The sequence below is a fragment of the Cucurbita pepo genome, chromosome LG05 (assembly GCF_002806865.2).
Source record: "Cucurbita pepo subsp. pepo cultivar mu-cu-16 chromosome LG05, ASM280686v2, whole genome shotgun sequence".
NCBI classification, from domain to species: Eukaryota; Viridiplantae; Streptophyta; class Magnoliopsida; order Cucurbitales; family Cucurbitaceae; genus Cucurbita; species Cucurbita pepo.
In genome coordinates, this window is record NC_036642.1 from 5,416,806 (window position 1) to 5,488,894 (window position 72,089).

The following is a 72,089-nucleotide window of genomic DNA, read 5'->3' on the forward strand; positions in this document are numbered from 1 at the left end:
GTGATTACACAACTATCACAAACTTGTTTGATCCTTTCAACATGCGGAATTCCTTTCACCATCAGTTTCGTAGACAGGTTTCTTAAAGCCTCAAAATTCAAATGCCCATATCTAGCATGCCACAACCAAGAATCTTCAGACAACTTACCAAGTAGACATGTTGGTTTCGTTGTTTTTAGGCTAATTGTATATAGCCTATTTCTTGACCGCTTCACTTTTGCGAAGAACTCCTTTGCTATTGTGAAAATGACAAGTAAACCATGTTCGATCTCAACTTAATAGGTTCATCCAATTGTCCTAAACTTATAATGTTACTTTTAAGTTTATGAATGAAATATACATCGGAAAGGATACAGTGATCTCCATTTTCACATTGCAGCATCACATCTCCACGTTCTTTTATCTCTATAAGTGATCCATCTCCGAACTTCACCGTGCCAGTCACTGACTCGTTCACTTCCGAGAATCAACTTCGACAACTAGTAATGTGATTGCTGGCTCCCGTACCTAGGAACCAAGTGTTGTTTTTCTTCTCAATTTCTACCGGGACAACCTTCTCTTCATAAAGAGCCATCTCCGTCAACTCTGGTGAACCGNATAAGTAAGACTGGCTCATCCTCATCACCTTGCATCTCAGTCAAGTGCGCCTGATCCTCCCTTTTCTTCGATCTACTGTGGGATGCATAATGGCCAATCTTTTGACAATTATAACATTTCACCTTCCGACATTCTGAGGCATAGTGGCCTAGGCCTTGACAATTGTAGCATTNCGATCTACAATGGGATTCATAATGGCCAATCTTTTGACAATTATAACACTTCACCTTCAAACACTCTAAGGCATAGTGGCCTAGGCCTTGACAATTGTAGCATTTTACCTTTCTCTTGTCACCCTTCTTCTCTTGATGTAACGAGTCGTTTCCACATCCATGACCTCTCCCTCTCCAGCGACCACTGTGACCTCACGCTCGGCTATGGCCTCCATTGTCGCTACGTTTTTTCTCGAACGTTGAACTTTCACCTTTGCCTTTCGATTCTTTTGCTTTCCATTCTCCTTGAGTCAATAAGACATGCTCAGCATTCTCTTTGTTGCCACTGATCCGTTCCTTGTATGCTTTAAGACAGTCGATGACTTCCTCAATGGTCATCACCTTTAAATTGGCAAATTGCTCTATTGCCGATGCGATATGAAGAAACTTAGAAGGTACTGAGAGGAGAAATTTTTTCACCAAGTATGCCTCTTCAAACTTGTCTCCAAAAGTACGTATTTTATTAACAACTCCTGTCAACCTTGCTGCATAATCATCAATAGTCTCGGACTCCTTCATATTCATAATTTTGAACTCATTCTTCAGAGTTTGGATCTTTGCCTCCTTTACACGTTCAGCACCGTCATGAATAGTTTTTAACGTCTGCCATGCTTCTTTTGATGTCTCTTTCTCTGCTAACAAAAACAACATCTCCTCAGGGATTGCTTGATAGATAGCTACTAAGGCCATTTGATCCTTCCTTTCATCAAGACTATCCAGAGACTCAGTTGATTCGATTGCGTCCCACACCCCTTGAGCACGCAAATAGACCTTCATCTTCATAGCCCATGCTGAGTAGTTGGTTCTCGATAACGTCGGGTATTGGAGTGATACCAGACCTTCCTTTGTTGCAGACTTCGATGACTCTCCTCTCTCTCTAGTGTTATTATTTCTCGGCATGATCTTTGGCATGTAACCACGCTCTGATACCAAATGACAGAAACACGCATACAAGAAAGTGATTTTTGCACAATAACGTTATTCTCTAAGAGAGACAATACTTAGAAAATAAACAAAACCAACTTACTTATTTTATTCAACTTGTTACACAGTACATATATAGACAGAAATAAAAACTAACTTCTTACAATCTTAGCCACACATTAATAACTGCTAATAACTTCCCTTGATCTTAGCCACAAATACTAAAACTGACATAATTTAAAATACATACAGCAAATACAAATGAATTACGGTTAATACAAGATTAAATAAACTAACAACCTAAACCTTTCAGCTCCTCCCTCACAGGTACGACAGTGACTTGAAAGGAAAAGACGGCTACTAAGGTACCTAGGGTTAAATATGGGGACTCAAGGAATTAATACGCCCTTGCTAGCAAGGCATGCCTCACCGAAAATCCCGCGATTTTTGGCGAGATTTAAGGCGTTTTTTTTTTTTTTTGCCTTTTTGAAACCCTTATCGTTACACATAAGACCGCATTCCACTGGCTTTTCTATCTCTTCCACTCTCTTCTGAAGAGCGGATAAGTACTTTAACGCCCCAACACGGGGATATCCAACAGTCCTATCTAACTGTGTTTCTGTTCCTACTGTTTCGCACTCGACTTTTGAATTAGCTCGAAGTTTTGCTTGGAAGGCACATAATGCTGCCTTCTATGGGCACTCATATACTTGGTGAGCCCCCTTACATATGAAGCAAGACGGTGGTCGTGGCTTTGACTCTAACTAATCTGTTTGTATGGTCTCCGCCAAGGAGCCCTACCTCTCTGTTGGGAGGATTCGTATTCCTCTTCCTCATCTTCGGAGCTATCACTATCCCCACCTCTAGGGGAGTTTGGTCGATAATTCTCATTTTCACCACTTGTGGATGCTCGATTCTGCCCCATCTCTGAGGTTTCATCGCTATCAAGATCAAACAATCGTTCGAAACAGCATAGGCTGTGGAAAGGGATTGAACGCTTTGTTCGTAGAGTTTGGTTTTCACCCACGGCTTCAACCCCATAATAAAATTGAAGATCTTGTCTGTCTCGGACATATCACGAATATCTTACATAAGCCCAAAAAACTGCCTAACATAGTCTCGGATACTGCCCGTATGCCTCAACTCTCTTAGTTTTCTCCTGGCTATCATCTCGACATTTCCTGGGAGAAACTGAGAGCGGAGTTCTTGTTTCAAGTTATCCCAAGTGTCCACAGTACATCGACCATCTTGAATGTCCATGTACTTGGACCTCTACCATAACTTTGCGTCATCGGCTAGGTGCATTGTCGCCAACGTTACCTTCACTTCCTCTTCCACGGTATTTGTGGCTCGGAAGTATTGTTCAAGGTCGAAGATAAAGTTCTCTAGAGCCTTGGCATCTCGAACCCCACAGAAAGGTTTGGGCTATGGAACCTTTATATTGTTAAATCATGCTACACCCCCAGTTGGGGTTTGGTCCCCCACCGCTCTCATAGTGAGGTTTAGCTTGGTGTCTAGATCTGCCACTTCGGCCCTAACCATTCTAAGAGATTCTCTAAAGTCTTTGGACAAGTCAGAGACCATTTGGACGATTGCCAGTTGAGCATTGTCTAAGCCCTCGACGCGTTCCTCCATTCGAGTAGTAGAGCCCATCGAACACTCCATCGTTCAAAGATACTAGCTCTTGTGGCCTTGTCTCCTAGGGCCTCGACCCTAGTCATTAATTCAAGGATATGCATTGTTTCAAGGTGGCGTGCCATCTCGTTGAACCTGTCGGCTTTAGCAGACATCTCATTCATGCGAGATTCTGGAAGCCCCATTCCATCGAGAATTTCACTCATGCAGAGTAACTGTTCTTCGATTTTAGCTAATCGATCAGCCTAGGACTTGTCAAGTTGTTTCTTGGTGGGCATGTCTGCGTAATACTTTTCAAGGAGCCGAACTTGGCTCTAATACCACTTGCCATAATCGCACTTTGATGGTAGCGGACTTGCGATTGTGCGGCACTCACTTCCCAGCAACAAGTGAGTTAAGCCTATTCGTTCTTGCGTCGCCTACGACCAAGCGACGTATGCTCGAGCCTCTGGCCCCGGTTCAAGAAGAAAGTTTTAGAAAAAAAGGGATGAGAGATTTCGAAAAAGAATTTTGAAAATAAGATTTGAGAAATTGGAAAAAGTGTTATATGGGAATGTAAGCAAAAAGGGAACAACAACGGCTTATTACATATAACTATCGAGTAGGAAGAAGTTAACAACTAGTCATACCCCCCTATAGTACATTTTGGGCATTTTAGCCCTTGCAGGTGTAGACATGATTTTGGTGAACGGTCATACACCCTCATGTTGACCCAATATGGAATAGTAAAGACCTATCTAGGATGAAAGCATGTAAAAGGGGTTTGGAACGGGCATACAACCATGGACAACATGTCCTAGACAAGCAAGACTGAGATATCTGTCATGCGGACATTGACAACACGGCTTGGACATGTATGACCATGACACTCAGCTACTACCTCGGCATCGAAGTGCAACAGAGTACTGCCAGCATCACCATCTATCAAGGTGCGTACGCGAAGAAGCTATTGAACATAGCTCGGCTATCGAACAGTAGTCCTATGAGGACGCTAATGGAGGCTCGGCTCCAGCTAAGGAAGGCCGGCATTACGACGGTAGTTGACACCACCAATTACCACATCATTGTCAGGAGTCTATGTTATCTGGTAAACACACGCTCTAACCTCGCTTATTCCATTGGATACGTGAGTAGGTTTATGGAAGCACCTAGGGAGGAGCATCTCATGGCTGTCAAGCGTATCCTGCGCTATGTGGCCGGAACCAGAGGCTAGGGTGTGAGATATTGTGTAGGGAGAGGAAATGAGAAGCTTGAGATGGTCGGCTATAATGATAATGACATGGCTAGTGACGTTGATGATCGTAAGAGCACCAGCGGGATGATTTACTTCCTCTCAGGCGGCGCGATCTGTTGGCAATTAACTAAACAAAAGGTAGTTGCTCTGTCCTCTTGCAAAGCAGAGTACATCTCCGCTTCGACGACGACCACATAGGAGGTCTGGCTTGCGCAGCTGATGGAAGAACTCATCGGAAGAGAAGGCGATCCACCAATGCTATACGTGGACAACAAAGCTACGTTCTCCCTGATCAAAAATCCAGTTTTACACGACCGGAGCAAGCACATAGAAATAAGATTCCACTACATCCGAGAATGTGCAGATCAGGGGCTCATCAAGATTGACTTCATCCGAATAGAGGAACAACTTTGAGACATCTTCACCAAATCTCTGGCGCGGGTGAAATTTGAAGAACTTTGCTTGAAGATCGGAGTTCAAATAATAACGTAGATATACCACAGGGCTTTAGGAGGAGATTGTTAGATAAATCCCTATTTTTAGGCTAAAAGTCATCCCTACTTTTTAGTTAAAGCCATACAATTAATGTTAGTGGAACGACTTGAGTGGAATGGCTTTAATGGAGTTGCCACTCCTTTTCATTTTTAGCATATAATTGTTATTTAAATATGTCAATTGAATGAGAAACAAATCATCGGGTCTTCAGCAGAATCTGAAATACGTCTGTTTCTCTCTTGTGTTTTTCCTATTTTTTTTTTTCTTCTTCCAACAATCGGCTGTTTTTCCTTCGACAATTTTCTCATGGCAAATTGCTCAGTCATCAGGGCCCAGCGTTCTTACTGGCACACCACCTCGTGTCTACCCCCTTCGGGGAACAACCTCCTCGCTGGCACATTGTCTGGTGTCTGGCTCTGATACCATTTGTAACGGTCCAGGCCCACTGTTAGCAAATATTGTTCTTTACGGGCTTTCCCTTTCGGACTTCCCCTCAAGGCTTTGGAACATGTCTGCTAGGGAAAGGTTTTCACACCTTTATAAAAGGTGTTTCGTTCTCCTTCCCAACCAATGTGAGATTCTCACATTAGTGCTCCTTGAAATTAGATTGACCTTGAGGAGCTTGTCCTGAGTGTCCTAGAAATGTGAGTTTGAGAATTAAGTTGCCTAGCACCCAAGATAATTTTAAAAAACTTACAAGGTCGTTACAAGTGCAAAAGGTATCACTATAGTCTAACTGCATTTTATTTCCTCACGTACCTTAGTTGCAATATTTGGTGACGTATGTCAGACCTAGTAGTGCCCCTGCCAAGCTGTAGGCATCCAGGAACTTGTACCGTCAAGTGTGACAAAGGTCAAATGGTATGGCGTGTTATGACTACTCGAGGAGTAACTATTATGTGTAAAAACATGTCAAGAGCCTAAGCTGTGATTCTCATAAACCCGTCTTAAGAGGAGACGAGGGAGTACATAAATAGTTTAGCTCATGTTGCGCATCATTATCGTGTGGAAATGAGTCTGGAGCTAAGGCCCTAATTTCATAAACTTGTCATGAGAGGAGACTGAGAGATAATGTAGGTAGTTTAGCTCGGGAGGAGAGCTACTATTGTATGTGGAGATGGTTAGGAGCTCCCTTAATGGAGTTGTTGCACACTAAACCTGCTCTGAGAGAGGGCGAGGAACCACACAAGTAGGCTAGTAACTAGCTAGCACATTCGGTCACTCTCCTAGAATTTGATTCTATAGTGCTTCACGTGGAAAAGTTGCTTGTTAACCTTACTCAACGACACTTAGAGAAATGATAATGTCCTATGATGACGAGCTTGCACCACAACCTAGGGTATCGAACATACACAGTCAAGGCAAACCAATCTTACTAAGTCTAAGAACATAATATCTTGTTGACCCTAGAGATACTTGGATCCTGTTCGGATCGCACAACAACACACACTCGATCTAGATGAACACAAAGGATAGGATAGAGAAAATTCAAGGAGAAATATTGGCTAAAGATTTTATTATTGTTGACTTCAGGTATGTACAACAACAGAGAATACAGAGAATGAAGAAAGTTACTTTTCAAAGCTCTACCGGACGGGATATATATATAGTTCAGTTTACTATATATAGCTTTACCAGATTTAACCATCTACTATATATAGCTATTTACTATATATAGTTTTACCAGATTTAACCATCTACTATATATAGTTATTTACTATATATAGCTTTACCAGATATAGCTTTACCAGATATAGCTTTACCGGATATAACCGTTGACCAAGCTATAAATAACAGCAGGTTCCATAACCTAACAATTCTCCCACTCGGAGACTGATCTAGTCAACCAAGANTCCCAACCAATGTGAGATTCTCACATTAGTGCTCCTTGAAATTAGATTGACCTTGAGGAGCTTGTCCTGAGTGTCCTAGAAATGTGAGTTTGAGAATTAAGTTGCCTAGCACCCAAGATAATTTTAAAAAACTTACAAGGTCGTTACAAGTGCAAAAGGTATCACTATAGTCTAACTGCATTTTATTTCCTCACGTACCTTAGTTGCAATATTTGGTGACGTATGTCAGACCTAGTAGTGCCCCTGCCAAGCTGTAGGCATCCAGGAACTTGTACCGTCAAGTGTGACAAAGGTCAAATGGTATGGCGTGTTATGACTACTCGAGGAGTAACTATTATGTGTAAAAACATGTCAAGAGCCTAAGCTGTGATTCTCATAAACCCGTCTTAAGAGGAGACGAGGGAGTACATAAATAGTTTAGCTCATGTTGCGCATCATTATCGTGTGGAAATGAGTCTGGAGCTAAGGCCCTAATTTCATAAACTTGTCATGAGAGGAGACTGAGAGATAATGTAGGTAGTTTAGCTCGGGAGGAGAGCTACTATTGTATGTGGAGATGGTTAGGAGCTCCCTTAATGGAGTTGTTGCACACTAAACCTGCTCTGAGAGAGGGCGAGGAACCACACAAGTAGGCTAGTAACTAGCTAGCACATTCGGTCACTCTCCTAGAATTTGATTCTATAGTGCTTCACGTGGAAAAGTTGCTTGTTAACCTTACTCAACGACACTTAGAGAAATGATAATGTCCTATGATGACGAGCTTGCACCACAACCTAGGGTATCGAACATACACAGTCAAGGCAAACCAATCTTACTAAGTCTAAGAACATAATATCTTGTTGACCCTAGAGATACTTGGATCCTGTTCGGATCGCACAACAACACACACTCGATCTAGATGAACACAAAGGATAGGATAGAGAAAATTCAAGGAGAAATATTGGCTAAAGATTTTATTATTGTTGACTTCAGGTATGTACAACAACAGAGAATACAGAGAATGAAGAAAGTTACTTTTCAAAGCTCTACCGGACGGGATATATATATAGTTCAGTTTACTATATATAGCTTTACCAGATTTAACCATCTACTATATATAGCTATTTACTATATATAGTTTTACCAGATTTAACCATCTACTATATATAGTTATTTACTATATATAGCTTTACCAGATATAGCTTTACCAGATATAGCTTTACCGGATATAACCGTTGACCAAGCTATAAATAACAGCAGGTTCCATAACCTAACAATTCTCCCACTCGGAGACTGATCTAGTCAACCAAGAATTTCATTCTCAAACGACCATGAGCATCTTCATGGCACCATATCAATTGAGGCTTTGCACAACCTCAATATTTCAACATCAACACATTTTGTCAACATGTTTGCTGGATTCTTTGCACCTCTATCTTCTCCAAACACATCACCATCTTTCACTAACCTGCAAGTGAAATAGTATCGTCTTCTGTGTTTTCTCTTTAAATGATAAACTGGGTTCCTTCGCCAACTGTATGACACTATGACNTAGAGAAAATTCAAGGAGAAATATTGGCTAAAGATTTTATTATTGTTGACTTCAGGTATGTACAACAACAGAGAATACAGAGAATGAAGAAAGTTACTTTTCAAAGCTCTACCGGACGGGATATATATATAGTTCAGTTTACTATATATAGCTTTACCAGATTTAACCATCTACTATATATAGCTATTTACTATATATAGTTTTACCAGATTTAACCATCTACTATATATAGTTATTTACTATATATAGCTTTACCAGATATAGCTTTACCAGATATAGCTTTACCGGATATAACCGTTGACCAAGCTATAAATAACAGCAGGTTCCATAACCTAACAATTCTCCCACTCGGAGACTGATCTAGTCAACCAAGAATTTCATTCTCAAACGACCATGAGCATCTTCATGGCACCATATCAATTGAGGCTTTGCACAACCTCAATATTTCAACATCAACACATTTTGTCAACATGTTTGCTGGATTCTTTGCACCTCTATCTTCTCCAAACACATCACCATCTTTCACTAACCTGCAAGTGAAATAGTATCGTCTTCTGTGTTTTCTCTTTAAATGATAAACTGGGTTCCTTCGCCAACTGTATGACACTATGACTATCTCTATAAAGAATATCTTCGTGCTACTTCTTGCCCATTCTTCCAGATAGTCAGTCATCCATATCGTCTTCTTTCTAGCTTCAGCTATTGCCACGTACTCAGCCTCAGTACAACGCATTTTTGAAGCCTAGACGTCCCATCATCCATGGCTTTCTCCTACTTGGTTATATCCACCAATTGTAGGGCCTCATCAAAGGGCTCTAGTTCCCTTTCATCAGCAACAAATAGTGTAATGAAGGTACATACATATCTGGTACTCTGATAGTACAGGATGATCTTCTCAACACCGATTCAGGTGTCACTTGCTTTACTGCTGGTTCCTCTACAACAACCTTAGGAGTTTGTTGAGTATCTGCTACAGAATCACTAGGTGATTTTCTCCGCAACTCAACCTCAACTCTCACTTGCTTTGTTGTCTTAGAACCTTGCTCCACATTTGGTTCCTCAGCAATAGTCTTAGGAGTTTCTTGAGTATCTGCTACAAGATCACTAGGTGAGTTTCCCTACAACTCAAGCTTAACTCTCATTGCTTCGTGGTCTTGGAACCTTGCTCCACGTCTGGTTCCTCAGCAGTAGTCTCAGGAGTTTCATGAGTATCTGCTACAACATCACTAAGTGAGTTTTCCTGCAACTCAAGCTCAACTCCCACTTGCTTTGTCGAACCTTGCTCCACATATGGTTCCATTTCCAACCGCACTTTCTTCAATTCTCTGGCGGTCCTTGTGAAGCTAACTCGTTTCTACTTGCTCATAACATAGTTCTCACAACGACACACATCAACAAATTTCAGACCTTCTAAAACTCCTTTCACAGCCAGCCTCTTCATTTCTTCTGCGCTCATATGTTCAAGTCTATTGTGCCGTAGACTTGAATTTGAAGCACTCTCAGCAACAGCAGCTATGTTCATACACCCTGTAGTGGTGTATAAGGTTCCGGATTTTGAGCCACGTGCTACCACCGTAGCACCCTTCATAATCTTCCACGAACTCTTCCCTAACTTTGTTGCATAACATGTGCTGTCCAACTGACCAATAGAGATCAGGTTCTTTTTAAGACAAGGAATATATTTGACATCCTTTAATGTCCACTGATTTCCTGCCGGAGTTTTTATGCAGACATCTCCTTTTTCTTTAATCTCCAAATCTTTGTTGTCGACAAGATACACCTTCTCAAAATTTCCAGACTTGAAATTCCGGAAAACTCTTTATTTGGAGACGAATGAAAAGATGCACCTGAATCCAAAATCCAGGATTCAATTGAATTGTCCACGCTGAGGACTAGAGCATCCCCAATGTCTTCTGCTGAATTTATAGAATCATCATATCTCTAGATTTGTGATTCTGCTTTCTCTTTGGTCTTGCAACCTGTTCGAAAGTGACATTTTTCTCCACAATTCCAACACGTTACGTTTGGTCTATTTTGAGATTTTTCTCAGTTCTTTGATTTTGATCGCCCTTTGTTTGGGCCCTTCGGTTTACTTCTTCCCGTTTGTCAAGACTGAGAGCACTACCAGATGAATTTTCAATTTCTCGTTTGCGAGTACTTTCGCTGAGAACTACATCTCGAATTTCATCAAACCTCAGTTTATCAGATCCTCGGGAACTGCTGATTGCGGCAACAACAATATCCCACGACTTGGGTAAAGATGACATCAAAATCAATGCTTTAATTTCATCTTCGAAATTAATTTCCACCGAACTCAGTTGACTTACGATCATATTGAATTCATTTATATGATCCACAACAGATTCACCTTAAAAAATCTGTAGATTGAACAATCTCCGCATCAAATATACCTTGTTCATAGCCGACGGTTTTTCGTACATATTCGACACCGCCTTCATCAGATCTGACGTTGTCTTCTCCTTGATGATGTTAAACGGCACGTTTTTGGATAGCGTCAACCGGATCATCCCTAAGGCTTTTCGATCCTTGAGCTTCCACTGTTCCGTAGTCATGGTATCCGGCTTCACCCCCAACAGAGGTTCGTGAAGATCTTTCTGGTACAGATAATCTTCAATATGCATCTTCCAGAAACTGAAATCGGATCCATCGAACTTCTCAATTCCAATCTTTGAACTTTCCATCTTCACAGATCGTGGTGAATTTCTCCTAGCTTTGATACCAGCTGTTAGGATCGCACAATAACGCACACACTCGATCTAGATGAACACAAAGGATATGATAGAGAAAATTCAAGGAAGAATATTGGCTAAAGATTTTATTATTGATGATTTCAGGTATGTACAACAACAGAGAATACAGAGAATGAAGAAAGNTCACCTTAAAAAATCTGTAGATTGAACAATCTCCGCATCAAATATACCTTGTTCATAGCCGACGGTTTTTCGTACATATTCGACACCGCCTTCATCAGATCTGACGTTGTCTTCTCCTTGATGATGTTAAACGGCACGTTTTTGGATAGCGTCAACCGGATCATCCCTAAGGCTTTTCGATCCTTGAGCTTCCACTGTTCCGTAGTCATGGTATCCGGCTTCACCCCCAACAGAGGTTCGTGAAGATCTTTCTGGTACAGATAATCTTCAATATGCATCTTCCAGAAACTGAAATCGGATCCATCGAACTTCTCAATTCCAATCTTTGAACTTTCCATCTTCACAGATCGTGGTGAATTTCTCCTAGCTTTGATACCAGCTGTTAGGATCGCACAATAACGCACACACTCGATCTAGATGAACACAAAGGATATGATAGAGAAAATTCAAGGAAGAATATTGGCTAAAGATTTTATTATTGATGATTTCAGGTATGTACAACAACAGAGAATACAGAGAATGAAGAAAGTTACTTTTCAAAGCTCTACCGGACGGGATATATATATAGTTCAGTTTACTATATATAGCTTTACGAGATTTAACCATCTACTATATATAGCTATTTACTATATATAGTTTTACCAGATTTAACCATCTACTATATATAGCTATTTACCATATATAGCTTTACCAGATATAACAGTTGACCAAACTATAAATAAGTAGCAGGCTCCATAACCTAACAGATCCGCTAGAATTTGTGAACTTCCTGACTCTGATTAGGTTTGTGATAAGACTGAGAATTGCTCAGAGCTTCGAAATCTCTCCAAAAGCTCAGATAGATGTAGAGTTAGATCCAAACTTCCTAGAGCTTAGAGAAAATCTCGTGGTAACCTACTAGGATTGGATGCAATGAGAGGCCACAAATAGGCTACTTACGGAATATTATTATACTCATCTCATTCTACACTTCTTTTTTAGGTGTTCGATCTTTTGTGTTAATTAAATTTGGTATCTTGAACCACTTTGAACCACTTTGAACCACATTGACTTGAAATTGAATTTTGATAATATTTGTTTATTATTTTATTTTCTTTCGTGTTTGTCTTTTTTCATCACGGTTTGAGATTCGAAGTCTTGAAAATCGTCTTGTGACAAATCAAATTTTAACAACGAAAGACAAATATTATCTTTAAAAAAAAAACCCATTTATCGTATGTTCGATTGCAACTTCCCTTCTTTCGATAACATTTAAACCCAAAGGTTACTAATTTATTACAAACGAAGGTCAAGCCATCTTCCACATGCTCCAAGTCTTTAAAATAAACGGTCACATGCTTAACTTTTTGCTATTATGTCTTTAAGAGGACGTAGATTCATTGAATTCAATAAATGCTAATAAATCCCAATTATTTTTGGACTATCCACCCTTTGTTTAATTAATCAAAGATGTATTTTACATTCTTTTCAAAAATAAAATTTTAATTAAAATATCATTCATTTCAACCTAATTCAATTAATTTAATCATCATCCTATTAGTATAAAATAAAATAAAATAGAATAAAATATAATTTTTATAATATATTAACTAAAATATATTTTTTTAGATTCAATCTTTTGTTGTAGTAGATAAATAAATAAATAAAATTAAAAGTCACCTTTGGGCAAGGTGGCTGCCAACTTCACCATACGAATTATTTATTGTTTTAAAAGTCTTACTCAAAATAAATACTCTTAAGTTCAATGCATACTTAATTGATCCAAGAAATTTGTGTAAATTTGTGTCATTTATATCTTAAATTTAAAAAGTACCAAATGGGTATTAAAATTTTCAATTTGTATTTAATGGGTTATTGAATTTTTCATCTTTTGTGTATAATGTGATACCCGAGTAAAAAAATACATGAATGAATTGAGACTATGCTTAAATGAGAGTAATCCTAGGAATAGGAAGACTAAGAAAGGCTTAAAAGAATTGAAAGTTATTATTTATACCAAGATAGTGCACCTTCATTCTCAGTCCTTCAATCATAAAAAATTTCAAACTTAATCATCATTTGCTTGGAGCAATTTTATGTTAGATGACCTCTAAAAAAATTTTTCTAGGAAGTACGTGAGGGAAGACAAAGAATACTGAAAGAAGCCAAAAAAGTTAATCACGTCTGTGAGAATAGTTTTCACTCTTAAAAACGAAACTTAATTGCATTCCCATATCAAAACGTTCTCAAATTTTCTTCTTGACTTCACTAAAAAAAGCTAAATATATTTTGACTTTTTGGTGGCAGCGGCTGCTAATGCCAAACCCATTTACAACGTATAATATGTTCAATGTGCAGAACCATTGATTTGTTCTAAAAGAACACAACTTTTTTGTTTTTTGAGTTTGGTCACCATTGACAAGGACTTGGATCGTTTATGTCCGGTCGGCGCCGTCGGACATTTGGATTATTTGGCGGCTCTCATATGTGGATGTTTATAGTCATTCCATTTCCATCTTTTTTTTATTTAAAGTTTTCAATTATTCAAGTCTCTAACTCTAATGGATTTGTTTGAAATAATATTTTTTCTTTTCTAACTATTTAAATTGATATACAAATTTATTTAAGAAATTTTACATAGATAAAATATACTTGTTATGTGAGATAATTACTAGCTCATAAATTAACATGAATTACTAACTTTAGAGATTTTATTGAAAACTTGCCAGAACAGTTTGGAATTAATGGATCTTTCTATAGACCCACAAGGAGCGCAAAGGCTAATTTACTACAAAAATTCGATACTTCTAAAGTTTAGCCTTGTCGAAATAGTTTGTAATTAGTAGTTTAATAGGTTACTATATGAGGATGATTAAGGGGTTGCTAGCTTACTCTGAATCGTGAGCTCACCTTAAGGAGGGGTGAGGGTCTTGATAGTGACGATACTTAGGGAGGTCACTCTCTACGTCTATGACGACATGGAGTAGCAGAGTCGTACCCTGAAGTGCAGTGGGTCATATAGAGACATCATGTGGGTACGATCAAAGGGTCTCCAGTTATCCCTTGGTCGGGAACTCAACCACAAGAGTGAGGGACTACATAAGGATAGTAGCCTGGTAAGTATGATGGTCACCCCTCACTTGAGATAATATTATGTTGCCCATTAGGGAGGTGCAAGCTAATCCCTTGTAGTTGTCCAATATCGAGTGATATTTCCCACAATATCTTAGCAGTTCAGTTGCTAGGAGGAGTTAAAGGTTGCATCCCAAAGATACTTGATATGAGGGCAATCAGCGTGGGTAAGGTTATTTTAATAGGGTTAACCTAAATAAGCTTAAGACCCAATTTACTAGGTATTCCAATCAAACTTAACCTAATTATGTTTATAAACGAAAACTGACATATGCTCGTGTAATTAGATCATACTTGCATACTTAGTCAAGGAGGATCTAATCAACTCAACTCTAATACAAATCACTAACATCTCGTTTCTCAAAAATTCGAATCACGAATCGCCAAATAGACTCAAAAGAAAAAAAAATGGCGATAAAAAATTTCAAAAAAATTACAAAATGGAACAATTTCCAAGAAAATAATATTAAAATATCATTTGAAAGTACGACTCAATCTAGGGGTCCTCACTACAGCTCGAGGCTCTCCACAATAATTTATGATCCATCTATAAAACAAACACTAGCCTGAATGAGTATAAATATATTCCGTGAGCAATCTATTTGTAGGCTATCGTCCTAATATATCTTATTCAATATTTCTTAAGCTATGTGATTATTCAAGGTCCTAGAGTTAGCCAACTTCATGGCTTGAGTTCTTTTTAATCCTATCAGACTCTTTAAGTACATACTTCCTACTGGCTCCTATTTCAAGTATGTAAGTTACCCACTAGATTTGCTCGGGTTTTTAGGTGTACATAGCCTCTCATTTTTTGGTCGTCTATCCAGGACTCCAAGGTAATTCTAATAAGTACAGAGAAGTCATCACTCTATATAGGTAACATCTGAGTTTCTCTGTAATTCTATATGTGCCTACTACTAAGCTCTAGCCAGAAGCTCACCTAATGGTGCCTAACAATCATATTCTCATGTCATTCCAAGCTTCTAAATAGTGTAGGGTAGTCTCTCCACTAAGCATAACCAGAAATCCCTCAATAGCGAGTATGACGCGCTTTAGGTGGATGACGTTGCATTCCTATATGCTAAGTAGACCCTCACTAAATGAGGAGAGTTCACGATTAGGGGTTACCCATATCGCCATAATAGACTCAGACCGTGGTTCCATGACCAAGGAAAGATGAATCATAGGCTTAAGCTCACCAATCTATCATGCACAACCTTTAGGTCACATAACATCACGTCTAAACGTAAATCAGGGCACAAACAAGTATTCCATTCTTCTTTCGTGATTCAAGAAAGCATTAACAACATTAAATCGCATTCATCATGCATATTTAACAAAATACATTCAATCATATCATACTAGAGACCCAACAAATAGTTCAAATCAATCAAAATTGATATCGACATAGCAAAAATTCTTAATTCATACTTACGACATAAATAGGTACATATTTCACTTTTATAAGCTTAGATCTTGAATTTAATTCGTAAATTAAGCAAGGTTCATGCTTACAAACGTCACGTTGAATTCCCAGTCAATAACTAGTAGTATATCTTCCCAAATAAGTCAAACAGTTACTCACTTCTTAGTGATGGTTTCAGTCCTTAGAGGACTTCAAATTCTTCAAAGTTCGTCAAATAGCTCGAGCATCATCGAAATTGAGATGAAAAGAAGGTTAAAAGCACTCGAAATTGAGATGAATAATAAGGAACCAACTTAGTTAGAATCGATTATCCCTAACCTTGAAACGACTGCGCGTGCTTACTCCCTCAATATGTAAGTTTCCACTGCCCAATTCTTGCATCACCGATCTTATTGGTGCATGCTTCCTTAAGCAAAGTGATAGAGTTCATCAAAACAAACATATTCCAATAGGAATCATAGATTTTCATTAGGATTTGAAGGAGATATCGACCTCCAAAGTTTATGCAAAACCCATAACTCATCTTTCCAACCGTACATCGAGCTCCTCCTACGACCCGTCTCAGTTCCCGAGTTCTTCATGAAAATGAAAATGCTTCTTCAGAGAAATATATAGCATCAATCGTTTCATTTAGCGCACGGTAGAAAGATACCTTTTTTTTTTTTTTTTTTTTTTTANTTTTTTTTTTTTTTATAGAACTTCTAAACCCAAACTTAATTTCTTACCTCGAAGTTAAACGTGATTCTTCACACCATGAGCTATTTTGTCGTAATCTCCTTCATTTTACTCTTAACCAACGCCCCTACAACAAAACCTCCATACAATCTTAAATGGGAATGATTTTCTTGTTCCTCAGCCACTTGACCCTAGTGGCCAAAATCCCAACATACTCTTCTCTTGGGAAAGAGTCTCATACTCAACTACATGATAAAGGTTAGGGGTGTACTTTGGCATTATAGATACGTGGAACACGGTGTGCACGGCAACTAAAGTAGGTGGTAGTGTTTGTCAGTATGTTACATGTAACGACCCAAATCCACCGCTAGTAGATATTGTCCTCTTTGGGTTTTCCCTTTCGGGCTTCCCCTCAAGGCTTTAAAACGAGTCTGCTAGGGGAAGGTTTCCACACCCTTATAAATGGTGGTTTGTTCTTCTCCCCAACCAATGTGGGACATCACAATCTACCCCCTTTGGGGCCAGCATCCTCGCTGTCACTCTTTCCTTCCTCCAATCGACATCACAATCTACCCCCTTTGGGGCCAGCGTCCTCGCTATCACTCTTTCCTTCCTCCAATCGACATCACAATCTACCCCCTTTGGGGCCAACGTCCTCGCTGTCACTCTTTCCTTCCTCCAATCGACATCACAATCTACCCCCTTTGGGGCCAGCGTCCTCGCTATCACTCTTTCCTTCCTCCAATCGACATCACAATCTACCCCCTTTGGGGCCAACGTCCTCGCTGTCACTCTTTCCTTCCTCCAATCGACATCACAATCTACCCCCTTTGGGGCCAGCGTCCTCGCTATCACTCTTTCCTTCCTCCAATCGACATCACAATCTACCCCCTTTGGGGCCAACGTCCTCGCTGTCACTCTTTCCTTCCTCCAATCGATGTGGGACCGCCCCCAAATCCACCCCCCCTTTGGAGAATAGCGAGAAGGCTGGCACATGTCTGGCTCTGATACCATTAGTAATCGCCCATATCCACCGCTAGCAGATATTGTTCTCTTTGGGCAAAATATTTCCTTCCCTCATTCTACTATATAATCCTATTGTCCTCTCTGATACTATTTGTAACGACCTAGATCCACCGTTAGTAGATATTGTACTCTTTGGGCTTTCCCTTTCGGGCTTCCCCTCAAGACTTTAACACGCGTCTGTTAGGGGAAGGTTTCCACACCCTTATAAATGGTGGTTTGTTATCCTCCCCGACCAATGGTGGAACATCACACTACAGACCCTATTATTTCTAAGATGTTAAAAGGGCCAATGAATCCTAGGATTAGCATGCCCTTCTTTTCAAATCCCAACACTCCTCTTATGAGTGCATCCTTCAAAATGACCTGTCTTCACATATATTATAAAAAATTTAGGGACTTAAAAATATACTATAAAAACTACGGTTGAAAATTAAAATTATATATCTAAAAATTGAAATAGTGAACAGATACATCATCATGAACAAAAGTGGTATACATTTGAATTATATCATTTAATACAATAGAATATTAATGAGTGCATATGTTTTTGTTATGAGTTCGAGGTTAACTCGAGATGGAATAGAAAAAATAGGTATACTTAATTTAAGTGCTCCCATTAAAATGAAAGTCCTTTCGTATCTCATGTTTGTGTATGTATCCTTTGGTATATAAACCATTGTTCTCCTCACAAACTTTACTAACAAAACTCTCTTTTTTTTTTTAATCTTTATATACGTGTCAAATATTTCTTCTTTGCATTCTTTCTCCTTTTCATTCTCTTCCCGTTTTGTCTCTAATGGATATGGAGTAGCATATACTTGCATACTGTCTTTATTGTTCTCCACATCATTAGTAACAATATTGTCTCGTAACGTCTTTGTGCTTGATGAAACATAGTTTTAGTTGATCTCCTTTTGTGACATGTTGCAAAGAATGTAAATAGACAAGAAAAGGGAGTTTTCTTCACATCTTTACCGAAGTACATATTTTTTTTCCTCTATGCAACCTAAATTTGAAGATACAAAGTTTTAGAATCGGACAAGATGTATAAGAACACATAAGACAAAAGAAAATAAAAGGAATAACAAAAAATAATTTTTTTTTTTTTTTTTTTTTTTTATGATTGGATAGAATAGGAAAAAATAAAAAAGAATAAGAAAATTTCATAATGAAAAATAAGAAACAAACAACAATGGAAACATATATCCGACCTAGAACCTACGGTTTTGATACTAAATGATATGAAACTTTTGGGATTAGATCTAAAAGCCTCGTCAAAGAACAAGATCTCTAGATCTAAATTATCCAAGAAACCCAACAACAATAAGGAATCAACCCACGAAAAATTTTGGAATAAATTAGGTTGATGATCAAAATTAAGAGTAAAGAAAAATTATTTCCAAACTCATGGTTCAAATTACTCCACAAGTTAGTATGATCCAGACTACTTGAATACTTTAGCAGGTAAATCTAAACACAAGAAATGCAAAATAACAAACTGAGACTTAATAAGCATAATATACGAACTTCATTTTTAATATCTAAAATATTTACACTCAAGCAACAACATGAATGATTATTTATAGTATTGAAATTATTGTGTGGTACCGTTATCACTTTCTTAGAGATCTTACAAAAAAAAGAAACTGTTAATTTATTATTTGTGGTACGGAAATCAACTTGCTGATTTGTTGACAAAGCCTCTAAAATTAGAAGCATTTCGAAAGTTGCTGAAGAACTTAGTGTGCAGAGTTCTGACAAGAATAAGGCTATAAAAGCAAACTCAGTGGGTTAGTTATGTCAAAACCTAACAGTATTCTTTTATCAATGTTCATAGCAGAATCAATTATGAGCGTAAATAAACCTATCTCTTTCTATCCATAACATAACCGTATTCTCTTATCAATCTCTCATATACATAGTACTTCGATATGTAACTTAACGTTTCATGAACTATCTTATTCCTATGGTTACATTTCGTTTTGTGCATCCTTCTCATATCTTATCTCAAACATATCATTGAACACATCATATCGTAATTATTATCATACAATTCACATATTATAACATATCAGAAGCATATCAATCCACAAACAATTCACACATATCAATATATATGACACGTGCAGAACCATGGGGCACGTGTCAACATCAAATATAACCATGCCGATAGAAAGTTCAATTTTGTCTGTCATTTGTCTCCAAGTCAACTTATATAAACCATGACAATAATTTCTATTTCAAGTCCGTGTATTGAATTTCAAGTGAGTATTAGAGAATTTTTGACTTTGTTTAAGATCTCATTTTCTATTATTATTGTTTTAAAGGATATTGTTACTGTTATAGGAAAAATTTGTTAGTTTTTTTTTTTTTTTTTTTTTTTTTTTTTTTTTTTTTTTTTTTTTTTTNAATCAATTCTTTGATGTGATTTACCATAACTATTCTAGAGTGATTTACCATAACCTAAGGGTTTGAAGAATGTAAAAGATATATATTTATATTAACGTATATGTATGAACTTTCAAAAAGGATCGCATAGCACAGTGGATTAGCGCGTCTGACTTCGGATCAGAAGGTCGTGGGTTTGACTCTCACTATGGTCATCAACCAAAATTTAGAAAATCTAGACCGACCATCCTCATGTTTGTTCTTTGATGTCCTTTCATTAAGTGAGATGACTTACCAGTTACCCGCTCATGAATCGGGTTGGATGATTGGCAAACCAAAACTTAGAAAATCTAGACCGACCATCCTCATGTTTGTTCTTTGATGTCCTTTCATTAAGTGAGATAACCCACCACTTCTATATTTATCATGACGTACATATCTATTCATGTTTATCATACATGGTATATCATGGTGTCTCGCAAGGCATAAACACGATGATAGATACGCACCGTCACACTTGAGTAGCACAAGCGGACGTCGGGCCACCATTTCAGACTTGGTGGTTGACACGCGTCTTTCCTCCAATTTTTTTTTTTTTTTTTCCCCCCTTGCACTCCTAGCATCATGGACGTGGGTTCGATCTTTGATCGACACGTACAATCCCTTTTTTATTCACTTATTTTCAGATTTTCCATTATTTTGACTTTCTTTTTATTTTATTTTATTTTTTCAACTTTTTCTAATTTCTTCCATTTTAAATATCTTTTCTACAACTTTCTATTCAATTGGACCAAAATGTCCTTCGAGATTTGACCGTTGACTTTGACTTTTCTCTTCTTTCGACTATTATTTTATATTTTTCTTGAGCTCCGTGCATATTTTAAAAATTTTACTTTTCAATCAGATCATGAAATCCAACCACTAAGATCTTCTCGTACCTCTATAGTTCTAGTTACCTTTAACTTTTCTATTAACTATTAAATGTATAACTTATTTCGTTAGTGTTGCATGGAAAACGACTAAGTTCACCAATACTAAAACAATATTTGATGTCATGTCTTAAGCATGTGTTCTAGGACATGAATCCAAATGTTCTATCCAACCATCAATCTTTCAATGAAATATTAAAATCTTATAAAGTATCCAATGTTATCTTTAACGTTTTCAAGATTTAAGTGTCTTTAATCGACACTATCAACATATGTTTCCATAAGATCTACCCATCTCTTTTAAAATTTTCTACTTTTCGTCAATTTGGTGACCCTAAATAGAATGAAGTGTGCAAACCTGATAGGCAACCTACTAGTAACTAGAGTTACGCTCAACCTTTCTATCTTCTTTTGAAATCATGGAGTGAAATTCATAGCAATATTTTTTCATTTTTCAACTTAAATACTGAAAATTTGAAAAATAACCGAGTCTTTGACACAAATCCTCACGTGTTGCCATTCCTTGCTCGTATTTAACTCTCATTCTTCTTTTGAACTATTTTGACATCCTTCTTAATCATACTAACTAAGCTAGGTACTTCAAAGAATTCTTTGTATCATCATAGATACTAGGTCTTATATATGTTTCATTCCTTTGCTCATGGTTCAAGAAGAATACATGAATAACTTACCTAATGTTCTACCTTCTTGATTAAAGTATTTAAAATGTGAAAAAATTTCGGAAGCTAATTCTATCACGATTGCCCATGACTGGTGTAAGAATCACCGTCTGCCACGTAGGATTCCGTTACTCTAGAAAACATTATTGGAAAATATTGAACATTATAAATACTTAGTAAGTGACTCCACTTTTAGAATGAAGAAGTGTAGACACATGCAATATGAAAACACAACATTCCTTCCTAATTGGAGGGGAAAAGAGCATCAATTTGGAGGTAAAAGGACCAGTGACGACTGCGTCAGTCCTAATCGGAGGGAAAGACAGAGATGTCATGACCTGATTTTTCACAAGCCGAGGCTCGTTAAAAACTTAAAAAACATGAAAAGACATGTAAAAATGGATGGTGAAAGTTTTCACATTCAAAATAAAACATAAATACATTTTATTTACGAATTCAGGTTAAAGTTTGATTACATTGGGCCCGGTAACTTAAGTAGTTGAAAATGATGTAGTTTTGTATAGCACCTACTCTAGAGTCCGTCTCAACCTCGAATTGCTTCTTATTTATCTAAAAAACATGGAAAACATAGAGTGAGTACAAAGACTTAGTAAGTAGCCTACTTATAGGCTCTTAATCGTGTCCTTGCTATGCTAGGGTACCACACTTCTTAACTTGTTATGGTTCTTGTTGCAAGTACTTTCTTGTCATGATCTAGCCTAAGGACCTTGGTCCTTGGATTCTGAGGTCTCAACCTTAGTTCTGATCTACGGGCCTTAGTATTATGGTTCTGGGTTCTTCTCTTCAAAACTTGGATCTTGATCCATGTTCTAGTTCTTTATCATTGTCTCGTTCTTAGTTATTTTCTATGTTCTTGTTCTGTTCTTATTTTTTTCTCCAAGTCACTCCCCCTAGGATTTACGGTATAAGTCAAGCACTTGACAACCTGTGTCCGAGGCTTCATACGTTCCAAACGACACAGTCTTAACCTACGTCCAAGGCTTCATGCTTTCCAAGCGACGTAGTCTGAACCTGCATCTAGGACTTCATGTGTTCCCTGCTATATAGTCAAAAAACCTATGCCCAAGGCTTCATACGTTCCAAGCGGCATAGTCTAAATACCTATGCTCAAGGCTTCTTACATTCCAAGCAGCGTAGTCTAAAAACCTACGCCCAAGGCTTCATATGTTCCAAGTGACGTAGTTTGAACCCACCAAGGCTTCATGCATTCCCTCCAATATGGTCAGAAAACCTATGTCCAAGGCTTCATGCGTTCCAGGCGGTATAGTCTAAATACCTACACTCAAGACTTCTTATGTTTTAAGTAGCATAGTTTGAAAACCTACATCCAAAGCTTCCTACGTTACAAACGATGTAGTATGAGTCATGAGCATGTTGTACCATAGGAGGTCTAGAAGTTTCTTGAACTCTTGAGCCTAAGGTTCTTGGTCCATTATCCTTGAGTGGCACGTAGCATTCTTTTTATCATACTAGACGTAGGGCTTGTGTTGGTATTTTCCTTGGTTCTCGATCTTAAAACATCCTATAAATTTCTAGGGCTCTTAATTTCTTGAGACGTAGGTGATGACATATATTCTTAAGCTCGCATGAATTATGAACACATCCTGATAACATGCATGAATCATTCAATATATCATGATGTCATAACATATTCGAGTCTTGGAACTTAAGTAAGGGTCATATTGCCCCCTTCAACTTTCCTTATACTCCAACTTAGTTTAGGTTCCAAACTTGAAAATCTTCGGTACAACTTTATTTCTTTAGAAATAGGTCTTCCCAAGAGTAGCAAGTCATTTGAATGGAAGTTTGTGAAATTGGAGGCCATTATTTGGGACACTTGTCATTGGGTTTAAACTTACTTGAATTCGCCTGCAAACCCCAGAGATGAGACCCACTTACCTCGGCCCAGTAAGCCCAAAATTGTGACCAGCCCGATAGCCCAGACAGAAGCAAATCGAATCGACTCAACCCGCGAGCCGACCCGCGCCTCGACCTGATACACGGTGCTGTCGTAACCCTCTCAAATGTCGCCACGTGTCAAGCTGTGGTGCAAGCAGCCCTTGGGCTTGAGCGGCTTGGATGGCGCAGCGGTGGCTCTTGGCGGCTAATCGGCTCATTTTTCCAATTTTAGCCCAATTTCTACCCTTCCGACCCTCCCAGACCTGTTTTCAGCCCTGATTAAAGTAATTGAGGTAATCTTGGGATTGTATTTCATGTTCATTAATTAATTTTTAATTTAATTATGAAATACTAACGAAAGGTGGCGAACGGTCAGATAAAAAACAGATCCTGACAATGTTTGGAGCAGTTCTCAAGGAACGGGAGCTTACATTTAGCATAATTAGGGAGAACTCAGGCTAACGCCAACCAAATAAATGGTCTTACTATAGGATAGGTTAGAAATTTTATGAGTTACAATTTATGATGTATGAGCTATGTATGAGTTATGATGATGCATGAACGGTATTGTATGGTGTTGTATACTAGTATATGAGTATATGATGATGTATGAGCTATGATGATGTATGAGTGATGATGTTGTATGAGCGGCATTGTATGATGTCGTATACTAGTATATGATGATGTTTGAGTTACGATGCTTGAGTTATAATGCATGATGACGTGCGTAATATATATGTTACGATGCATGGCGGACTTGATATGCTTGATGTACTTGATGGCAATATGATGAGTGTGATGATTGCATGATGTTTATCTTAATATGACGTTGTTTTCCATATTTAGCATGTTGTATGATGATGAGTGTCATATTGCATCATGTCGATAGACTGACATAGGACGCAACCCTAAAAGCAGGCAAATGATGTTAATATAAATATCAAAAGAGCATATGTTACTTATGTAACAAAGAGATGAGACTAGAGGATTGTGTCAGAAGAGACGTTATGATGGGAATTAGAGAGACCTCATGCATGTTGTATGTTCGTAAGCATAGGGCTACTTCCCTTAGAGATAATGAGTGAGGACGCGCACAATATTATGATGAGGTTGTTCCGCTGACCTCCGGACGTCGCTACAGATTAACTTGACCAGAAATGGTCTAGGGGGTGTGCGAGCTCACCTAGGGATTCACACTCCCACGTATGGGTCATTTGTAGATAAGTACTACACATCCATAGTTGTTCAAGACTAGAGGCCACCCCTCAAAGAGATAGAGATAGGTCTCAAGAAGAGATGTGGGAGAACATTTGGGATGACAAGACACCAAAAGAAGTATGAGACAAGTTCAGGATGCTTTTCTCAAAGAAGAATAATACAATACTACAACTTCTAGAGAACGAACTGTTATCAATTTCACAATGCGACATGATGATTGCTCAGTAATTCCATAGGGTCAAGTCGATCAGTCGACAGATTACTGAACTAAATCCAAAATTCATCCCTCAAGAAGCTTGCTTAACATTCACTTATAAAGTTTGAAAATTTGTTAGCTAGCTAATAAGCAATGAATAAGCATATGGGAGGCATCATGCTGAAGAGTGAAGAAGAAGTGCTTTACATGGGTAAAAGTCTGTGCAACAATAAGCCGCGTGGATACAAAAATAGTAACAAAGGAAGAAGTCACCAAGAAATCGCACAACTTGGTTGAACTCAGAAGAATGACAAGAAGACTTCTTAAGGGAAGAGATTTGAAAGTATTTTTTACCAGTGTGGAAAGAATGGTAAAAAATTCATGGAATGTTGATCCAAGAAAAAATTTGTCGAAAGCAATGCGGCAACCTCCAAAATAGAGATGGAGGATGAATGAGAAGAGTACTATATGCCTTTGATGAAGATAAGGTAGGGCTCATGACAATGATGGGAGAGCATACAAGTTATGAAAATGATTGAGTCATTGATTTAGAATGCTCAAACCATCGACTGGCGATCAGAGTGGCGCAGCAGAAGTGTGGTGATCTTCGAAGAAGAAATTCTTACCATACTCGAACAACATTGAAGAAATTCTACAAAATACGAAGGATCAAACTGCACACGTTTGGTCAAATATTGATGCACCTAAAGATCCAAATCATATTGATGTTAGTGAGTAAGAAGTGACTCAACCAAGTGAACTCGATGAAAAGGAAATGATACCACAACAACTTAGACGGTCAGAAAAAATCCGAAAGCCAAATCTTAAGTATGTCAATGTAGCTATTATAGAAAACGAAGTTAAAGAGTTAGAGACGTATGAAGAAACATCACAAAACTCGACTTAGTAAAAGGGGATGGAGGAAGAAATTATAGCCTTTGAGCAAAATCATACCCGAAAAATATTGCCAAAACTTGTGCAATCAAAGTGGCGTAGCAAAAGTGTGGTGGTCATCGGAGAAGAAAGTCTTACCAGACTCGAACAACATTGAAGAAATTCTACCATAAAATACGGAGGATCAAACTGCACACATTTGGTCAAATGTTGATGCACCTAAAGATCCAAGTGATACTAATGTTGGTGAGCAAGAAGTGACTCAACCAAGTAAACTCGATGAAAAGGAAATGTCACCGCAACAACTTAGACAGTCAAAAAGAATCTAAAAGTCGAATCTTAATTATGTCAATGCAGCTATTATAGAAAACTGAGTTAAAGAGTTAAAGACGTATGAAAAAACATCACAAAAATCGGCTTGCAAACGGGGATGGAGGAAGAAATTGTAGTCTTGGAGAAAAATCAAACGTGAAAACTAGTGTCAAAACTTGGAGATGTCAAATCCATCTTTTGCAAGAGAGTTTATACAATAAAGTCTCGTGGATGGATCAATCAAGAGATACAAGGCTCAACCTGTAGCTCGAAGGTTCTCTCAATAATATTGACTACGCTATGATAAAACGTTTAGTCCAGTTGCGAAGATTACTACCGTACAGGTCCAGCTAGCGTTCATAGGAAATAATAATTAGAAATTACGGCAAATGGATGTGAAGAATGCTCGGCCAAGGGTAAAGATGCCCGAGTAACAGTTATTTTGGAATGTACTCGTTGTGTTCGAAACGGTGTTAATAAGGAATCCGTGGGGATTTCCAGATATATTACTCAAAAGAATCGACACAATACGCCTAGTCGATTGGAATTGAGAAAATTCTGTCCCCGTTGTTACAAACATACGATTCATGGGGAGATAAAGAAATAGATCGAACCAATCGTCTGTGTGTCACCCTTTTCCAATCCAAGGAAGATGCAAAATTACATATATTAAACATATTTTCGATTTAAATATAAACAAACCAAATCCTATTTCTTGCACGAAGAGTTGGACCGGAAGATCTACATGAACCTAACAAAGGGTTTTAAGAATACAATTGGTATCATGAGTCGGTCATGCAAAGTCCAAAGAAGTCTCATTTGGATGCGGTTCGACTGATTCTGAGATATATCAAAGGTACAATTGACTACAATCTTTTGTACAAAAGAAGCAAATATTGCAAGTAGTTGGATACTATGATGCTAACTATGATGGATACCATGATACCCCAAGATCAACCACTGAATATGTGTTCAAGCTAAATTCGGGAACAATTTTTTGGTGCAACAAATGATAACTAACAGCACCATTATCAACTACAAAAACATATTACAGAATAACGACTGGAGTAGCTTGAGAAAGTGCATGACTAAAACTCTTAAGGAAGGATTTACACCAGAAAGTTTACTATCCCGTGCCACTTCATTGTAACAACCAATCTGAAGTTCAACTACTCGAAAATCCAATGTGTAATACTAGAACAAAGCATGTGGATGCGCACTACCAGAGAAAAAGTCTTGAACTAAGAAGATGAACAAGTGGCAGACTTGTTTACAAAAGGATTGAATACCGACAAATACGAGGGTTTTCACTGTCAGCTCAATGTGGTACGGCGAATGAGGACCAGTGCTAAGTGGGAGTGTTAAAATATCATCACTAGTCGGTCACACCCAATAATTGTATGATCCCATTGTCTATATATTTTAAGAAAATAATTGATGTATTTTAAGAATAAAGATTTACATGTATAGTAAGAATATAGATATCTAGTATTTTACGAATAAATGTTTAGATATTTTAAGAATAAATCATCCGGCTCCACTATAAATACCCCTCCACGTTAAGTTTTACATCCCAAACAATTAAAAAAAAAAAAAAANAATGAATAAGCATATGGGAGGCATCATGCTGAAGAGTGAAGAAGAAGTGCTTTACATGGGTAAAAGTCTGTGCAACAATAAGCCGCGTGGATACAAAAATAGTAACAAAGGAAGAAGTCACCAAGAAATCGCACAACTTGGTTGAACTCAGAAGAATGACAAGAAGACTTCTTAAGGGAAGAGATTTGAAAGTATTTTTTACCAGTGTGGAAAGAATGGTAAAAAATTCATGGAATGTTGATCCAAGAAAAAATTTGTCGAAAGCAATGCGGCAACCTCCAAAATAGAGATGGAGGATGAATGAGAAGAGTACTATATGCCTTTGATGAAGATAAGGTAGGGCTCATGACAATGATGGGAGAGCATACAAGTTATGAAAATGATTGAGTCATTGATTTAGAATGCTCAAACCATCGACTGGCGATCAGAGTGGCGCAGCAGAAGTGTGGTGATCTTCGAAGAAGAAATTCTTACCATACTCGAACAACATTGAAGAAATTCTACAAAATACGAAGGATCAAACTGCACACGTTTGGTCAAATATTGATGCACCTAAAGATCCAAATCATATTGATGTTAGTGAGTAAGAAGTGACTCAACCAAGTGAACTCGATGAAAAGGAAATGATACCACAACAACTTAGACGGTCAGAAAAAATCCGAAAGCCAAATCTTAAGTATGTCAATGTAGCTATTATAGAAAACGAAGTTAAAGAGTTAGAGACGTATGAAGAAACATCACAAAACTCGACTTAGTAAAAGGGGATGGAGGAAGAAATTATAGCCTTTGAGCAAAATCATACCCGAAAAATATTGCCAAAACTTGTGCAATCAAAGTGGCGTAGCAAAAGTGTGGTGGTCATCGGAGAAGAAAGTCTTACCAGACTCGAACAACATTGAAGAAATTCTACCATAAAATACGGAGGATCAAACTGCACACATTTGGTCAAATGTTGATGCACCTAAAGATCCAAGTGATACTAATGTTGGTGAGCAAGAAGTGACTCAACCAAGTAAACTCGATGAAAAGGAAATGTCACCGCAACAACTTAGACAGTCAAAAAGAATCTAAAAGTCGAATCTTAATTATGTCAATGCAGCTATTATAGAAAACTGAGTTAAAGAGTTAAAGACGTATGAAAAAACATCACAAAAATCGGCTTGCAAACGGGGATGGAGGAAGAAATTGTAGTCTTGGAGAAAAATCAAACGTGAAAACTAGTGTCAAAACTTGGAGATGTCAAATCCATCTTTTGCAAGAGAGTTTATACAATAAAGTCTCGTGGATGGATCAATCAAGAGATACAAGGCTCAACCTGTAGCTCGAAGGTTCTCTCAATAATATTGACTACGCTATGATAAAACGTTTAGTCCAGTTGCGAAGATTACTACCGTACAGGTCCAGCTAGCGTTCATAGGAAATAATAATTAGAAATTACGGCAAATGGATGTGAAGAATGCTCGGCCAAGGGTAAAGATGCCCGAGTAACAGTTATTTTAGAATGTACTCGTTGTGTTCGAAACGGTGTTAATAAGGAATCCGTGGGGATTTCCAGATATATTACTCAAAAGAATCGACACAATACGCCTAGTCGATTGGAATTGAGAAAATTCTGTCCCCGTTGTTACAAACATACGATTCATGGGGAGATAAAGAAATAGATCGAACCAATCGTCTGTGTGTCACCCTTTTCCAATCCAAGGAAGATGCAAAATTACATATATTAAACATATTTTCGATTTAAATATAAACAAACCAAATCCTATTTCTTAATTCTAAATTATTTTAGATCCGATCGAAATAGGATTTTCGGGATAAGGAATAAACAAACCATGGATAAATCCAAGAGACTCCTTCTTAAATCCAAACGATCTTTTCGTAGGCGTTTGCCCCCGATTCAATCGGGGGATCGAATTGATTATAGAAACATGAGTTTAATTAGTCGATTTATTAGTGAACAAGGAAAAATATTATCTAGACGGGTAAATAGATTGACCTTAAAACAGCAACGCTTAATTACTATTGCTATAAAACAAGCTCGTATTTTATCTTTGTTACCTTTTCTTAATAATGAGAAACAATTTGAAAGAAGGGCGTCTACCGCTGGAACTATTGGTCTTAGAACCAGGAATAAATAGGCTACTCTTCAATTGAATTAAAATGAAAATCCAAACTCAACCGCCGATTGATGCTTTGTTCGAAAAATCCCAAAATCTAGATTTGATTGTCGTGTCGTAAGAAAAAAAAGGAGAAGAAGAATTAATCTTTTTTTTATTGAACATATTTGCTCATTTTGACCACTTTATCATATTTTATCATACTAATTTCTACTTTACCTTCTCGGAGTTCATTCTCGAGAGAACTCCATTTTAAGCATTCCGCTGGATTCTTTCCAATCTTCTTATTTTATGATCTCATTGGAAATCATATAAAGACAATTCCTATTTAATATAGCGATTTGGGCAAGTATTTTACGATTAAGAAGCAACTGCCTCTTGTACAGATTGTGTATGAATCTACTATAACTGTAGTCTACCTTATTATATCGAATTACTGCATTTATTCGAGCGATCCACAACTGTCGAAAATTTCTTTTTTGCCTACCTCTATCCCGATAAGCTGAAGCCAAAGCTCTTATTTTCTGTTGAGTAATAGTTCGAGTAAGTCTTGAATGAGCCCCTCGAAAGCTTGATGCAAATAAACGAATTTTTGTTCTACGTCTCCGAGCTATATATCCTCGTTTAATTCTAGTCATTGAATAAATGAAACTTTGATGAATAACTAATTGATTTCCTTTCTTTCAGTTAGTCCTTTCTCCTTTCCTAGTCTATTAATAACAAAACGTATTTTTCCAATGTATAAAATAAAAATTCCAATGGCTTTTGCTACTATAACCTTCCCGACCACGATTTCTTTTTTGTTCTAGTCACCCCAAAATACGAAATTGTATTGATACTTGGTATCAAAAAAAAAACATCGAGTAAATAAAAAAAATCGAAATGGATAAAGAAATAGTGGGTTAAAAAAAAAAAAAAAACAAAGTAAAGTAATTTCTACATAGTGTCGTGTAATATTTCTTGATTGGTCTTAATAAAAGTGTCAGTGTGAAAAGGTTGTGTACGTGTATGTGTACGTCCATTCATATATTATTTTATCTTTTTTAGTTTAATAATATGAATATGTGAATCGAATCTTTCATATTTCACGAACATACATATTAGTAGTAGTTGTTAACAAAAACTTTAAATTAAATATGTATATCTTTTTTAGTTTAACCAGTGAAGATGATTGCTCCGACATATATGTCTTGATAAGTTGAATTATATTTTAGTTAACCGCTACTTATAAATGATCATTAATTTGCTTTTAAAAACAACTATAATTAAGATACTAAGAATATAGAGTCTATTAGTAGCTAATAATTAATTGTAATTAAGTTGAATTAAATATCATTAATTTTTTTAGTTAATAATTGTAGGGATAGGAAATATGGGCCAATGCCTTGATAGAACCTAGATGATTGATGTTCGGGATGTCCCGATATTATGAACGACACGTATGCCTATTCATAATGGCATGATCGAGTGAGTTGCAATGGTCGACAACACCTCAAGACTTGGATGGCATCAAGATATATGGGTCATGTTAATTGAGAACCAAGATGAGACGATGAGATGCGACGTTGTAGTGAGAGACCTTAACCCGATTAGAGACAAGTGTTAAGAAACACATCCGAAATTACATTCGTCATTCTTAACATGGTATGAGAGCGATGAATATAATAAGGATGTGTTAAATAAACATCCGAAGTTTTGAAGCTGAATTTAGTTGATTTCGCCGTGAAGAAAATTTTGATATTTAAGAACACCAACATCCGAGTTTTCTGGGTATTCTTAAATATCAAAATTTTCTTCATGGCAGAATCAGTCAATCCCAGCTTCAAAACTTCGGATGTTTATTTAACACATCCTTATTATATTCATCGCTCTGGTACCATGTTAAGAATGATGAATGTAATAAGGACGTGTTAAATCAACATCCGAAATTTTAAAATACGAACATCTTGAGCATGTACGATTTTCGTTAATGTTCACAACATTTAAATAGAATACAAATTACAAACTAAATAAAAAAAAAATAAGAGAAAATATTTTACTAACAAATTCTGAAGATAAAATAAAATATATCAAATATAAAATCCTACCTGATTACGACTATATAAAATATATTCCTAACAAAGTCGAACGGAATGACTTGGCCTAGTGTAGAGGCAAGTCGGTTGTATCGTAGACGATTGAACATGCACACTCAGGCAGCATGTGTAGGTGAACAAGTTAGGATTTTGCACAAGTGATGTTTGGTTGGCGAATACAAACCTCAACTAAGGTCCGATAAAGACACAAAATCAGGCAAAAAAATGAATAATGGAACTTGGGTTTCCTTCAAGGTTTGTTGTGAGTGTGTCAAGATCACGACGCTACACAGTTAAAAAAGTATAACCGAAATCAAACTATCAATCTTTTGAACGGTATCTACTTAGTTATTGCTATGGTATGTACTAAGTTATTGCTCACATAGACCAATATTGCATAAAATAGATTATTCTCTCATTGTTCAATGTTTTTCAAAAATTTATAATATGTTTTGAATTAAATGATATGTGTACATATACCTAGCAACAACAAGAAAAGTTAATTGATTTCTTTTCAAAATGGGGTAATTAGCTCACGAACTACCTAAATTAGCATCGTCTATCTTAAGCCTGACCCTAACTCACATATAAAGCCACTATCCACTCACCCATAACCCATACGTTGTTGATCATATTCCAAAACTATGGACTACTGTAATGACCTAAAACAACATTCTGATCCTCCACCGAAGGTAGAATGATGTGGATCGTACCCTTTTTGTGACCTTAGTTGTTAATTATGACCTAAAACAACATTATGATCCTCCACCGAANTAAGAGAAAATATTTTACTAACAAATTCTGAAGATAAAATAAAATATATCAAATATAAAATCCTACCTGATTACGACTATATAAAATATATTCCTAACAAAGTCGAACGGAATGACTTGGCCTAGTGTAGAGGCAAGTCGGTTGTATCGTAGACGATTGAACATGCACACTCAGGCAGCATGTGTAGGTGAACAAGTTAGGATTTTGCACAAGTGATGTTTGGTTGGCGAATACAAACCTCAACTAAGGTCCGATAAAGACACAAAATCAGGCAAAAAAATGAATAATGGAACTTGGGTTTCCTTCAAGGTTTGTTGTGAGTGTGTCAAGATCACGACGCTACACAGTTAAAAAAGTATAACCGAAATCAAACTATCAATCTTTTGAACGGTATCTACTTAGTTATTGCTATGGTATGTACTAAGTTATTGCTCACATAGACCAATATTGCATAAAATAGATTATTCTCTCATTGTTCAATGTTTTTCAAAAATTTATAATATGTTTTGAATTAAATGATATGTGTACATATACCTAGCAACAACAAGAAAAGTTAATTGATTTCTTTTCAAAATGGGGTAATTAGCTCACGAACTACCTAAATTAGCATCGTCTATCTTAAGCCTGACCCTAACTCACATATAAAGCCACTATCCACTCACCCATAACCCATACGTTGTTGATCATATTCCAAAACTATGGACTACTGTAATGACCTAAAACAACATTCTGATCCTCCACCGAAGGTAGAATGATGTGGATCGTACCCTTTTTGTGACCTTAGTTGTTAATTATGACCTAAAACAACATTATGATCCTCCACCGAAGGTAGAATGACGTGGATCGTACCCTTTTTGTGACCTTAATTGTTAATTATGACCTAAAACAACATTATGATCCTCCACCGAAGGTAGAATGACGTGGATCGTACCCTTTTTGTGACCTTAGTTGTTAATTACTCAAGTACGCAACGTGTAATTACCACAAAATTATTTTTCAAGGTAATGCAAAAAAAAAAAACAAAATAGGTCCAACACTTTTCCAACTTCCAACACAAATTCTCAATAGAATTTTCTGAAGGGAATTCAAACTTTATGATTTTGAAACTTAAATGAAGAACATCTCATCCATAATTTATAAAATTTAATCATCTTTAATCTAATTTACTCAAATTAAATACTAAACAACCATTCAATTAGCTCAATTAAATCCCAATTAAAGTTTAAATTAATCAAATTTAATTCCTTCTTTTTCTTTTTGAGCTCATTTGAGCTCAATGGAACGGAAAAATTCAAACCTCCTACTTTCTGATCTAAGATATATATAGCGTTAACTAGTTGAGGTATCCTCGAGTGCAGTAATTACAAGAATTTAAAGTATTTACGTTGAGGCTTGAAATGCAATATAAATACATATTTATTAGGTAGAGAACAAGAACAAGGCAGTGCCATTAGAACCAATGGACACACCAAACCCTCCAAGATCATCGGGGAAGGAAGAATGGGCTAAGATAGACAAACAAAAGGCCATTTTTATTTTTCTTATGCATGTGCTTTGTATTTTTGCACCATTTCAAGTCAATTCGAGAGCGCTTCAGATTGCTTTGGCATTACATTTTATCACCGGTTTCTTCGGCGTAACTCTCTCGTATCATAGAAATCTTTCCCACCGAAGTTTTAAACTTCCGAAATGGCTCGAGTATTTGTTTGCTTTATGTGGAGCTCACACACTCCTGGTAAATTAAATGATAGATTCTTAAGCGTGGTAAAATATGTACTATGTTTTGAAGTTCTTCGTTGTTTTTTATAGGGTGATCCGATCAATTGGGTGAGTATGCACAGATATCACCACCAGGTAGCCGACACCGAAAAAGATCCCCAACGCACTCCTCGGAGGTTCTTGTGGCTTTCTAATTACTTTGGTTCAACTAAAAGAGTTGGTCCAAGGTACTTATGTATTCTTGAAGGGATAGAAAAGAACATATTTTTAATGATTAGGGAGTTTGTGAAACGAGATAACGTTGGCGACTTGGAGAATCAAAGCTTCTACAAGTTTATTCACAAAACATATCTTCTTCATCCAATTGGTCTTGCAATCTTGTTGTATGTTGTTGGAGGAATGCCTTCTCTTGTATGGGGAATGGTACGTATAGAAACGCTCTCATTTCATTGTGAAATTTCAAAATCTTATATTTTTATCAATGAATTTCGAGTTCAGCTTTTATAGTCCAATAGGTTCTTGAATTTTAAAAATGGTCAAATAGATATCTAAATATTTAACTTTATGTCTAATAAACTTTTGAAACACTTATTAAGTTCATACACTTTAAAATTTTTGTCTACAAGATCTGTGAGATCTCACATCGGTTGGGAAGGAGAACAAAACATTTTTTGTAAGGGTGTGAAAACCTCTCCCTAGCAGACGTGTTTTAAAAATCTTGAGGGTAAACACGAAAGGAAAAGCCCAAAGAGGACAGTATCTATTAGTGGTGGACTTGGACTGTTACAAATGGTATCGGGGTGAATTGTGAGACTCCACATCCTAGCAAACATGTTTTAAAAACCCGGCTGTTACAAATGGTATTAGGGTTGATTGTGAGATCCTACACCGTAGCAGTCACGTTTTAAAAACGTTGGGTGGAAGTTCGAAAGGGAAAGTTCAAAGAGGACAATATCTGTTGGTGGTAGGCCTAGGCTGCTGCAAGTTCTTTATTGTGATATCTCATACCCTAGCAAACACGTTTTAAAAACTTTGGGGGAAGCTCGAAAGGGAAGGGCGGAAGCTCAAAAGACAAAGTTCAAAGACAACAATATCTGCTAACGGTGAGCTTGAGCTGTTACAAGTTCTTTATTGTGAGACCCCACACTCTAGCAGACTCATTTTAAAAACCCTGGGGGAAGCTCGCAAGGGAAAACCCAAAGAGGACAATATTTGCTAGGAGTGGACTTGCGGTGTTACAACATCTTTATTTATATATTTACAAAGCATATTTAATTTTTTATCCAACCGGTCTCTAAACTTTAATTTTTGTATCTTACATATATGTGAATTTAAATAATAAGTATCAAATATGCTAAGAACTTATAAGATTAAACAGATAATTTTATTTGATCATGTAGGGTGTGCGAACCGTACTAGTGTTACATCTATCATTAATGGTAAACACAATATGCCATAGATTCGGAAAACGACAATGGAAGACAAATGATTCGTCCAGAAACAACGGGTAAGTATACGTTATTGAATTAGTAAGCTTTGAAATATTTTAACCTTTCTTTAGTAGAAATTTACCAAACACGAACTCAACATGTAGTGGTATGATATATTCGAGACGACTCTCGTTTCCTTAAATGAAAGTATTAGCGTTTTGGTATGCACAATAATTGATCTATGTTGTGTTGTAGGTTGATGAGTTTGATTAGCTTTGGAGAAGGTTGGCATAATAACCACCATGCCTTTCTTTACTCAGCTAGGCATGGATTTGAATGGTGGCAGGTCGACACTAGTTGGTACGCTATAAGGTTTCTTCAAGCCATTGGTGTTGCCAGTGATGTGAAATTGCCTCCCCCGCAAAGCCGCAGAACCAAAAGCTTGATCATGGACAACCACGTGTTGCACCACTAAATAAGCTTCTACGTATCCATCTTGAAACGTATAGAATAAAATTATGATTGTATATCAACTACTAGTTTGTATTGGCCATGTAATGATCTACTTATATCGAAATCCGCAACTCCGCATAACAACGTACACACTCGTTCAAGATGAACATAAAGAACAAGAGAGAAAATTCAAGTTATTGATGACTTCACGGACGTACAACAACAAAGAATACAAAGAATGAAGAAACGAGAGAGAATACAGAAAATGAAGAAACTACATTTGCGCACGTACTAATGGGTATAATATATATATATTGTTTACTGTACTAAATATAACGATTTAGCCACCTACGAACTATAATCTACCAAATTTTTACACTTTCATTTTGGGCCATTTTCGAGTCATTTTCCATAGATGTTAACATTGGCACTTTTTTTCCTTGTTGAGACGAGAATCATTCACTCGTTCAGAAAAATTGTTTTCTCATTTTAGTTTCATACCATATCCATTGGAGATTGAAATAAGGAAGAAAGAAGTCATCATCGTACTATCATATTGCCATAAAGTGCATCAAGCATATCAAGTACGTCATTCATCGAAATATACATATATTACGCACATCATCAAGCATCATAACTCACACATCATCATATAATAGCATACGATATCATACGATGCAGCTTATACATCATCATAACTCATACATCAAATCTCTACTAGATCTTTTACTTTAAAGGAATCAGAGTCCATATCCCAACAAACTTTACTCAAGTCAGATGATGTGAACTATTAGAATTCACAATTCATCTCGCATACCAATATAGCTTACTCAGTTTCTAAATATTCAACTTTGGAACTCCCATCGCTAAAACAACTATAAGTTCTTGAAATGGTCTATGTCAACTTATATTCGGCAAAATGTGATGATATAAATGGTTTTCCTTGCTATACGAAATTTTTAGAGTGTATTTTTTTATTACATCGGTTATTTAGTCTAAATGAAACTTAAATTATTGTACCTTTTTGTAACGTCCGAGGACAGTATTACAATCTCACTAAGAAGATAGTAGGTTGTGACGATCTACGAAAATTATACTTCGATTGTTTTTTCCATTTTTAACTTATGAACTTAACAATTATGAAAAAAAAAAAAAAAATTTCGGGTTGATTAAGTTGGTGATTTAAACAATTTGAATAGTTCACAACCCAACTCGGGTTTTTTTATTATTTAAAAAAATCTTATTTATCCACGTTGCATTGATAACTAAAATCTCATAAAACTCAAATATCAAATATTCGCGAGCCACACTGCAACACTAACACCAATTACAAACGTCAAATATTCTTAATTTTCATAATAATCATGAAAGTAGGGTAGGGTTAGGTTTGGTTGTAATCCTTTTTTCGAGTTTGTCGGGTTGATCCAACCAAAAAAATGTCAACCTGCAAACTAACCCAAATTTTCGATTTTCCAAAAATTCAACCCGACCCAATCTTGGGTAACGGATTATTCAAGTCCTCGAGTCATATGAATACCTCTAGTTTTTATATGGTGTCATCGAAGACTTAGATCGACAAACATCTTATATTTTAAATCAAATTTCGAGGGAGAATTATGCAATTAATAGCTAATATTCAATTTGGTAAAATAATAAATCATTCTTGGACTTTTCATCAAATGTAACTTTCAAAATAATTACCATTTGAAGAAAATGATTCTCTTGCCAATTCAAATTCATCCAAAGGTCAAAAAAATATTTACCTTCTTGTTCAATGCATCACGTTTTAGGTGAGATTGGTACCATTAAAATGAAATTACCATAATTTTTTTACCCTTTCAAAGTTTTAGATTTTTTTTTTTTTTTTTTAATGATATAAGGGAAATACCGATTTTGCCCCTTATTCCAATATCAAACCATTAACCATATGAAAATGTTCGAAAAAGGCTATAGTTTAACACGAGAGTTACATTATAAAGCCTAATTTGTGAGTATGAGACGTTATAGTATGACAGGTAAAGTACGATACGTGTTGCTTTTTGTAGGGGTTAGTGTTTCTTGTAGGTCCTGACCTATCCACCAATACCATAACATATGACTAACTACCCGAACAACTGGTACCAATTTCTTGTTTTTTCCTCAAAATTTCATAATTTGGTGCATATGAATATGACGAGACTATATTGAGACTCAAATGGGTTGCCTACCTCTCCGAGATATAATCGAAAATCATTTATGACTAGTCTACATATGTATCTTAGTTGACAGACACCTAATCGCTCGCTTATATTATGATGTTACTATGATCAGACACCTAGTCGCTCGCTTATATTATGATGTTACTATGATCAGACGTTTATGTATAAACTATAAAGATAACTTATTACAAAATTTAAATTACAAGACTATAAAACTTACCCCTTGAGAGAGTAACTTTTACCATTTAAAGATAAAATTCTAGAATTTACTTTACAAATTCAAATAAAAAGAGCGGTAAATATGGGGAAAAGGAAAGCCTTCAGACTTCAATAAAGGTGAAAACTATATAAAAGTAGATGGAAGGGAAAGAAAGGAAACACAATTTGAATTTGAATTTAAATTTGAATTTGAATTTGAGTTTGAATTTGAATTCACCACACAATATTTTAATATATTTGTTGCATTTAAGAGATGAAACATTAAGATAAAGCTTTATTTTTTTTTAATAATTATAACTAATTTTTTTTTATTGATTATAATCAATTAATTATTTATTTAAACTATGATTAGTTTATTCATTATTATGCATGATTCAACAAAATTATTAAAAATAATTAAATATTTTATTGTAATAATTATCAACGTGCATCACTTTCATGAGGTATCAAGAAAATATTCTGTGCATAAAAATGTTCTTGTCAATCACGCAACTAGTATCACGGTCATGTTTGTCCAAACCGTATTGTCTATGGTCACATGTTGGATGTCTCGATCGTGTTTGTTCAGGATGTATTGTCCATGGTCGCATGTCCGTTTCTGGGTTAGAACGAGTGTTGCATAATCGTTGCTCGTTGTTGTAAGAATGCAATTGTGACAACCAGCATACAATGGGTCGATTAAATAATGACTTATTTTAGAAAACACATGGTTTTGGCTCGACAAGAACGAGTCGGGTGGAGCCTACATATTCCCCAATAAACCAAACAATTCTATTGAGTTAAGGGTAAAATTGTACATGAAACCTAAAGTAAAACAAATTTAAATTTGGAGTAAAATGGGACACAAAATAAAAATAAATGATGCATTAAATAAGAGAGGTAGCCAATGAATGAAAAAGAAATAGGAGTAATATTAATTAATTTTCTTCTTTATTATTTGACTAAAAGTCTTAACAATAAATTAATTGGACATAAATGCCCTCCATTATTAAGTGTAGAATTCAATGGATATTAAATTTAAAAAAAAACATATTTTAACTTTGTCTATATAACTCGAGAATCCGACCATAAAAGAATAATTCACAGAAATGATTAAAAGTTACAGGAATCTCATGCATATTTGTGTGTCATGTACATCAAAATACTTCCTCGTTATGATGAATACGAACGCGTATATTACGAGTGGTGTTTTATGACATTTATTTTGTTCTTCTCATTTTTATTCTAAGTTAATGTCATAGTGTTCTAGGTCGTATTTTTCTCAATGTTTTAATGGATTTTAATTTTCTAATAGTAGTTTTGAAATATTTAAAAAAAAAAAAAAATTGTTCTCTTTAAACTTTTTTGTGTTGTTATTTTTCAAACCTTGCTTTCCGTTTGATGTTAAACAGATTCATTGGATTAGTGAGCTAATTCTAAGTGAGTCGTCATAGAAGGTAAGAATGACCATCATAGATTTCAAGTTCGATCTTAGAGTTATTTATCTTCTAACTAACTCTTGGTTCGTTAAGTTAGCTTTTTTTTTGTGAAAGTTTGCAAGGATACTAGACGGAAATAATAATGAGTTATTTATCTTCTAACTAACTCTTGGTTGGTTAAGTTAGCTTTTTTTTTGTGAAAGTTTGCAAGGATACTAGACGGAAATAATAATTCTAAACTTAAAATCTCCACTAAAAAAAATTAAATAAATTTCTTTTCATTATTATGTCATGTCATTGACATAGTTTGATAGCCTCTAAATTTGCTCTCATCCGGTTAGATGAATACGACTCTCCACAATGGTATGATATTGTCCACTTCGAGCATAACCTCTCATAGCTTTACTCTGGGCTTCTCCAAAAGGTCTCGTACCAATGAAAAGAGTATTATTTGATTATAAACCCATGAACATTCCCTAAATTAGCCGATGTGGGACTTTCATCCAACACCTCCCCTCGAACAAACTACGTCTCTTCTTAGTTGAGGCTCGACTCCTTTTTCTTTTGGAGTCCTTTGTTCGATATTTGAGAATTCTATTGACATTACTAAGTTTAAGGAATGACTCTGATACCATGTTAGACGAACACGACTCTTCACAATGGTATGGTATTGTCCACTTTGAGGCATTTTGGGAAAGCCCAAAGCAAAGCCACGAGAGTTTATGCTCAAAGTAGAGAGTCGTGTTCGTCTAACACATCCCAGTTTAACTAATGGGTTAAGATCTCTCACAACTCATCCCCGCTTGTAAGTTGAACGAACATCTCTACCATTATTTCAACTACAAAAATATATATATATAATAATTTCATCTCTATAATAAGATGTATAGTTGCCACGACACGTCAACCATTTCTTCTCTTCCATTCTTCACGTTTTACAGTCAACTACAACAGGACCATAATGTATGAACTTTCATCACCTTCTCGACATTGACTATCCGTCTACCAACTTAAACATGTACATAATTAGTTGGTTGCATTATTTTGTTTATTAAATCGAAAACTCTTTTCTACCATCTTTGACTACAATAACGTCGATGAAGTGTCAACTTCAATTGATCTCGACCCAGTGCCCGCTCGGTAAACGTTATCGGAAATAACCAACATTATTCTAAATCTTTTTTTTTTTTTTTTTATCATCGTTCTCTATTGATATTATTGTGATTTTTGTTCAAAAAACTTATGGAAAATGTAAAATAAAAAGTAAAATAAAATGAGAAAAAGCCAAGGGGTAAAATGGGAAAGAGTGTAGAAATGGAGAATTTAATAAGAATCTCCGACCACTGAGCATTTATTAAGCTCACTGTCACACTTTTTCAGCTTTTAAATTAATTACTATGGATTTATTTCTTTTCAAAATTACTTTATTACCCTTTAGAAAATTAAGATTAAAATTGATTTTTTTCTTTTTTTTTTTTAATTAATTAAATTTGTTTTATTTTATCATTTTATTTCATAAGAAGGATTATTACTTAATTTAAAAAAATAAAAATTTGAACTTAAATTGTAACGACATGTCGTAATAAATTAAGGGAAATTACTTCACAATAATAAATTGTAATTAATGAAATAAATAAATATTGTAGGACCAAAAAAAGAAAGTAAATAACTGCAAGCCAACTCCAAATAAATATCTAACTAAATAAAAATAGAATATTAATTACTTACTCATTTTGTGTGGCTGTTGGCTATTGTATAGTCTTTATCAACTTCTCTTTTTTAAAATTTTATCCGTAAACTAAACATATAATTTTATCTCGTAAGTATCGTGCGAATAAACACTATTTCGAGCCTTGTGATGTCAGCTATATTTGCAGCTCGTTCCAGTACACTCATCAAAAGGAAAATGCACAAGAAATCTGCCCTATATTGCAATCTCCGGTGCAATATCAACTCATCTATGACACTGGGTACAAAAGAAAAATACCCACGACACTCATTTTACAATTCTCGTCCACACCATAACACACGTATGTACCACAGAGTAGCTCAATTAGGTCTTAATACTTAGGAGTGGTGGACAATCAATAAAGTAACACCAAATTTGACGAGGTTACCTATTTTACTTAAAGAGACTTAATTTTAGAGTTGCTTGTTGAATATCAGGATGGAACCCCAACTTTCGAGGTTATGGCTCGAGGCAAGCTTGTCTATGACAGCATTCAGAACACCATCGATTAAAACCTATATATATAGCAAGTGGGGCCCATGAGAAACTCAACCTTCATAGAGGTTTATGTCATTCACATCCGTTAGGTAATTCTTGGGTCATTCTATCAAATAATAATAATAATAATGATAATAATAAATAATAATTCCTTGGATGCTTTTTTGTTTGTCCTCTTTATATTAAATTTCATGAATCTACACAAAAAGAAAAAAATAAAAATAATTAGAAATTAAAATGTCGGATCTGAATAATACGGGCAGAGGTTAGGTCAGCTTCTTTGCCCTGCCCACACTCAAGTCTTTGTCAAGGGACACAAGAACAACAATTGTCACAAGATCTAATCAACAATGACCCTAAGACTCGTGCTAGTCCTAATTGGTGAGCGAGTCGGAGTTGACCCATTAACCCACTTTATAGAAAATAGGTCACGGTTTATTCAAGTTGTAAGCTCAAGAACACGTTTGATTTTAAAATTTCAACTGATGAACGATGTGGAATGATTGCCACTCTTATATCAGACGAATGTTGTCTATGAAGCTATGTCATGAGTTGAGAACGACCAGTGTCATGATGTAACCGAAGAACACGATACATCATCTATCATATCAAGAAGAATGACAAAGATTGTCAAACTAACGTGCTAGCAAGACCAGAAGTGACAATGTCGTTAGTGGGGTCATAGACAACTTGAATGGAGGTTAGATGAGACCCCGAATCATAACGTTAAACATTGAGGTTTCGACAGAGTTTTAACAAGTGGTTCGTAACAAATTAAAATAATAAGCCTAAAACGTACCGAAATCAACCAAAATCGTTATTTATTATTATTTATTTTTGTAAAATTCAGCCAAAAGAATTTAATTCGAAAATAACTCAAAATTACCATTTTAAAAAATTGATTTAATTTTCTACCTTATTAAATTTGAAAAAAAAAGATAAAAAAATTAAAATAAATAATATTATTTTATGTCGAATCAAAATAGAGAGTTCTCCAAACAAATCTGATTTGCAGGTGGGGCCCACTTCCCAACAGACTCCGTTCTTCTCTTGCCTCCACCCCGTTTCAAATTTTTCTGCCGTTCAACTTAACGCCCCGCCGTTACTTATCTTCTGAACCCAAAAAAAAAAAATAATAATAAATAAATAAATAAATAAAAAATAAAAAATTAATATTTTGATCGAATAATCCAAGGTTACAATTCAATCCTATCTTACGATAAAAAAATATTTATATTTGTAACCGAGCTATAGATTCGAACGTTATATAAATGGAAGCCACCGCCCACGGTTCGATACCAGTTTTGGGAGAAAGTCATTTGCAATTTTGACTAGGAATTGAAAAGAAAAAAAGAAAAAAAAAAAAAAAAGCAGAACATTTCTTTTTTTTTCCTTTTGGTTTGTCTTGTTATTCAGAGTGGAGGGAGGAAGTGAAGAGGAGAAAAGGGTGATTTCTAGAGAGAAGAGAGAGAGGGGGAGGGGGGCGGGGGGTGGGGGGTGAGGTTAAAGATCTTGTTAGATCGAGCTATATTCGCTACTCAATCTTCTACATTATCTCTCATTCTAATACTTCAGGTCTGTGATTTTTCATACCTAAAATGTGTGTTTGTTTCTTTACTTTTGGTTTTTGAGCTATTTTGAATGATAATCTATGGAGTTGTTCTTGGGTTCTATTTGATGTTTGTCTACTTTTTCTTGGTGGGGTTTTACTCTTTCTCTTGTTTCTGCTCAAATTTTTGGTTCTCTGAGGTAATTTAGATCTTTTTGGACTGAAACTTTGGTCATTTTTTATGTTTTTCTCTTGGAGAATTTGAACTTCTTGTGATAATGTGGCTATAAAATTGGTCTCTACTTGATTGTTAGTGATGGATAATGAATAATATTTCAAGATCCCGGGGAGGAGAACGAAACATTCTTTATAAGGGTGTGTAAAGCTCTCCCTAGCAGACGTGTTTTAAAAACTTTGAGGGAAGCCCGAGAGAGATAGCCCAAAGAGAACAATATCTGCAAGTCTTTTGTTTTGGTCGTGTTATATCTTGGATTTAAGTTTAGTTTTGACCGTTGTTCATGGCTCGAACCGTGTTAACCGATCGTCTTATGCAGTTGCAGCATCATGGGGAGGGAGCCAAGTGGTGTACAAGTCGAACAAAAGGCGAATGGGGTTGCTCATGACATAGTTCATGTTGATCCAAGAGTTGCAGGAAGAAACATTGAGGTCAAGGACTATGAAGTGAAGGAATGTACTGAAGAAAACTTGATCATTGAAAAATATGAAGAGAAGCAAGAGGTGTTGAGTACTAAAAGCACGAATGTTGATGCGGATGAGAAATACGAGAAGCCTCGAGTCGACGAGTACAAGAAGTCGAGCCCAATTGGATCGAAATCTCCAGGAAATATGAGGGGGCAATGCACTGTTCCTCAGCCATTTACGTTGGAAACCGAAAAGCGCGGTCTGTGCACACATATTGGTGTCAACAGTTCACCAAATATGCAATCTCCTTGTGCTAAGAAGAACTCTCAGGTAACTAATGTTCGTAATTTCCTGCCTATATCTGGTTTGTTTTTTGGTTGCTTTACTAATTCTGTATTATATTCTCTTAATACTTTGGTTGTTTTACCATTTGATGGAACTGGCCCTTTTCTTGTACCACGTCTCATTCGAGTGCCCTGGCTCTCCGAAAATGTCTTTGAGTTCTAGGCCATGTCGGCTAACTCACTCGATTTATGACAAAACTTCTCGAGTAGTATTTTTGAGAGTGAGGCTAGAATGAAACAGTTTGGCTGTGAGACCCCGGTTGGAGAGAGAAACGAAGCATTCCTTGTAAGGGTGTGGAAACCTCTCCTTAGTAGACGCGTTTTAAAGCCTTGAGGGGAAGCCCAGAAGGGGAAGCCTAAAGAGGACAATATTTGCTAGTGGTGGGCTTGGGCTGTTACAAATGGTTCAGAGCTAGGCACTGGACGGTGTGTCAGTGAGAACGCTGGCCCCCAAGGGGGTGGATTTTGAGATCCCGCATCGGTTGGAGAGAGAAATGAAGCATTCTTTGTAAGGGTGTGGAAACCTCTCCCTAGTAGACGCGTTTTAAAGCCGAGGAAGCCCAGAGGGGAAAACCAAAGAAGGACAATATTTGTTATTGGTGGGCTGTTACAAATGGTTTAGAGAGGGGTGCCCCAGCGACGACGCTGGGCCCCAAGGGGGGAGGGGTGGATTGTGAGATCTCACATCGGTTGGAGAGAGAAACGAAGCATTCCTTGTAAGGGTGTGAAAACCTCTCCCTAGCAGACGCGTTTTAAAGCCTTGAGAGGAAGCCCAGAAAGGAAAACCCAAAAAGGACAATATTTGTTACCGGTGGGCTTGGGCTGTTACAAATGGTCTAGAGCCAGGCACCGAGCGATGTGCCAGTGAGGATGCTGGGCCCCCAAGGGGGAGGGGTGGATTGTGAGATCTCACATCAGTTGGAGAGAGGAACGAAGCATTCCTTGTAAAGGTGTGGAAACCTCTCCCTAGCAGACGCGTTCTAAAACCTTGAGAGGAAGCCCAAAGAAGACAATATTTACTAGCGGTGGACTTAAGCTGTTACATTGATTAATGGTTGAAATTTTCTTCTTGTTTACAGCCAAATTCACCTCCTTCGTTAAGGAAGCATATGCAGCTCGATAAGAAATATCACGACGAAGAAGATAATTGGTCCATCACTTCCTCGTATCCTAATCTCGACATCGAAACACTTTTTACATTCAGTAATTGATTTCTTTCACATGGTAAATTGTTTACAATCCATTTTTGACTTGAATGATCCTTAGCCAAGTTTAGTACTGCTACTTCAGTGAAATCTAAGGTAACACTTTGTGTTGCTCCGACATTTCGATCAGCAAGTCGTGCCGAGAGAAGGAAGGAGGTAACTCAACTGACACGTCTTATTACAAATGTTCTCGACGTTCTACACACCGTTAAATCACTCGTTCGCATACGATCTTAACTCTTTATTTTTCAGTTTTACCAAAAGTTGGAAGAGAAACACAAAGCTTTGCAGGCAGAGAAAAGCCAATATGAAGCTAGAACAAAGGTATCTAAGTTGCACGAAGTCGAACATGTGAACTATTAATATCGATTAGAACGAAACATTCTTTTTCATTTCGATTCAACTCGTGAGAAACTGTTAGAACTTTTTATTGTTGATAGGAAGAACAGGAAGCAGCCATCAAGCAACTAAGGAAGAGCTTAATCATCAAAGCAAATCCAGTGCCTACTTTCTACTATGAGGGACCTCCACCCAAAGCTGAACTCAAGAAGGTGAGAGTTTCAAACTCGACTTTTTTCGTAACCTTTGGCTCATCCATGTTGGTCATTGCAGCTGCCATTGACTCGACCCAAGTCGCCAAATTTTACTCGGAGAAGGAGCTGTGGTGATGTAGTTAACTCAAATGTAGAGAAGGGAAAAGTATGTGCACGAGAGAAACGACATAGCGTCGGTGGTATCAGGGCAGTGTCGACTAATCTTACGACGACTCCGAAAGTCAACGGGAAAGTTAGCGGTCGGAATAGTGGTAGCAAGGTGAAGGAGAGAGTAAATGAGGAGAAGGAGACAGGAAGAAGCAATTTGGATATAAGAGTTCAGTCATGAACTTGGTCAAAGGAGCTGTCCTTTTGGTTGTGAGTTTTAACTGGATTTTGGTAATATGAAATTTGTAAATGTTTGGTACTCATAATTTGTACTCACAAATGTGTTAGCCCAGGAGAAATAGAGTGTGTGTGTGTGTGTGTTTGATGACTTCTTTTCTTGATTTAGAAATCGTTTTGGAAGATTTAACACTATTTTCCTTCTGATTCTCCCGTGCACAAGACGACTTTTCGGCGTCGTGTATGGTTTCTTTGTGTTGGGATATGGAGTCTGCTGACTATTTATATATCGTTAGTGGCTATATCTGTTAAAGCTATATACAGTAAATTGAAACCATATACATATACTCCTTAGTCATAAAACGTACTTTCTTCATTCTCTGTATTCTCTCTTGGTGTATATATTTGAAGTCATCAATATAAAGCCTTTAGCCAATATTTCTCTTTGTTTTTCTCTCTTTTGTTCTTTGTGTTCATCTTGATTGTGTGTGTGTTGTTATGTGATCCTAATTACTTGTATCAGAGCATGGAAAGTTCAAAGATTGGAATTGAGAAGTTTGATGGATCGAATTTTGGTTTTTGGAAGATGCAGATTGAAGATTATCTGTACTAGAAAGATTTTCACGAACCCCTGTTGGGGTGAAGCTGGATACCATGACCACGGAGTAGTGGAAGCTCAAGCATCATCAAGCCTTAGGGTTGATTCGGTTGACGCTGTTAAAAAACGTGGCGTTCAAGATCATCAAGGAGAAGACGATGTTAGACCTATTGAAGGCTCAAGGATCGTCATTTCTTCTTTTAGAAATGGTTTTGGAAGATTTAACCGTATTTTCCTTTTGCTTCTCTTGTGCAGAGACGACTTCTTGGGTCGTGTATCGTTTCTTTGTGTTGGGGTATGGAGTCTGCTAACTATTTATAGTATAAATATGATAAGGATATATATGGTAAATATTTATATATAGTAAGTCGTTCTATCTCTTAAAAATAAATTGAAACCATATACATACTCCTTAAACAGTGCTTTTAAAACGTAATTTATTCATTTTATGTATCTCTCTTGGTGTATACACTTGAGTCATTAATACAGATCCTTTAGCCAATATTTCTTCTTGCTTCTTCTCTCTCTTGTTCTTTGTTTTCATCTTAATCGTCTAATTACTTGTATCAGAGTTAGGAGAGATTCACCACAATCTGTGAAGATGGAAAATTCAAAAATTGGAATTGAGAAGTTTGATGGATTGAATTTTTGTTTCTGGAAGATTTAGATTGAAGATTATCTGTACTAGAAAGATTTTCACGAACCCCTGTTGGGGTGAAGTTGGATACCATGACAACGGAGTAGTGGAAGATCAAGGATCGTCAAGCCTTAGGGTTGATTTGGTTGACGTTAAAAAACGTGGCGTTCAACATCATCAAGGAGAAGATGATGTTGGACCTATTGAAGGCGTTATTGAATATGTACGAAAAATCATCGGTTATGAATAATGTGTATTTGATGTGGAGACTATTCAATCTACAAATGTCTGAAGTTGGATTTGTTGAAGATCATATATATGAGTTCAACATGATTGTAAGTCAATTGAGCTCGGTGGAAATTATTTTTGAAGATGAAATTAAAGCATTGATTTTAATGTCACCTTTATCCGAGTCTTGGGATACTGTTGTTGTTGCGATCAGCAGTTCACGAGGATCTAATAAACTGAAGTTTGATGAAATTCGAAATCTAATTCTTAGTGAAAGTATTTGCAAAAGGGAAATTGGAGATTCATCAGGCAATGCTCTTATTGTTGATCGAATGAGAAAACGTAAATCAAAGAGCCCAAATAAACATGGGCGATCAAAATCAAAGAACCGGAAAAAATCTCCAAACAAACCAAACGTAAAGTGTTGGAATTGTGAAGAAAAAAAGACACTTTCAGACCCATTTTACAAAATTGAAGAAGAAGCATAATCACAAATCTGAAGATGAGAATGATTATATATATTCATTACAACATTATTGAGGATGCTCTAATCCTTAGTGTGAACAACCCGATTGAATCTTAGATTTTGGATTCAGGTGCATCATTTCATTCGTCTCCAAGTAAGAAATTGTTTCAAAATTTCAAATCAGAAAATTTTGGAGAGGTGTATCTTGCCGACAACAAAACCTTAGAGATTAAAAGAAAGGGAGATGTCTGCATACAAACTCCAGCAGAAAATCAATGGACATCAAATGATGTCAGATATATTCCTGGTCTTAAGAAGAAACTGATCTCTATTGATCAATTGGATAGCACAGGTTATGCATCACAGTTTGGAAAAAGTTCGTGGAAAACTGTGAAGGGTGCCATGGTGGTAGCATGTGGTACAAAATTTGGAACCCTATACACCACTACAGGGTGTAAAAACATGACTGTTATTGCTGAGAGTGCTTCAAATTCAAGTCTATGACACAATAGACTTGGACATATGAACGTCAAAGGAATGAACATGTTGACTGTAAAAACTATTGATACGAGTCTTTGTGAGAGCTACATTATGGGCAAACATAAACAAGTTAGCTTCACAAAGGCTATCAGAGAACCAAAGAAAGTGCGACATACAGACGTTTGGAGACCATCTCGAGTTTCATCACTTGGTGGTTCAAAGTTCCACGTCATCTTCATCGATGATTTCAGCAAGAAGGTATGAGTTTATTTCTTGAAACACAAGTCAGATGTGTTTGCCACCTTCAAGAAGTGGAAAGCTGAAATTGAAAATCAGACTGGCTTGAAAATCAAATGCCTGTGGTATGACTAACCGTAAACATTTTGTGCAGCTGAGGGAATTAGATTAATGAGGATAGTTCTCGGTAAGACAAGACAAAATGACATTGGAGAACGGATGAACATAACATTGAATGAGCGGGCAAGAAGCATGAGGATTCATTCTGGACTACCAAAGACATTTTGGGATGATGTTGTGAACACAACAACCTATTTGATCAATAGAGGGTCGTCACTCGAGAACTTTTAGTTGTACTGCATATGTTCACGTTGATCCAAAGAAGAGAGACAAGCTTGATGTTAATTTTGTGAAGTGCTACTTTATAGGCTAAGACTCTTATATGTTCGAGTACAAGTTTTGGAATGACAAGAATAGAAAAATCATAAGATATTGTGACATGACATATGATGAAAATGTCCTGTACAAGGACAAAGAGAAGATAAACTCTGAAACTACAAAACAAGTGAGAGTTGAGCTTGAGTTGCAGGAAAACTCACCCAGTGATGTTACATCAGAAGTTCAAGAAACTCCTGAGACTGTTGTTGAAGACTAGACGTGACTCAAGTTACACCTGAGTAGGTGTTGAAGAGATCATCCAGAACAATCAGAATACGAAATAGATATTCACTTTCATTATCTTATCTGTTGCTGACTGACAAAGTAGAACCACGAGGCCCTACAAGGTGGAAGATTCAACCAAGTGGGAGCAAGCCATGGATGATGAGGTAAGCTCACTTGAAAAGAATAATACGTGGGTGCTGACTGAGTTACCTACATGAAAGAGAGCTTTGTTGAACAAATGGATGTTCAAAATCAAGGCTGAACCAGATGGCAAAAGGAGGTTCAAGGCTCGGTTAGTAGTCAAAGAATATCCACAAAGGAAAGACATTGATTATGCTGAAATCTTTTCGCCTGTTGTGAAATTAACTACTATCCGAATTTTGCTGAGTATTGTTGCATAAGAGAATTTGTACCTTGAGCAAATGGATGTAAAAACAGTGTTCTTACATGGAGATCTAGATGAGGAGATCTACATGCAACAACTAGAAGGTTTGCAGCTCCAGGCAAAGAACACATGGTGTGTAAGCTCAATAAGAGCTTGTATGGACTGAAACAAGCACCGAGACAAGGGTACAAGAGGTTTGAATCCTTCATGTGCAAGAGTGGTTCACACAACAGTGAAAAGGATCAGTGTTGTTACCTCGAATGGAAGAGCCAATTAGCATGTGATGTCACTTCGAGGGAGTGTCTATACTCCCCTTAGGTGGGTTTGTACGCGTGAATGGGGAGAATTCTTCTCCACGTGAAGGCACGTGTAGGCACGTGAGTCTCCCTTTTTACCTCGTTCAGACCTTGTTTGACTATTTTCACTATGATTTCGAATACAAACTTTAATTTGACTTAAACTAAGACGTATCAAATAAATTTTAAATGATTTTTGGAGCTTTTAACACGCAAAAAAACCAAGTTCAAGAAGGCACACATTATCGAGGTAAGTAAACACACTGACTTTAGGCAAGTAATACTTTAGAGATCGTTATGAGGTACTAGTATGCAAGCATTCCTTACCTTAGGTTGTTAAAAAATGCATGTTAAAGACTTCGGAGGGGCGTTTTTGGATCAGTATGTATTGTATGTATGTTATGAAAAATTACCATTATACTCCTAGGATTATATTTTTTTTAAGTGTGTTGTTTTATGTTTTATGCAAAGCTAGAATACGAATTAGACAATAAGGATGAGTAAGAACGAACAGAGGTATGACCTGTGTGCACCCAAAAGGTGGATTAGCTTGAGGAGTTGGTCCTAGACGTCCTGGAAACAAGATACAAGTAAACAAGATACAAGTTTTAAACTGCCTAGATCTCCCTAAGAATTTAGTAGACATCTATGACATCAAAGAAAGCTACCCAATGTCAAAGAACAAAATGGTAGTTCACCTTAAAGATGAGACTTGTAGCTCGGCTGATCCACGATGCTAGAAAAAGGTCAACTACCTCATTCGAACCTAGAGTGGGTCCTTGAGCAGTTAAAATACGGTTTGAAACTTTGAGGCACCCATGATTCTCAGATAGCAATAGAGACTAAACCAAACTTTCTAGAGTCTAGAATAAAGCCCATAGATACCTACTAGAATAAGGATGCAATGAGAGTCTACGACTAGGTTACTTACTGACTATTTTTATACTCACTCCTTTCTCTTTTCTTTTTCAGGTGTTCACAGGCTACCAGTTAAGGTAGAGCGTTCGAGAGTTGTTCGGTCACAAAGGAGATTGTAACAGAGCATCATTTCATTCTTGTATTTGAGTCTTTTGTATCTCAGACTCATTTTCCTCATTTATAATATATTTAAACAGCATCATCTTATAACTGCATTTTATTTTACATTTAATTTTAGTGAGGTTATCTTTATTTCGATTTAAATTTTATCGAATTTTCATCTTTTATTTTTAATTCACATCTATTTTTATTTATTTTGTCTTCATCTTTTTATTCACGGTCCAAAATTGGAAGCCTTAAAAATTAAGTCGTAACATACCTAAAGCGTAAATCTCATCCATTATGTTTTAATTGCTCATGCGTAATCCAAAACTCAAAGGAACGGTTTATGAGTCATTATTCATATATAGTTAAGTTCATCTACCAATGAAATACAAATACGAAGAACACGACAGTAATCCTAAGTTACCCGATTTTCAATACAAGAGATCACGTCACTCATCATTAGCTAATTCGATAATCCTATAAGATTAGTTTCGAGCTCATAAGCATAGAATCACATATCAAATAGATCAATCCTAGCATCTTGGTTCGATGACAACACGACGATCGTTAATTATGCATAATCAGGCTAACTATATTAATCGAAGACTGCAATCATTGTTCGAGAAAGTTCCTCGGCCCCGTTTATCTCCATCCTCTAGCTCAAATTTCATGAAACTCCTCAATTAAAAAGAGTGAAACCGATAAAAATGGATCGAAAAGTAGGCTTTGAACGGTATAAATGAGTAAAAAATATGGTTTAACCAAACCGACCAGGACCGAATCAGTCGAACCGGTGACGGTGACGTCATACAAGAAGACCTAGGTAAACAAGAATAATCTAATATTTTACCCAAAAATCCCTAAATCCAAAAAAAATTCTAAGTATAGAAAACTAGAAAAGAAGTAACTATATTAAGGGTTAGTTGAAAAGGAATGGTTGGAAAGACAATAACTGAATTAACCACCTTGTGAATGATGACCATATCATTGTTTTCCTTCTCCCCATTAAAGCCCTCTCCTTCTTCTCTGCCCTCACTCGGTCGGGCTGGCTCTGGCCTTCTTCTTATACCGATTCCCATCTCGGCCTCCTCCCTGTCCCCGACCCCGACCCCGACCCCAGCCCTCTAACCTCGTGTGTGTGTGTGTGGCTGGCGGGTCGTCACCGCTACTGCCACTCACTCTTTTGTTTCTTTAAATTTATTTTCTTTTGACATGATCCTAATGGACAAGAAACTCTTACAAAGAATGCCATCATCACTATCATCATCGTCATCGTGCCCGTCACTCCACGAGTCGGAGGACGAGCTGAAACACATGCCATTGGCACCGCCACGCCAAAAGAACAAGAAGCGTTTGTCGAAGCAACTTTCAATGTGCGAGACACCAAGAGACCTGGCATGGGAGAAGCGACGACGACAAATGCTCCGCCCAAGGAATGCGTCAACCGATAGAGATGACTTGACTGATGAGGATTGGAATGAGCTCAAAGGTTGTATTGAGCTAGGGTTTGCATTCAATGAGGAAGATGGTCACAAACTATGTGGTACATTACCAGCCCTTGACCTTTACTTCGCCGTTAACCGACAGCTTTCTCCGAGCCCAGTGTCTACACCCCATAGCAGTACCTCGTCGTCATCTCTCGGCGCAAGGTCTTCATCGTTCGAGAGCCCCAAAAGTGAGTCTGAGACATGGAAGGTTTGCAGTCCAGGTACGTGAACATAGCTATTGTTAATGTGTTAGGAATCACGAATCTCCATTGGTATGAGATTCAAGCTATGAGAGGTTATACTCGAAGTGGACAATATCATACCATTGTGGAGAGTCGTGTTCGTGTAACAAAATGAAGCTAATTTCGAGTCGAATTTTGATGGATTTAGGGGAAGATCCAAAGCAAGTGAAGGCAAAATTGAGACATTGGGCACAAGCTGTGGCATGTTCGGTGATGCAATCATTGGGAGAACATAAAGGGAAATTTTGAGGAAAGATATTGTACAGATCAGAGGAGTAAGAAGGAAAAAAAAAATAAAATTAAAAAAAAAAAAAAAAAAAAAAAAAAAAAGGAGGCAGAAGGGGTTTGGTTTCGAACCTTTGAATTAGGGATTGGTGCAACTTATAAGGTTAAATTAATCCTGCAATTCTCTTGTAGTTTTAACAACAAAAAAGGTGTCACTCTGGTTTGGAGCTAGCTTATTATATATAATGTGAGGGCCAAAGGAGAAGCCAGAGGCATTTAATGGGAACTTTGGTATATAATTAACTTAGGGGGGAAATATGTTCTTTTTCTTTCTCATTATTTAATGTTCATTGTACTTCTATACAAACATATATATACATATATAACTATATTTTTCTGTGTTCTTACCCATATCTTACCCGTTCATTCTGTTTTTGCATTTTGATCTGTGATCAGGGCTTTAGTTCTTCTTTGTTAGTTTTGAAAATCTTTTTCTGGGTTGTCGTGTGTCAGTCCGAACTGATATGGTGTGATATCTTACATTGGTTGGGGAGGAGAACGAAATAACCTTTATAAGGGTGTGGAGACCTTTTCCTAGCAGACGTGTTTTTAAGCCTTGAGAGAAAGCTTAAAAGAGAAAGCCGAGAGAGGAAAATATCTGCTAGTGGTGGGTTTGAGCTGTTACAAATGGTATTAGAGCCAGACACTGAACTATGTGTCAGTGAGGAGGTTGTTTCTCGAAGGAGGGTAGACACGAGACGGTGTGCTAGTAAGGATGCTGGGCCTTGAAGAGGGTGGATTTTGTGGCGGTCTCACATCAATTGGAGAAAGGAACGAGTGCCAACGAGAACTTTGGGCCCTGAAGGAGGGTGGATTGTGTTATCTCACATTGGTTGGAAATCTTTCCCTAGCAAACACGTTTTAAACCTTTGAGGGGAAGCTCGAAAGGAAAAGCCTAAATAGGACAATATCTGCTAGCGGTTGAGCTGTTACAAATGGTATTAGAGCCAAACATTGGACTATGTGCCAGCGAAGAGGCTGTTTCCCGAAGGAGGGTAGACACGAGGTGGTGTACCAATAAGGACGCTGGCCCCGAAGGGGGTGGATTTGGTGGCGATCCCATATAGATTGAAGAAAGGAACGAGTGTCAGAGAGGACGTTGGGCCCTGAATGAGGGTAGATTGTGATATCCCATATTGGTTGGGGAGAAGAATGAAACACCGGGTGTGGGAATCTCTCCCTAGCAGACGCGTTTTAAAACCTTGAGGGGAAGCTCGAAAGTGAAAGTCCAAAGAGGACAAAATCTGGTAGTGGTGTACTTACGTCTCATGTGGTGTTAAGCTTAAAAAAAAAAAAGTATTGCGCGAGTATGCAAATGATTGGTAAACACGAATATAATTCATCAAGGGATCCATGATGAGATTTGACATAAGTTGCATTTGGGTCCTTATATTTTCAAACTTCACGTTTTAGTATTTGATGTGTGAGATAATTTTGTATTTAGTCCCTACCATTTTAGATTATCTTGCTATATGGTTGGTATCGTTTGCGATTATCTCGATATTTGGTCACTACATTGTTGTAAATTTTCTATTTTGTAGTGATGATTGGTCACTACATCTCATGTAGTGAATCGGAGATTCATTTTTATTGCTGATGATCCAATAAGATATCAGAGTTTTTTTCTTTCCCTTACGACATAGGCACGATTTGAAGCTATTAAAAGAAGTTTTTTCGTTAATGGTCAAATTTCTTTTAGGCTATAAGAATTAGTGGGTCTTAGTCGAGAGAGAAATTTAGTATGAAACAAAATCACAACGAGAAGAATCCTTCCTTGAGCGTGGTGGATTTGCATAATAGCGATGATTATGATACACGATGTGACCATAGACTTGTTGAAGAGATGAAATACAAGTATAAGTGGAGAATGGCTTGCATTGGCTTGTGGTGGGCTTGCTTTGAGGCGGATGGAAAACTTGTAGAACGACAGAACACTTCTAGAGTAAAAAGCATTTAGAGTATTATAGCTCTATGGTTAAAACTCTATGCACGGTCGAATCAGTTGTGTCCATAGATATAGATTTTACTAACAAATCCATCTTCCACTAGTTATCTATAATTATAACTGATTCAGGAGCTCGTTTTACATTTGTAATTATATCTTTCACCTTAGGTACTACTAATTCTCGAATGAATATTTTTTTTATGATCTAACTATAAATTAAATCCCTCTAATTTGTGAGAGGACATGATCTCATTACTCAAGCCTCAAGGTCGGTATTTAAGAAACTACTTAGCTACTTACCCTATATAGAAAGGAGCAAGTTTCATACCGTATAATTTTGTCTCCAGTTCCTAAACTGAATTAATTTATTAATTTTTTAAAGTTAACATTTTTAAAATTTTATAAATGAGTTTTTATGTGGAATTTCACGATAAGATAGAAGAGAAAAATACATTCAAATAATAATAATAAAATTAGTAAAAATATAGTTAGAGAAGGGGTATTTTCGTCATTTATGCCCTCCATAGTAATTTAAAATAAAAAACAACAAAAAAGGAAAAAGAAGAGAAAGAAAAGGAAAGAAAAATATAGAAGAGTGAGAAAATGAGGATTTAAGAGAGGAAAAAAAGGTAATCATGGATATTTGTTATGATCAAGTTATCTAACTATAAGATTAAGTTATGATTGGCAAAGTTGTATTTCTTTATGTAGTAAATAAAACGGTATAAAAATAATTTTATAATGTGGAAACTGTAACGTCCCTAATTTTCTAACCCTAATTAGTGACGTCACCCATACATGCATAATTCATTACGCGGAAGCTCATCATAAATAACCTTGGAAAAACACAACAGAGTCTTTCATAAACATTCATAAATCCAAAACAAATCTATCTCCGAAAATAAACCTTCCATAACTGAATTCAAAATAAATCTAAATAAAACAATACTCAATGATATAACTAAACAGTCCAATAAATGTAAACTCCTGAAAATATCCCATCTCCAACTTCCATGGTGTCCTTAGCTCCGCCGTCAACCGTACATTGGCGCCTTGCCTTTACAAAAAAATGTAGGTAGCATGTGGCTTGAGTATTTTACGAAATACTTAGTAAGGCACCCCATTGTTGGGGTTGGAAATGCAAACACATGCAACATATGAGTGGGATCTAACTTTTCATAAACTTTACATGGCCTTGGGCGCTTTCCTATTCCGGGTAGGGTTGGATGTGTGGTACTCCTTCACACATGGCCCATGTACGCGTATATGGACCCACCAGGCGGGCTTATATACGTATCCCTAGGCCTGACTTGGTCGGGCACAACGTGTTACACGTCGCCGGACACCACAGAACAGAAAAGGGCCTGCACAATATCATGGCGAACATAAATATCGTAATTCATTCTTTCATTTCATAAAGGGAAAGAATCCCAATGCACGTGACATACATATATGCATGAGGTCTCTTAACATATCTAACGTGGCATTACATAAGCATCGCTAACATCGCATATATGCTTCTTACATTATATGGCATCTCACATGACTTACATTACATGGCATATAACATAACATGAAAGTACATTCCAGTTGCATAAACATCTCATGACATGACTCGATAATATTACGTGTATCAATGACATCGATCAACATTTTCATGGTGTATATTACTAACATATCATTCATAACTTCACATAACATAAACAGTCAACAGTCAACATAATTCATTACGTTTCATAGCATAAACGGTCACATAATTCATACATCATATAGTCATATCACATAATAAAACGCAGGGGCCACAGGGCAAGCACCATCATACAACATGTAGTAAGCTAACTCCAACAGTAAGGTCACTTATCTTGATGGCTTTGGCCGAAGTCACTTACAACAAGCTAATCCCAACAGTTAAATACGTCCTATAATAACCACATAAAAACTTAGGAACCTTTCATAACATACCCTAGGTAAATCTCAGACTATTTATCAAAATAAACTCCCAACCCAATTTGTCTTTGACGGTTAGGAACCATACTGACCTCAGATGGTAAAACTAAGGGCAGAAACGGCTTTGGAAGGGCCAAAAACCTAGGAATCGATATATTATAGTGATACTGAGCTGATAAGTCGAGCTGTCGAGCCGACCAACTAAGCTGTCAAGCCGAGCTGCTGGAATTGACGGAACCGAGCCGATTTCGTACATGTGCGAGCTGAGCCGCACTGTGTACGCGTGCGAAGCTACTGGAGCTGTTGGGCGTGCGTCTACGGCTCGACCCAATTCCAAAAACCTTGCCTTCCTTACCCAACAAGCGACGAAACCCTAGTTTCCGCCTCCCCGATTCCGGCAACGCGCCGACGATCCCACAACATCCTCAACACCGATTTCCGATGGTCAACCTTCTTTGACACAATGATCCCGACATCAATACCTTACTCCCACTCGATTCTTCCTCCGAGAAGCAACCCCAACATTCTGGAAGAAAGTTTGGAGAGAAAATCGTTTTCAAGGGATGTAAAAGGTTGGACACAGACGTATAAAAATAATCTCAAGACATTTCCCAAATTCTAGGGTTTTAGGATAAGGAAACTTAGAAAAATAGGAATGTTTCTATTAGGCAATAAAAGTCTAGCACAAAATCCCTCGATTTTCGGAGAGATTACATTTAATTATTTATTTGATTTTTATTTGATTTTATTTTATTCCAGAAACTCGAATCGTTACATAAACATTTAGTGAAGGAACCAAGTTGAATCAAGATAAGTGAAAAAGATTAAAAAAAATCAAAAGAAAATAGGAAGAAGATAATAATGAAGAAAGTTATGGAAATAAATCAAGAAAATAGGAAGAAGATAATAATGAAGAAAGTTACGGAAATAAANCGGCTCGACCCAATTCCAAAAACCTTGCCTTCCTTACCCAACAAGCGACGAAACCCTAGTTTCCGCCTCCCCGATTCCGGCAACGCGCCGACGATCCCACAACATCCTCAACACCGATTTCCGATGGTCAACCTTCTTTGACACAATGATCCCGACATCAATACCTTACTCCCACTCGATTCTTCCTCCGAGAAGCAACCCCAACATTCTGGAAGAAAGTTTGGAGAGAAAATCGTTTTCAAGGGATGTAAAAGGTTGGACACAGACGTATAAAAATAATCTCAAGACATTTCCCAAATTCTAGGGTTTTAGGATAAGGAAACTTAGAAAAATAGGAATGTTTCTATTAGGCAATAAAAGTCTAGCACAAAATCCCTCGATTTTCGGAGAGATTACATTTAATTATTTATTTGATTTTTATTTGATTTTATTTTATTCCAGAAACTCGAATCGTTACATAAACATTTAGTGAAGGAACCAAGTTGAATCAAGATAAGTGAAAAAGATTAAAAAAAATCAAAAGAAAATAGGAAGAAGATAATAATGAAGAAAGTTATGGAAATAAATCAAGAAAATAGGAAGAAGATAATAATGAAGAAAGTTACGGAAATAAATCAAGAAGATTCATCATTCAGGAGACCACCTCGGCAGGAATCGAACACAGGTACACGCTTTAGAAAGACGACACATGGCAATGTCTGATTGGCTACAAAAAATTTAGAGAAAATAATACACTGCATAGGACTTGAAGGCTAGCCGGTGTGTGATTCTTGACTCAAATCACTGACCCAACTGCTTGCATCTAGCTCGAGACCCCAGTTTGCTTTGCACTTCTTCGACCTGAATTTTCGGCCCAATCTAATAGCCTAAAAACCCGCGAGTATAGACAACACTATGCCCAATGTCACGGTCATGCTTGTCCAAGGCATGCCACTCATGGCCCCATGCCCGTAACACGCCGAAACCTTTTCCTTCTACTACTTTATTGCTTTCTTTTACTACTTTCATGTTGTATTATTTCTTTCTTATTTTCTTTAAGAGTATGACGTTTCGGCGATGTCATTGCTACGCCTGGTAGACATGAAATGCCTCAAAATGTACTATAAGGGGATACGACTAGTTGTCAACTTCTCCCTACCCGATAGTTACATGCAGTAAGCCGTTGTTGTTGCTTTTTTGCTTACATTCCCATATAACACCAATCTCTCTATCTCTCTTGCTTTCAAAACTCTTTTTTTTCCAAAACCTCTCTTCCCGCTTTCTGAAATCTTCTCTTGAATTCGAGATCCGAGGTTTATATTCACGTTGCTTGACCGCAGGCAACGTAACCCGAAGTAGGCTTGACCCACTCAGTCTGAGAGTGAGTGTCGCACAATCGCCAAATCCGCTGCCTAGAAACTACAATTGTGACAGTTGGTATCAGAGCCTAGTTGGCTTCAAAGTGACAGGTAGACATGTTTTTTACTAAACAGTTGAACAAGTCCCACGTTGACAGATTAGTCGAAATAGAAGAACAGATGCAATACTTGCGGGAAGTGTTGAGCTGACAGCGAAAATCATTTTCCTACAGGAAGTCCCTAACAATTTTCGATTTCTAGATGAGCGAGTGAAAGAACTTGCTAACAAAACCCTCGCCATTGATGCGATAAAGGGTCAGCTGGATGGGTTACCCATTCAAGAAATAATGTATCGAATGGAAAACCTAGAAACAAAAACCACAAAGAATGGTGGTTTCGAGCGATGAGACAACTCGATAAAGGGTCAACTGGCCTGATTGAGGAGTGAGTCGATGAACTAGATAGCTCCCAAAAAGCGATGTTTCAGATGGTCATTGAACTATCTGAAGATGTGAAGGCAGCCCTCGACGTAGTCAGGGTAGAAATGGCGGACATAAGTGCTAGAGTAAATGTTACCGTAAGGGCAGTGGAGAACCAAACCCCTACCCGAAGGACAACGCGACCCAACAAGGTCAAACTTCTTGAACCCAAGCCCTTCTCTGGGGCTCGGGATGCCAAGGCCTTAGAGAACTACATCTTTGACATTGAGCAGTTCTTTAAAGCAACTCACACTGAGACAGAGGAAGAAAAGATCACTGTGGCCACCATGCATCTAGCTGAAGATGCGAAATTATGGTGGCGGTCAAAGTATGTGGATATCCAAGAGGGCCGATGTACAATTGACACTTGGGAAAGACTAAAACAGGAGCTTCGGTCTCAATTCTTCCCAAAGAATGTTGCGATCATGGCCAGAAGGAAATTACGTGACCTTAAACACACGAGTAGCATTCGAGAATATGTCAAACAGTTCTCGTTACTCATGTTAGACATTTAACAGATGTTTGAGCTAGATAAGATCTTCTAGTTCATAGAAGGACTGAAAACATGAGCGAAATCTAAACTATATGAACACACATAGAAGATCTCTCCACGACCTATGCTATGGCCGAACGACTGTTCGACTTGAACAACGAACAGTCCCAAGAGACAAGGCGAAACCAAGCCTCCTCAAACGGAGGTAATCGCAACCACACCTCTAATCCCTCCAAAATGGGAGGAGGAGACAACCAAGGATCAGAGGAGTTGAGACAAGACAACCACAACAGGGGACGGACGTCTTAGGCAAAGGGCCTCACAATCAGAACCACTTCAATCGACCACCTCTCTCTTGTTTCCTATGTAAAGGGAACCATAGGGTGTATGAATGTCCAAAGAGGGCGTCACTAGAAGCGATTCAAGCCGCATTACACGCAGACACAGATGCAAAATTCGAGGGTGAAGAAGCCGAGAAAGTGCTGAACGTAGAAACACCTCGAATGGGAGCCCTGAAGTTTCTATCTGCACTTCAAAAAAAGACAATGGAACAAAGAGATCCGATCAAAAAAGGTCTCATGTATGTGGAAGCGTAGGTGAATCACAAGTTGGCCAAGAATACGATGGTCGATTCAGAAGCCACCCACAACTTCATGACCGAGACAGAAGCGAATCGGTTGAACATCAAATGGCATCGAGACTCGGGGAAGACAACACTTAAGTTGGGAACATGGAGTAGCTTGGTGGACTTTGTAATCGTCAAAATGGATGACTTTGATGTGGTACTCGGGATGGAATTCCTTTTGGAACATAAGGTGATCCCCATACCCTTGGCCAATTGCCTAGTCATAACAGGGTCAACTCCAACGGTTGTTTAGACAAGCATCAAAAAGCCTGATGGAATCAAGATAATTTTGGCGCTCCAACTTAAACATGGTCTTGCATGTAATGAACCAACGTTCATGGCCATTCCAATGGTGGAAACTGAAAGAACGGTTGACAATGCGAAGTAAGAGTCTACCAAAAACTTTACCACCTTGTCGAGGCATAGACCACGAGATTGAACTAATACCGGGGTCGAGACCTCCAGCAAAGAACGCTTATAGAATGGCTCCACCCGAGTTAGCGGAGCTACGAAAGCAGCTGGATGAACTACTTACTGTTGGATTCATCATACCTGCGAAAGCCCCTACGAATCCCCAGATTATTTCAGAAGAAGAAGGATGGGAGTCTTCGCCTATGCATAGTCTACCGTGCCCTAAACAAAATCACTATCAGGAATAAATATCCTCTACCCATCATTACCGACTTGTTTGATCGACTACATGGCGTAAAGTATTTCTTGAAACTCGACCTAAGGTCGGGATATTATCAAGTTAGGATTGCTGAGGGAGATGTGCCCAAAACGACTTGCGTCACTAGATATGGGACCTTTGAATTCCTAGTCATGCCTTTTGGGTTGACTAATGCCCTGGTCACATTCTGCACCTTGATGAACCAAATCCACAAGTATCTCGATAAGTTCGTGGTAGTCTCTTTGGACAACATAGTGGTCTACAGCTCCACCATGGAAGAGCATGAACACCACCTGCGATTAGTTTTCGAAAAGCTGAGAGAACACCAACTATATATAAAGAGGGAAAAATGCGCGTTTGCACAACAGCAAATCAACTTCCTTGGACACGTAATAGAAGTAGGCAAGGTTGGTATGGAAGAGGAGAAAGTCAAAGACATCAAGGAGTGGAAGATGCCCTCCTCAGTGATATAAGTGCGCTCTTTCCTTGGGTTGGCAAATTACTATCGGCAATTCGTGGAAAGATTCTCAAAGTGTGCAGAGCCCTTGACCGAACTACTAAAGAAAGGAAATAAGTGGAGTTGGACTTCACAGTGTCAAAAAGCCTTTGACAACCTTAAGAACGCCATGATGGAAGGGCCAGTTTTAGGGATTGTTGATGTGACAAAACCTTTCGTGGTCAAGACGGATGCCTTAGACTTCGCCCTAGGGGACATCCTACTGTAGGAGGGACACCCCATTGCATATGAGAGTCGAAAGCTAAACGATGCAGAAAGAAGGTACGCAGCATCCGAGAAAGAAATGCTAGCAGTGGTCCACTGTTTACATTCTTGGAGACAGTACGTCCTCGGAGCCAAATTTGTAGTCAAGACAGACAATAGCTCCATATGTCACTTCTTTGATCAACCCAAGTTATCGTCGAAGCAAGCGCGTTGGCAAGAATACGTGGCTGAATTTGACTTCTAGTTCGAACACATGCCAGGTAAAGCAAACCAAGCTGCAGACACCCTAAAGTCGAAAGAGCGAGCATGCGGCCCTATGCATGTTAGCTCATCTACAAGCAAGTAAGTTGAGCGGAACGATACGGGAAAGTATTAAGGAACACCTAGCCAAAGACCCAGCCGCTCAGGCAATCATGCAGTTAGCTAAAAAGGGGAAGACTCGTCAGTTTTGGATTGAAGACAATTTACTCTTCACCAAAGGAAATTGTCTCTACGTCCCCCGTTCGGGGAACTTGAGGAGACTCCTACTAAAAGAATGCCACGACACACCATGGGTGGGCCACAACAGATGGCAGAGAACCTATGCCCTCCTAAAAAGGGGTACTATTGGCTGAACCTCTGCGACGATGCGATACAGTTCACAAAGACCTGTCTTATCTACCAACAAGACAAGATTGAACGAAACAAAATTGCAGGACTAGTAGAACCTCTATCAATCCCGTCCCGACCATGGGAAATTGTTTCTCTAGACTTCATCTCACACCTCCCCAAGGTAGGAGAAATGAAGTCCATCTTGGTCATCACTGACCGATTCTCCAAATACGCCACATTTATCCCAACTTGCAAGTCATGCTCGGTCGAAGCGACGACACAATTATTTTTCTGACACGTAGTCAAGTTGTGGGGCATTCCCACCAGCATTGTCAGAAATCGCGATCCGAGATCCACAGGGACCTTCTGGACTAAATTGTTCAAGCTATTGGGGTCGAGCCTAAACGTCTCTTCGAGTTATCACCCCCAAACTGATGGACAAATAGAAAGATTCAACAGTATGCTTGAAGAGTTCTTACGTCATTTTATCGATGCGCAACAGAAGAATTGGGTTCAGATGCTCGATGTTGCTCAGTTTAGCTTCAATTGCCAACAAAACTTGGGAAAACCCCTTTTGAAATAGTATGCGGCAGACAGCCACTGATGCACCATGTCATTGACCACCCTTATGCTGGGAGAAGCCCTCAAGCGTACAACTTCACCAAAGAGTGGAAGCAAACCTCCGTAATAACACTAGCGTACTTAGAGAAAGTGTCCAGAAGAATGAAGAAATGGGCAGACCGCAAACGAAGAGCATTAGAGTTTCCAGTTGGTGACCAAGTCATGATCAAGCTAAGATCAGAACAATTAGATTCCAGGGGAATCGGGACCAGCGACTAGTGCAAAAATATGAGGGACCAATTGAGGTCATCGAGAAAGTCGAAGGACTTCATATCATCTCCAACTACCTACATGGATGAGAATACACCCTGTCATCCATGTAAGCTGTAACGACCCGAAAAAAAAACAAAAAAAACTCAAGTCCCCGGAAAACTCACGACTCGAGTTTTCCGGCGATCACCAAGTTTCGCGGATCCCACGCGAAACGACAGCCACACCTCGCTCAGCCTTCAGCCCACGACTCCCAGAACCTATCAGAATACCAGCAAACAGAGAAAAGAAAGACAATACGAGAGAGAGAGAGAGAGAGAGAGAGAGAGAGAGAGAGAGAGAGAGAGAGAGAGATTTTGGATAAACACCGACGAGTTTCCAATTTCTCCAACGAGTCCCAAACCACCCAAAAACCGACACCAAACGATCAGTTATCACCACAAGAAGGATCTCTAACGAAAGTACAATAACTCAAGGTACGTTTTGGGCCTTTACGTAAGCGCCATCGTCGATAACCGAGGTCAGAAAATTGGGTTTTCCTAAACGTTCTTAGATCTGTGGTTTTAGGAACTTTTAGGCTGCAAAACTTTGAGGAAGGAAAGAAGGACGACAAACAAAGAGGAAAAGGAAGAAAGAGAACTGAAATCGACAATGAAAACGTTGTAGGAAGGAGAGAGAAGACGCGTCGGAAATCGGTCGAAGTCGGGTAAGGAAGACGAGATCCACGGATCCGGGTCAACCCGAACCCAAAACCTGAGAGAGCCAGTTCGATTCTTTCCCTCGGTCTCTGCCTTTGGCCCAGCCCAACTACAGCAGCCCAAACCTCAAACCAGCCCAGAAGTTACGGTTCAACTGAACCAACCTGAGACCAGACCCACGGTCCAATCGAACCAGCTTGTAACCCAAACACTTGTGGCCTAGCCCAGTAGGCCGAGGCCCAACGATTAGTCTGGCCTAGTAGCCTTCTGCAGCCCACGACCTGAACATGACTATGACCCGCGCCTCGACCCGACGCTACTGCACGATGTGGCTCGTTCTGCTATTGCCATGTGTCACACAGCGGCGCAAACGGTCCCTCCGCTCGGTTTGGTGCAAATGGCTCGGGCTCCCTCTGGTGATGCTCCAGCGGCTCCCAGCGGTTGTTCGGCTCGGCTCACCTATTTTCAACCCAGTTTTCACTATTTTGAGCCTCCTGAACCATTTTTTGGCCCCGATTAAGGTATCTGAGGCCGTTTTAGAGCCGTATTTCACATTTATTGAATTACTCGTAAATTAATTGTGAAATACTAATGGAAGATGGCGAATGGTGTGATAGGAAACAAATCCTGGCAACGTAGAAAGCAGCTCTCACAGAACGGGAGCTTACGTTAGCTAATTAGGGAATACTTCGGTTAAGGCCAACTAAGTAAGTGGCCTTACTATAGGATAGGCTAAAGATTGTTTGAATTATGATGATGTATGAGTATGACGTTGTGTTGTGATGTATGTTAAATGTACGTTATTTATGTTTCGATGCATGACATACATGTTATATTTGATGCACTTAATGGCTTCTATGATGAGTATGATGTATGCATGACGATGTTATTAACATGATGATGTTTTTCCATGTTGAACATGCCTTATGATGTTGTTTTCCATATTGCATCATGTTGTTAGATTGACATAGGACACAACCCTAAGAGTTTGAAAATGATATTAATGTAAATATCCATGAGCACGTGTTACATAGTGTAACCAAGAGATGAGACTAGAGGGTTGTGTCAGAAGAGATGTATAATTGGACTTAGAGGGAGCTCATGCATATTGTATGTTCATAAGCATAGGGCTACTTCCCCTAGAGATGATGAGTGCGGACGCGCACCGTATGATGAGCGCGTATGCGCACAGGTGCGAATGCACATAGATGAGGATGTTCATGAGGTGCATGACACTATGGGTTCTGCTGACCTCCGGACGTCGCTACAGATTAGCTTGACCAGAAGGTCCAAGGGGTGTGCGAGCGCCCTGGGGATTCACACTCGCACGTGAGAGTCGTGTGTAGGGAAGTACTACACATCCAATTTGTTCAAGACTGGAGGCCACCCTTAAGATGATTAGAGATAGGTCCCTAATTCATGATTGCATGTGTTTGCATTAGCATGGCCCCTATAGTGGGGTCACTCACGGATTATTTCTTCGAAATACTCAGGCCATGTGTCATATTATTTTATAGGTAAAGGCAAGGCGCCCATGTACAGTTGACGGTGGCATCGCGATCAGAGACTGTGGCGCATGCATAGGATAGTTGCATATTTAAAATACCTAGTCTTGGTTAGGATAGGGTGTTTGCATTTCATTTATTTGAATTATTTAATTTGTTATTGTTTTATCTTATTTTGAACTCCAGCATGAAGTTTGAAACATGTAAGTCTGGCAGTGTTTTCTAATGTTTTTAGAATTGCACGTAAGAGTCTTCTATTGTCCATGACAATGCACGTGAGATCTGTTTTTAACCCGTTTGACTCCTATTTGTCAATTTTTATTTGAATTATTACCTACCAAATAAATTTCAAAAAAATTGATGCCCCTAACTCGCAAACAAGCTAGCTCGGGAAGGCACACGTCACTCATGTACATAAACATTCAAAAGTCTAATTTGACCTAACCAAAATTTAAGAAACCCATCATTGCTATTTGCTAATACAAAAGCCCTAATCCGAAGTTTATTTGTAAAATGGGGCAAAACTGAGAGACGAGCTTTTCACTTCACTTTCACCTTCACTTACAATCGCTTAAATCACTCGGCATTCGGTCAAGATCGAGCTCAGGGAGTTTGTGGAAGAGTTCTGCTACGGTCGAGAGATCGGCGGGACCTGGAAAGATGGCCGACAACCTCTTCGAAGGACTTCCACCGCCGATTTCAGCGACAGACCCTTCATCGGAGACCCAACCACAAGACGCAAACACCACCCAGAATCGGCCCTCCGATCCGTCTCCCAATCCCCCTGCTTCTTCTTCTTCATGTCCTCCGCCGGTCATCAAGAGCGCCCTCAAGCGCCCGAAGACTGCCCTAGAACCCAATCCCACAGGTCTCCTCCTGTTCTCCTTCTAAATCGCTTCGATTTTGATTTTTGTTCATTTTTGGCTCTATATTTCATTGAACTCTATGCTTCTTTTGGGATATTTAATTCTCGGATCTCGGTTTTAGTTATTTGAAGTAGAAATAGTTAAGGAATAGGAATTGGGCATACGGAGTTGGAGCTATTTGATTAGTATTTGAAAATTAAAGGATGAAAGGGGAGTTGTAAGGATTTCTTAGTGAGAATTTTTTTATGATTTTTCATCTGGTCTCTAACATCGTGTTCATATGCTTCAATTATAGGTGTAATGAAAATTTAGCATCCAAACTTGGATGGTTGTGTCTATTAAGTCCATAAAGTTTAAAAGTTCTAATTGTGTTCTTGAACTTTGAATTTGGATTCTATACAGTCCCTATGCGATATGACTATTCTATTTGAGAAATTTAGGTTGTCAAAAGAGAGTAGCATGTCATTAGACACAATTTATAATTTAGCTTAAATTCAATATGTTTTTGTAAGAACTTTGGTAGAAACTGAAGTATGGAGTATGGTTTTCAGCTCCAGCACCGGCACCGGCACCGGGAAAACGTTTAAGGTTCAAAACCACCACAGATGCCTCAGAGACCCAAGTTATGGAGGCTATGCAGAAGATAGCTTCACATATTAAGAACCCCACCAAGTTTGGTAAGGCTGCAAAACTTGCCATACAGCTCATTCAGGCGGGAAGCGTGAAGGCAGCTACGAGTGATCATTTCTTTGCCATACTTGAAGCTGCCATGTCGATGTCTTCATCCACTCCTTGTACTGATCCCTCGGTACGAGGAGATTATCATGCATTGTTCTCAGCTGCACAATCTACAATGGAAGTATGATGATCATATTTTAAGTTTTACAGTTGATGTGAGTCTGTTTCTCTAAATGAGATTTTAATTTTCTAACAATGGTTTCTTATTATAATTTTCAGTGCCTTAACAAAAAGCAGAAGAACCAGTTATCAACCTGGACAATTCGGGCTGTAGTGGCAAATGATTTGTTGACAGATGACAGTTTTGTGGTCCGACTCTCCTCTTTTATCCGCATTTTTTTTAAGCACGTTCTGAATGAATCTATGTTTACTGTTATCGAGTTTAATTAGTACTGCAAATTTCTCAAAATTTTGTTTTTGAAAAATCTATGAACATACTTTAGATTCTAAACTTCTTGGGTTAGTAATATGCTCCACACTTCGTAAATGTCCGAAATTGAGTCTAGGGTTCAATGACTACTCATTTTTATTATTTACCATACTTGTTTAATCAAAGCCACGGCTCCTTTTGAATGTGATTGGTTCTATATGAGGATATAAAACGTTAATGTACTTGGGTTTTCTTTCTTTAGTTTATCACTTCAACGCTTCGAAAATCTTAGCGTAATTTTAAAAGGTTTTCATATAACGTCTTTTTTTAAAAGGATTTTATGAAATGGCTTTCTTTTTAAGGTTTTAAAACGTGGATATGAAAAATGGTTTTGGAAATAGATTAGAAAACAAAGAAAATGTGTGAGATGTCATATCGGTTGGAGAGGGGAACGAAACATTCCTTATAAGGGTGTAGAAACCTCTCCTTAACAGACGCGTTTTAAAATCTTGAGGGGAAACCTAGAAGGAAAAGCCCAAATAGGACAATATCTGCTAGTGGTGGGCTTGGGCTGTTACCAATGGTATCAGAGCCAGACACTGGGCGGTGTGCCACAAGGACGCTGGGCCCCAAGGGGGGGTGGGTTGTAAGATCCCACATCGGTTAGAGAAGAGACCGAAACATTCCTTGAATGGGACTTTGATTCTTGTTGGTTATTCTGACCATTGTACTACTCTCTTTGTTCTTGGAACATCAATTTTCCTTTTTTTTCATGCTTGACTTTATGAACCATGTAGTTTTCAAAGACAGCAACACAAATAAAAGAAGCCATCTCTAATCTTCCAGTTGCTACTAAGGAGGACGACGTTGAGGAAGCTGAAGCACTTAAAGTTCACGAAGAGAACACAGATGATGAACATCAGAAAAAGGAAAATGCTGCTCCAGCCGAAAAGAAAAGCCAGGAAGAATCCGACCCGTTTGGACTCGAAGCTTTTCTGCCTGGTTCATTGAAGAAAGGTGAGAGGACAAAGGGAAAAAATGATGTGGAATCCAAGATTAGAAAGGATGAAGAAGTGGAGGCTAAGAGTTTTCTCAAAGCACAAAGAGAAGCCTTAATTAGTTGTTTAGAAATTGCTGCTCATCGGTATAAAATTCCATGGTACAAATCTGCACCGACTACAATGTTAGCACAGTTCCTTGTGTTGTTCTGAAACTAACTTACACTTTCTCCCTTTAGGTGTCAAACTGTCATCGATATCTTAGTGAAGCATGCCTTTGATAATGTTATGAGGTTCACGTCACAGCAACGGGATGCGATCGGGAAATTGTGGGCTTCAGTGAGGGAACAACAAAATCGTAGGAAACAAGGAAAATCAGTCTCGGGTAAGCTCGATGTAAATGGATTTGAATGGTTGCAACAGAAATACGCCAATGAGAAGATCAGCATTCGACATTCTGTTGGAGCTAGTGGCGATCGAAAAGCACAACAGTGGCTTGGTTGACAAATTGATCAAGGTTTTTCCTTTGATGTTTGCTCATAACAAAAAAAAATATGTACCTTAATTGTATTGTTGAAATTAATACGTACATGACCGCAATTTGGAATCTTATCTTACCAGTAGCCTAGACAAGAACAATATCCTTCACGAAAGTGATGAAATCGGTTTCGATCTCTGACTATTATTGTTCGTCCATAGATTTTCGATAATAGTTTTGTTGCAGCATGACAGTCATCGCAAATCCTCAGATTCTTGATGATTCGGATGGGCGTACCCGGGGCTGTACTTATGAGTCCAAATGCCATGGCCAGTTTCTCACTATGGTAACTGAGTGCAGATTCCTTCTCTTCGTCTTCTACGTTTAACAAAACTGCAGATGTGTTCGGTGCGTATCCCGCCTCTCTCAATTTGATGCACATTTCGGTCACCATTTCATGTACTTTTCTTGTTTGTGTGCATGTCTTATCTCCAGATCTGAAGTGATGAACTGAGCCATTTACCTCAATCCAGCTGAGTCCTGGTTCTTTCTTCATCCCTAAATGGCTCATTGTTTCTCTAACGCTCGTTACATCGGTCCATCTCTTTTCGGATGCATAGATGTTTGACTTAAGAACTCTATACCCACAGTTTTCTGGGTCCAATTCAAGAATCTTTCTTGCAGCCACCTCCCCCAAGGTTAGATTCTTATGTAGCTTACATGCAGCTAGCAGCGCACCCCATACAATTGTGTTGGGCCTCATGGGCATGTTTTCGATGATGCTGTGAGCTGCGTCAAGACGTTTAGCTCGACCAAGAAGATCCACCAAACATCCATAGTGCTCGATCTTTGGAACTATTCCAAATTCATGAACCATTCTGTCGAAATGCTTCATTCCCTCCCCTACCAATCCAGAATGACTACAAGCATGAAAAAGAGAAATGAATGTGATATCATTAGGTTCAACACCATGACACTCCATATCTAAAAAGAGTTCTAAAGCTTCTTTTCCACAACCATGGATCGAGAATCCAGCCATCATTGCATTCCACATGTGAATATCCCGTCGTGTGGCTTCATCGAACAGGCTACGAGCAGTTTTTAGATCTCCACATTTTGCATACATGTTGATGAGTGCTGTTTCTAAAACGACGTCTACTTCGAGGCCATGACGGTTTATGTAAGCATGAGTCCATCTACCAAGGTCAAGGGCTCCAACCTCTGCACATAAAGAAAGCAGGCTAACCATTGTCACCTTATTTGGTTTCACCTCACTGTCTAACATCTTAAGGAAGAGACCGAAAGCTTGATCGATGCAACTCGCGTGAGCGTAAGCCGATATCAAAGCACTCCAAATCTTGACATCTTTTTCCTCGACGCCATTGAAAAGAGCTCTAGCATATGCAACTTGCCCACACTTTCCATACATGTCTATGAGAGCAGTTGCCAAAGCCAGAGACATCCCAAACCCATTCCTTAACAGATAGGCATGCAACCACTTGCCCAAATCCAAGGCTCCCACAAAACCACACTCTGTTATCAAACTTAGTAAAGTGATCTCATTAGGAACTATGTTTTCTTCAAGCATTCTACTAAAATTCTTTGCCCCTTCATCGAACCTGCAACTGCGAATACAACCCGCTATCAACGCCGTCCAAGAAACGACGTTTCTCTGAGATAACCCATCGAAAAGCCTCATTGCCGATGCCAAATTGTCGCCCTTGCAATACATATCAATCAACGCAGTCGTCAAAGGAACTTCCATTCTCTCATTACCAACATTTCTCACAACGTAACCATGAATCGCCCTCCCCGACTTCATATCCGAGAGCTCCCCAAA

The 72,089-nt window shown here is 37.9% G+C and overlaps 5 protein-coding genes and 1 non-coding gene across 7 annotated transcripts in view; 5 read left to right on the forward strand and 1 right to left on the reverse strand.

The window, feature by feature from the left end:
* The first annotated feature begins 4,230 nt into the window (after positions 1-4,230).
* LOC111795046 (acyl-CoA C20 Delta5-desaturase-like) lies at positions 4,231-36,398 on the forward strand. The gene is made up of 5 exons (XM_023677276.1): positions 4,231-4,455; positions 34,139-34,450; positions 34,525-34,857; positions 35,835-35,941; positions 36,120-36,398. Exons 1-5 carry the CDS (start codon positions 4,231-4,233, stop codon positions 36,337-36,339), a joined length of 1,197 nt encoding a protein of 398 aa, XP_023533044.1. The 3' UTR covers positions 36,340-36,398.
* On the forward strand, positions 20,143-20,216 carry TRNAR-UCG. Its single transcript has one exon. It is a non-coding gene; the product is annotated as a tRNA-Arg (tRNA).
* A 7,446-nt stretch (positions 36,399-43,844) lies between the features above and the next one.
* LOC111795948 (protein WVD2-like 2) lies at positions 43,845-47,331 on the forward strand. The gene is made up of 7 exons (XM_023678592.1): positions 43,845-43,954; positions 44,483-44,900; positions 45,994-46,079; positions 46,191-46,275; positions 46,372-46,443; positions 46,560-46,670; positions 46,732-47,331. Exons 2-7 carry the CDS (start codon positions 44,493-44,495, stop codon positions 46,999-47,001), a joined length of 1,032 nt encoding a protein of 343 aa, XP_023534360.1. The 5' UTR covers positions 43,845-43,954; positions 44,483-44,492; the 3' UTR covers positions 47,002-47,331.
* A 5,854-nt stretch (positions 47,332-53,185) lies between these two features.
* On the forward strand, positions 53,186-53,988 carry LOC111795047. The gene is made up of 2 exons (XM_023677277.1): positions 53,186-53,718; positions 53,888-53,988. Exons 1-2 carry the CDS (start codon positions 53,223-53,225, stop codon positions 53,986-53,988), a joined length of 597 nt encoding a protein of 198 aa, XP_023533045.1. The 5' UTR covers positions 53,186-53,222.
* A 13,308-nt stretch (positions 53,989-67,296) lies between these two features.
* On the forward strand, positions 67,297-70,443 carry LOC111795494. Of its 2 annotated transcripts, none has more exons than XM_023677952.1 (5): positions 67,297-67,667; positions 68,223-68,524; positions 68,623-68,712; positions 69,571-69,932; positions 70,011-70,443. In XM_023677952.1, exons 1-5 carry the CDS (start codon positions 67,460-67,462, stop codon positions 70,273-70,275), a joined length of 1,227 nt encoding a protein of 408 aa, XP_023533720.1. In that variant the 5' UTR covers positions 67,297-67,459; the 3' UTR covers positions 70,276-70,443. The 2 variants fall into 2 exon arrangements, with proteins under 2 accessions (XP_023533720.1, XP_023533719.1); XM_023677951.1 differs by having other exon boundaries at positions 67,298-67,667; positions 68,217-68,524.
* Positions 70,268-72,089, reverse strand: part of LOC111795493 (pentatricopeptide repeat-containing protein At4g21065-like) — a 2,449-nt gene continuing 627 nt past the window's right edge. Inside the window, exon 1 of the mRNA XM_023677950.1 lies at positions 70,268-72,089. This exon is cut by the window's right edge and continues 627 nt beyond it. Within this exon, the coding sequence (XP_023533718.1) occupies positions 70,386-72,089 (1,704 nt within the window). The 3' untranslated portion in view covers positions 70,268-70,385.

Bases quoted from the DNA above. Each gene is read 5' to 3' on its own strand.
- LOC111795046 (XM_023677276.1), top strand. From the start codon at position 4,231: ATGACACTCAGCTACTACCTCGGCATCGAAGTGCAACAGAGTACTGCC. The intron at 4,456-34,138 runs GTAAACACACGC...CATATTTATTAG, and splicing joins TCAGGAGTCTATGTTATCTG to GTAGAGAACAAGAACAAGGC. The intron at 34,858-35,834 runs GTACGTATAGAA...TTGATCATGTAG, and splicing joins CTTCTCTTGTATGGGGAATG to GGTGTGCGAACCGTACTAGT.
- LOC111795494 (XM_023677951.1), top strand. From the start codon at position 67,460: ATGGCCGACAACCTCTTCGAAGGACTTCCACCGCCGATTTCAGCGACA. The intron at 67,668-68,216 runs GTCTCCTCCTGT...TATGGTTTTCAG, and splicing joins CCTAGAACCCAATCCCACAG to CTCCAGCACCGGCACCGGCA. The intron at 68,525-68,622 runs GTATGATGATCA...TATAATTTTCAG, and splicing joins CTGCACAATCTACAATGGAA to TGCCTTAACAAAAAGCAGAA.
- LOC111795047 (XM_023677277.1), top strand. From the start codon at position 53,223: ATGATCCTAATGGACAAGAAACTCTTACAAAGAATGCCATCATCACTA. The intron at 53,719-53,887 runs GTACGTGAACAT...TGATGGATTTAG, and splicing joins ATGGAAGGTTTGCAGTCCAG to GGGAAGATCCAAAGCAAGTG.
- LOC111795948 (XM_023678592.1), top strand. From the start codon at position 44,493: ATGGGGAGGGAGCCAAGTGGTGTACAAGTCGAACAAAAGGCGAATGGG. The intron at 44,901-45,993 runs GTAACTAATGTT...TCTTGTTTACAG, and splicing joins GTGCTAAGAAGAACTCTCAG to CCAAATTCACCTCCTTCGTT. The intron at 46,276-46,371 runs GTAACTCAACTG...TTTATTTTTCAG, and splicing joins GTGCCGAGAGAAGGAAGGAG to TTTTACCAAAAGTTGGAAGA.